Source organism: Palaemon carinicauda, chromosome 6, assembly GCF_036898095.1.
Source record: "Palaemon carinicauda isolate YSFRI2023 chromosome 6, ASM3689809v2, whole genome shotgun sequence".
NCBI classification, from domain to species: Eukaryota; Metazoa; Arthropoda; class Malacostraca; order Decapoda; family Palaemonidae; genus Palaemon; species Palaemon carinicauda.
In genome coordinates this window covers 5,056,280-5,128,368 of record NC_090730.1, presented here as the reverse complement: position 1 = coordinate 5,128,368, position 72,089 = coordinate 5,056,280, and the positions used below count along the sequence as shown (strand labels likewise).

The window sequence follows — 72,089 nt, the reverse complement described above, 5'->3', positions numbered from 1 at the left end:
TCCATCTCAGTATCTCTACCGCAAGATGGGATTGCTGTTGTGAAAAAGTACCTCCCTGCTTGTTGATGTAAGCCACTACCGTGGTGTTGTCGCTCATCACCACCATGGAGTGACCCGCCAGAGTTTGTTGGAACTGTTGAAGTGCCCGATATACGGCCTTCATCTCTAGCAGATTTATCTGGAGGCACTTTTCTGATTGTGACCATAGGCCTGAGGTCCTGTGGTTCAGAACGTGGGCCGCCCATCCTTGTTTTGAAGCGTCCGAGAACAGCATCAAATCCGGGGGGAGGACGAGAAGATCCACTCCCTTTCGGAGGTTTTCGTCTGTCACCCACCACTGAAGGTCCGTCCGTTCCGCAGGACCCAAAGGGACCAGAATGTCCGGGAAATCGTGGCCTTGATTCCACCGGGACTTGAGCCGCCATTGCAGGGATCTCATCCTGAGGCGGCCGTTTGGAACTAGACGGGCCAAGGAGGAAAGGTGACCTAGGAGTAACCACGATTGGGCTGGAAGCTCTTCTCGTCTGAGGAAAGGATCTGTGACCCTCCTCAGCCCTGCTATCCTGTCGTCTGATGGAAAGGATTTGTGGAGATTGGTGTCCAATATCATGCCTAGATATACCAGTCGTTGAGATGGAAGCAGAGAAGACTTCTCGAGATTTACCATGATCCCTAGATCTTGGCAAATTCTCAGAAGCTTGTCTCGGTGTCGAAGAAGGGTCGATTCCAAGTCTGCCAGGATCAGCAAATCGTCCAGATAACGGAGGAGACGGATGCCGATCCTGTGCGCCCACGAAGAGATCAGGGTGAACACTCTGGTGAATACCTGGGGTGCTGTGGAGAGACCAAAACACAGCACCTTGAACTGGTAGATCTTGTTGTCTAGGCTGAATCTTAAGTATTTCCTAGAAGACGGATGGATTGGGATCTGGAAGTACGCGTCCTTCAGATCCAGTGTACACATGAAGTCTTGCTGTCTCACTGCAAGTCTGACCGTGTCTGCTGTCTCCATGCTGAACGGAGTTTGTTTGACAAACTTGTTCATAGCTGAGAGGTCGATGACTGGTCTCCAGTCTCCAGCCTCCAGACGCCTTCTTTACAAGAAAGAGTTGACTGAAGAAGCCTGGGGAGCCGTCGACGACCTCCTGGAGAGTAACCTTATCCTTCTTCAGCATGGTCTCGACTTCTGCCCGTAGGGCTAGCCCCTTTGCCGATCCTATGGCATAGGAGCTCAACGACACTGGATTCGCTGTCAGGGGAGGAAGAGATGTTATGAACGGGACGCGATATCCCTGACTGATCACAGAGATCGTCCAGGAATCGGCCCCGAGTTGCTGCCACCTGAATGCGCAACTTTTTAGGCATCCCCCCACTGGTGGACATGCAGGGGGATTGCTAATCCTAGCGTTTGCGGCCTCAGCCGCTCCCTCTAGGATTTTTGCCTCCCCTGGAGGACTTTTTGCCCTTCTTGTCTCCGACAGGAAAGGGCTGCTGCTTGGACACCGTCGTCTTTGCTGCCGCTGCCGGTTTCGTCGTCTTGGACTGGTGAGGTTGTTGAGGTGCTGGAGGTTTGTAGGGGTTTGTAGTAAGAACCCTTTGGAGAAGAGAATCCTGGTTCGATTTTCTCCACCTCTCAGCTGCCTGTTCCACATCCTTGGGCTCAAACAAACTCTTTCCCAGGAGGGAAGAATGTCTGAGCTTGCAGACATCCACGGCTGGGGCTTTCGAGTGGAACCTCTCGGTCACCGCATCACATCGCTTCAGGATCGAGTTTGCCAACAAGTTCGAGACTTGGTGGGCCAGAAACTCAATGGTGCGCGTGCCCGAAAGGAGGAAGGTCTCCAAGGCCTTCCTGGTGCTCTCCTTGGACAGATCTTCGGATCGCAGCAGGATGCCCAGAGACCCCAGCCAGACATCCAGCCACGAAGTGGCCTGCATGGCACACTTTGCGACCTTCTCCTGACTCAGGTTCTCTGTTGCCGAAAATGTCACTTGCCGGCTGGAGAGTCTCTCAAGAGAGACTCCCCTGGCAAGTTCTTCCACAGAGTAGTGTAGTGGAAGAGCTAAACAAGACTCCTCCATGATCTCAAAATACCTCCTCTGTTGGACACGAGGAGGTGGGAGGAGCTTGTTGCCAGCAGTGGAACGGCTGGAGGAGGCAAGCTCGGAGAGCTGGCCCTCAACTTTATCCCTGGCACTCTTCACCCCTTGAGACCAAGGCAAAGCCGCACTGGCCTTAGTGGGTTTCTGAGTGCCAAAGACTCGGTCCAGGACCGTGTCCTTGAACCCGCTGAGATGCCTCATCATTGTCAAGACTTGCCAGAAGGCATGTTCTGACTCTTGCTGCTCTCCTCCTGGTGAACTGGCAGCAAAGTCTCCTGTCCCCAGATGCTCTACTTGGGGGGACACGTGGACGTTCTCCTGGGGTCTCGCTGGCTCTGGTCGAATCCTGGAAAATGACTTCGGGATAGTCTTCGAGTCCTTGGGTTCCCTTCTAGGAGTGATGCAGGACTCCAGCAACGAAGTCTGAGGGCTCTTCTCCGCCCCAACACGGGACGATTCTCCTACTCGTGGTGGGGTCTCTCCCATTGGTGCGGTGGGAGAAGGTCTCACCTCGGTAGATTCTCCAGAGGACGGAAAAGCTTCGTCCACAGGAGAAGGAGAGAACGTCGGTGGGGGGGAAGGATCCTTCCTTACGGACTTCTTAGGAGCCAGTTTGACCCTGGGAGAAGTCACCATGATCTCTACTCCTCTCTTCCTCTTCAGTGGGGTCGGAGCTGCCATTGGTATGAGACCTAAATCAGCGAAGGCAGGCTTAACAGCCTGGACGACAGCTCTGATAAGGGACCCAAACCATGGCTACCTACTGACAGACGCAGTGTCAGAGACTCCCACTGGAGGGAAGGGGATCAGGCGATCCTTCGGAGTAGATACCATAGGGCCTGCCTGAAAAGAAAGGGAAGAAGATTGGTGCCTAGACCTCTCTGAAGACCTCCCCTCCTCCTGCAAGCGCCGCTGTTCTGCCCTTGCAGGGGGGGGGACCGTGAAGATGACCCGACTGCTCTCGCTCCAGAAGACTCGCTAGGAAGCTCGTGTTGTGAAACCCGGAGGGAATCGTGCTTGGGCTCGCGCTGGCGTTCGCACGATGGAACAATTCCAGGTTCGCGCGGGGGCAAACGTTCGCGCACGTGTGCGTGCGTGCAGAGATGGAGGCGCATGGACGCGCGCGGGTGAGGGCGAGTGTTGGCGCGTAGGCGAACTGATACCTCTTTGGTACGCACTACTTCTCTCTCCTGAAAGATTCTCCAAAAATGGGTAAGGGAGGACAGCGCCCTTCATCCAAACCGACACTGTGTATGCTCAGTTTACACGAGAGTTGTGGAGATTTTTCCTCCCCTTATGGGACAACTCCTGGCCCTCACTCCTCTCGGAAAGTGACCAAGCATAGGTGAAAAGTGTATATACAACCCACCCGAAGCGAGTACCAAGAAACCTTCAGGCGCGTACATATAGTACTGTACAGTATCTCCTAATGATCTGATTTCCTGGACTTCTACAATAAAGTCTTCTATTTGTTCTTCAGAAGTTGCAGCGAAGACTTAGTGAAGATGAAGGAAGGGAGAATATGAAGTTTGTTTTCTCCGTATGACGATGCCCTTACGGAAAAAAAGGTTACTACATCACAGCCAGGTGACATGTCCTTCGCTTACCAGGATTGGCGGCTGAGGAACGCTTCTTCAGACCGTGCAACACGTTATCCAAGGAAAACCATTTCCTTAACCTCACATTGTCATCATAATACTGTATAGCCACACAATCATCGGATAGAACAGCAACAGATATACCGCCCGACAGGAACAGACAGCACAGAACACTTCAACACAATTACTATACAGCTATCAGGAGACAGCATATCTTTGGCTTCTTTCATTAATGTCCCTGTAAGACAACTTTTTCAATCCGAGAGAGCAAACCAAATGATTAAAACACCCAAATTAAGACACTGCAAAGTACTGTATGTCTGTGCTGTACTCTCCCATGACTCAAGTGAAAGTTACGCTACCTGAAAGTGGGCGGGGCCTAACCGCCAGCTACTACTGCTACCTCATTAAAAACTTAAAGACGGTTCCAGTTTCACTAAAGTCCTATTAACAGTCAAAAGTTTGCACTACGATACATAAGAAGAAATAAAGAGCGGGGAGTATCTTTAATATATTGTTCAGTACCGTAATCAATTATCAAAAACGACGAAATTACACTAAATTTCAAAATACTGTATACTTAACTCCCCTCTGGGAGATGTCTTCCTGTGAGAGTATTCATGCTGGAACTGAATTCAAGGGGAAAAAGTAGGGCTGTAGTAAAACAAAATTCGGAAATTTAAGCATAAGTACTGTACTTGAAAGCTGTTAATTAGTTTAAAAAGCCAGCTATGATTATGTCATACAAAAACAGAAAAGCTACCAAAAGCAATTGCAAATAATGCATGTGCAGTAACCCACCATCAGTATTCCAAAAGTAAACTACGGACTTAAACAATGAAATGGTATTCCCATTCTACCCAATCAATAAACAAGTTGTTATGCCCTAGCCCTAGGCTCATTAGCCATATGAATAAAAATATCAACATAGCCAGCACTTGTCCATTTCTTATATCAAATTCCAGTTTTACTAGGAATAAAGGTACCATACATTAACCAAAATTGATAACCAATTATGACAATGAACTAACCTCAGCTTAATGATGACAGTACGGAGAACAAGTATGGTTTATAAGACGAAAAAAAAAAAAAAGTTATCCTGAAGATTGACAATAAAAATGATATATCTCACAGTGAGGGTTAATTAACTGGCATACTTTTAATAACCATCACTCAATTTAAATGATGGGAAATACTTACAATAGCTGGAAATACAATACCATTCAAATCAAATTGGTACACTTCGGTAAATCTTGAAACAAAGGATGTTTATCTCAAAAGTTTAGGACAGGCTATTTTTAAGCATATTTTTGGGTATCAATATTTCAAAGCTTCCAATATGTTCAGCTATGTCGCGGGGAGCTCATCTCCTTGAGGCAACAGTTCATGCATCGATTATTCACTCGTAGCTATTCATAGATTATTTTCATTTTTGGCAATTTCCAACATTTATCAACCCCAGACTGGGGATGACCAGGTAAATCATAATGGTATTATTATGAATCTTGACCATGAAACACAATGTCCTCATGTTCCGGGTGTAACTCAAATGCATATGATCTTGGAAAAATTTGTACAAAACACTAATTGATATCAAGACTTTATCTAGTCTCTTAAAAGTTGATAAATATTTCAAAAGCCCAACAAATAACAACAAAAATCAACTCAAGTACAGCACCTAAAGGTAAAAAACCAATTCTACACCATATACAAACCACCCACCTTGTAAAATAGCACCCTCATGAAGGAGTAGGAAAGTTTGCTAAGCAAGATATTACACTGACTAGCTAGAAATAGTTTATGTGGCTTTTAAATGTGAATCGGGGATCAAGGGAGAGTAAGTGCCCCTTAGTCAGGAAGGAAGAGCAATGAAGGTCCAAGTAGGTTAAGGTATGCTCAAGTTAGAATTTGTATTTGGTGTATTTTTTGTAAATATTTATGTGTACCATTACAAATGAACATCATCCATTCCTATAATATCCTTACTCATCAAGAAAGCTTTACCCTTGCAACCACTGGGGGAACCCACAACTAAACTGACCTACTCACACGTCAGAAATAAATGGATGATAAGAGTAGGGCACCTGGATTTACCAAGATTCCCCCACTATCGCCACATCTCCACAGATGACTGGCGTGTCTTTCTTCTTCAAACCCACTTCATCTCCTTACCCTGTCTCTGTCTCTCTCTTTCTATATAAATTGGTGTAGTACTACATCTCCAAAATCATATCTGAAATTGGTTAATATATGATACATTAATTTAGAGCAAAACTGAACTTCACTGTAAGAAATGGATGAGAGCTAGCTAGCTTCAACATTTTTCTATGTATGACTAATGGGGCAGGCGGCATAATTTATGTATCAATCGATTAAAATGCGAACACCATGTTATTGTTCAAGTCCATTGTTTACCTTCCAGATACTGAGGGTGGGTTATTGCACATGTATTGCTTGCATTAGCTCTTGTCAGTTTTTCTGATGTTTTTGCATGATATAATCATAACCTGGCTTTTTCAGCAATTAACAGCTTCCAAATATTTATGCACAAGTTTGTTGGAGTTGTTTTATAAAAGATAATCTTCCCCCTCCGTTCAATTTCCTTCAGGGCACTTGAATCTATTTCAAAACTTTGTGTAATTTTATCTATTTCATTACAGTAATTATGTTGAAAATTCTCTCGGTTCAGTATATAGATATGTTGTTCATCTGTAAGTAAAAAATATCCACGAAACAATGAACCATGTGATTGATGTGAACAGCTCATGTACCACTTGCCAGATCAGAGGAGTAGTGAGATAATGTTTATAGTAAGTAAACCGAGCGCCTTCGGAGCAAATACTATTTGATTAAATTTAGTGCCATAAATTATAGGTAATTATGATACGGTACTTTATTAGTAATGCACGCAGATTGTTATTATATGGGGAAGGGTAGGAAAATTTACAAACAGGTTGGTTTCCCCTATTCAAGGTCAGAAATAAACAAAATGAGATAACGAGTATGAAAAAAATATGAGGTTCATGTATTAGGCTAGAAATTAAAGTATCATATCAAACCCCAAAATCATTCTAACTTTTGTTCAACATCACCATTGAGGAAAAAATCATGGTGCATTTTCTGTATATAAACAAGGTTTTCCCTATTCCTAAATGTAGCGTATAAGGGCCCTGGGGCCCTCCCACACTCGCACATCAAGCCTTCCTGCTACACATTGTGAGACGCACATTTTCGCTATGGACCGTCCCACTTCGTTTGCCATATGGCACCTTCCCAGCCAGGATAAAGTAGTTATCTACAATGTGAACAGGTATTCATGGAAGAAAAGGTAAAAAGAGCACATAAAATTCCACCCTCAAAAGCAGTTTAGGGTGTATGTATGATAGCAGCCACCTGTGTGTATGATGATGGCTAAGAATACAGCAGTGTACGGGGGGGATCGAAGGGGGGCATCAAACCCCCATTAAATGTCGCAGGAAGGATCAGCCGCTGTTAGATAAGTAGGTAAGGAGACGGTTTAAAGGTTAAATTAAGGGGGGGAGTTTAGATTGATTGGAGTAAATTTTTATTGCACGAGTGAGGAACTGGCCACTGATGTAGGCCTACAGAGGCTAAAGCAGTTTTCTAGACACCTATGACCACTTAAACAAATGAAACAAATCAGAAAAATACACTATAGTCCATTTTTCGCTACGCTAATTATACGATCCCATGTTTTTATTCATAGAAAAAAAAACTTTGGATGGCACATGGGTAAATATAAATTGGGAATTTTATCCAAAAAAAATTACTATCGACAAATCTTAGAAACCAACAAAATATCAAATTTTATAATAATGTAGCCTAGCAAATTGTAAAGTATCCCAATTTGGTCCTAATAGGGTAATTGATTCCCCATAAACAAAAATATATCGAATGAAAATTAAAGGAAATAATTAATATTAATGAACTGTAAGCAATTTGTCAAATTAAAAAAAAAAAAAACTTAAAATTAGAGAAAAATCATTCTGAAAATTGACTCCCCTATTTAAGAAATCACACTTTAGTTGTTTACTAATAACCCCCACTCAATAAACATTTAGTAATAAACTACCAATCTATCGTACAAATCTATTCCTCCATCTATCAAGCATGAACATATAGTGGGCGTTGTTACGGCATAAAATGACACACATACACACTCACTCACTCTTTCTCTCACAGCCTACGAAAACAAAAGACTGATATCCACCTTTGTTTTATTTCCCCAACCGAGAAGTTTTGAGTTTACAGGTTAGTAATAAATGACCCCAGTCTGCCCCTGCAGCCTGGGGGCAAAGTATTTGACAGCAATGAGAAAAATACTCGTCTGCTGGTGATCTTTGTAAACAATGACAGCGAGGAGACTTACGTTTGTTTCCTCGGCCTTAATTCCACCACATTGCATTTTACTCCTTTATTATAACTATAATAAGTACAATATCCCTCGCAGGTTAATCAGCAAAGGCAGTACATTCGAAAACATCCAAAATGAGCGAAATAATCTGTGACTTACCTACCTTACTTTCACAAATATCATTACTACAAATAACAAGTCTGAACTGCCATCTGGTGATTATTTACTAAAGGTCTGCGAGAGAGAGATGGAGAGACTACGAGCAGCAAAATTTTGATAGATGCAATGCAAATTTTATAATATATTTTATAATATTTGACGCTTTATGATATTTTAAATTTATTTACGTAAATTCTAGAATTATATACCTATTTGTGTATGATATAAATGTGATGTGAAAATATTTTAGTCTCTCTCTCTCTCTCTCTCTCTCTCTCTCTCTCTCTCTCTCTCTCTCTCTCTCTCTCTCTCTCTCTCTCTCTCAGAGAACTACATAGTATATGCGATTAGTTTCAATAGGCGATCTTTTGACGCTCATTAACGACAGAGTGTACGTATGTTGATTTTTCTGTATAGGCCTACTGTAGAACAACTTTGATGTACTTAAAATGCATACAAAAAATATGGATAGTCCTAATAAAACTTGTGAGTTTTTATTATAAATAATAATAATAATAATAATAATAATAATAATAATAATAATAATAATAATAATAATAATAATAATAATAATAATAGGTTTTCAACTTGAATCTCATTATTGGGTGCTAATTACACAAATAATGATAACAATTATTATTATTATTATTATTATTATTATTATTATTATTATTATTATTATTATTATTATTATTATTATTATATACCGTGCTGTTAAATCATTCTACGCATACATTACACAAATCAAGAATTTAATAATTGCAATATATATATATATATATATATATATATATATATATATATATATATATATATATATATATATATATACATATATTTATTTATATATATATATATATATATATATATATATATATATATATATATATATATATATATATACATATATATATATATATATATATATATATATATATATATATATATATATACATATATATATATATATATATATATATATATATATATATATATATATATATATATATATATATATATATATATTACTTGCTAATCTACAACCCTAGTTGAAAAAGCAGGCTGCTATAAGCCCAAGGGCTCCTGTAGAGAACAAACAGCTCAGTGAGGAAAGTTTATTTATTTCCTTGTTTCCTGTCCTCACTGGGCTATTTTCCCTGTTGGAACCCTCGTGCTTATAGCATCCGGCTTTTCCAACTAGGTTTGTGGCTTGATAATAATAATAATAATAATAATAATAATAATAATAATAATAATAATAATAATAATCGATGTAACTGTAAGAATAATAAGATATCAGATAAGTGTCGTTCTTTTTTCACAAGGTACTAAAAGTTTATTTGGAATAACACCCCGCCCCCTTTTCCAACATTTGTTCCACTATTGATATATGAATATTCTAGCAATAAAGATTATGAAGACTAAAAACCTTTATTATACAATCTTGGATCTGCAAATAAAAAAATAAAAAAAAAAACTTTGAAAATTACTTTAAAGGTTCAAAGGTCACTCATGAATGGCAGAGGCATAGGACAGTGACAATGCCATAGAGTCATAATCTTAATTTGTTGGACAGGAACTTATGGTCTATTAAATTTCATATTCCTGATCTATATAATAATCTTTGGCACCGTTGTTCAATTAGGTAGTTATGTATGTTGCATAAGATTTTTTCATAATTCTGACCATCCTTTACATTCAGATCTTCCTGGCCAGTTCCATCCTGTTCGTTATACTAGGCATGCATTTAATTCTAATATCAGTCCTTCTCCACCATGAGGCTCAATACTACACAGTATTCTAGAAGTTTTATTCCAGTTGTGACCAAGTTGTGGAATGATCTTCTTAATCGGGTAATTAAATCAGTAGAACTTCAAAAGTTCAAAGTTGGAGCAAATGTTTTTATGTTGACCAGGCTGACACGAGCCTTTTTATAGTTTATATATGACATATCTGTTTTTGACGTTGTTAATAGTTTATATAGGACATATCTGTTTTGACATTGTTACTGTTTTAGAATGATTTATTGTTAACTTGTTCTCATCATTTATTTATTTCCTTTCCTCACTGAGCTATTTTTCCCTATTGGAGCCCTTCGGCTTATAGCATCTTGCTTTTCCAACTAGGGTTGTAGCTTGGCTAGTAATGATAATAATAATAATCGGGTAGTTGAATCAGTAGAACTTCAAAAGTTCAAACTTGCAGCAAATGTTTTTATGTTGAACAAGTTGACATAAATATTTTTATAGTCTACATCAATTATCTGTTTTAATGTTGTTAAAATTTTTTTGAATATTCTATTTCATTGTTTTCATTACTTCTTATATCGTTTATTCATTTCTTTATTTCCTTTCCTCACTGAGCTATTTTTCCCTGTTGGAGCCCTTCGGCTTATATCATATTGCTTTTCCAACTAGAGTTGTAGCTTGGCTAGTAATAATAATAATCAGTGACCAAGGCCTTTTCTACCCATGCTAGGACTTGGGAGGACCAGTCAATGGCTGCAGATAACCCAGCAAGAAGATCTATATTCTCCCCCAAATCCAGCACCCCTCCTTACCTCACATGGATGGTGAGGTTACAGACACTACAAGAAACTATCCAATATTATAATTATCATTACTTGCTAAGCTACAACCCTAGTAGGAAAAGTAGGATGCTATAAGCCCAGGGGCGCCAACAGGAAAAATAGCTCAGTGAGGAAAGGAAAAAGGTTTAAAATAAAATAGTTTAAGAAGAGTAACATCATTAAGATGAATATCTCCTATATAAACTTTAACAAAACAAGAAGAAGAGCAATTAGATAGGATACTATGCCCGAGTGTACCCTCAAGCAAGAGAACTCTAACCCAAGGCAGTGGAAGACTATGGTCTGTAAAGAATAGGTCAGAATATTCTGTGTATGTGTAAGCAAATGGAAAATAAACCGTAACCAGAGAGAAGGATCTAATGTAGTACTGTCTGGTCAGTCAAGAGATGCCATAACTCTCTAGTGGTAGTATCTCAACGGGCGGCTGGTGCCCTGGCTAACCTACTACCTATAATAGGCTACCGCAACCCTTAAATGGGAAGAAAAGATTGTTTAAGCACTAATATTGCACTGAAGGGTTCAGAGAAATCAGAGGCAACAATCCTCTTGTAGGTAGTAGGTTGGCCAGGGCAACAGTCACCCGTTGAGATACTACCACTAGAGAGTTATGGGATCTTTTGAATGGCCAGAGAGTTGTACATTGGATCCCTCTCTTTGGTTACGGTTCATTTTCCCTTTGCTTACACATACACCAACTAGTCTTGCCTATTCTTTACATATTCTCGTCTGTCCTCATACACCTGACAAGTGACAACACCAAGATTACCAAACAATTTTTCTTCTCTTAAGGGTTTAACTACTTACTGCACTGTAATTGTCCAGTGGCTACTTTCCTTTTGGTAAGAGTAAAAAAATCTTTAGCTATGGTAAGCAGCTCTTCTAGGAGAAGGACTCCAAAATCAAACCATTGTTCTCTAGACTTGGGTAGTGCCATAACATCTGTACCATGGTCTTCCAATGTCTTGGGTTAGAATTCCCTTGCTTGAGGGTACAATCGGGCACACTATACTATCTTACTTCTCTTCCACTAGCTTTGTTAAAGTTTTTGTAGTGGTTATAGGAAATATTTATTTTAATGTTGTTACTGTTCTTAGAATATTTAATTTTTCCTGTTTCCTTTCCTCACTGGGCTATTTTCCCTGTTGGAGCCCCTAGGCTTATAGCATCCTGCTTTTCCAACTAGGGTTATAGCTTAGCAAGCAACAACAACATTAATAATAATAATTGAGACAAATTAATCTCATATGTTTTTTTAATTGCTCAAATGGGCGATAGGTATTCTGATCATTATAAATACAGGATGTTTCTAGGTAACTGAGTCCTGTGATTTTTAAATCTGTAAGGGGCTTATTTTGCATTTTTTAAAGCAACCAGTTGTCAGAGGAGATTTAAAAGAATAAGAAAAGGAGGAAAATTGTGACGTGTGTTGAAATGTTATACACCACCTAGGAAATGTAAAGTTGATGCACCGCCACCAAAGACTTTGGAAGGTGAAGGATTATATTGGACCTTGATTTTATAGTTTCAATTACCTGTCTTCTGGTGGAATATTTCATACCAGTATTTATTTAAGAGGGATGTGGGCACTTGTTAAAGGTAAATATACTTTAAAATAAATAGCCATAGGTCTAAATTTGTAGCACATTATCCAAGTTCTAATTTTTTTGTGATCATGATTGCAAAACCAGTATAATGTTTCGCAAAAAGCTTCAAAATCTGCCAATGTTCACTTTGAAGTATGACATTATTTTTCTATTTTTCCATCAAGTGACTTCCCATAATACATTATGAAATATTGTAGCTCAAAGTTTTATTGTTTTATGGCATTACGCAATAATCAGTAATAACGCCCAAATGTCTCTGAATCACCACAAAGAAGAACCATAAGGAAATTTTGTATGAGAAACATTGAGAATATATATAATAACCATTGAATTTTTGTATTATTTGAAGCTATAAACCTAGTAAAACATAAAATTAATAAATATATGATAATGATGTATAAATGCGCAGTTTAAATAAACATTTTTTATATGCTATGACCTTCAATTAGAGAAACATTATTACAAAATCTCTAACTCTGAACAGCATGTGACGACCAACAGCCGGAAATTAATCCCCAAGACTACGATATTACCAACGCCGATCACCATTTAATATATCGTCTTGTTATGCATTAATTGGCAACATATTATTCAAAAAGGGGTTTGAAACTAGTGCTACAAGTCGGAATTCGCCAAGAGAACGTCAAAAATAATATTTTTATCAAGAAATTCATCCTTAAATAGACATGGAGGAGTATGCCAATGAGCCGTGGTGAGTTTCCTTCAACTTTGATGTATTATGTAATTCTATGGATGATATGTTTGTTCCCATATATAATTTATTTTCCTGAAATTTTATCCACCGATATTTTAGAACCATAGGCCTACAGAGTTGATTAACACTACTGTAGGTGAGCCTTAGGTTATATCACCTTTAGGCTATCAAGTTTTCCTGTGTATAACGGTATAGCTACCTGTGCTTTACACTTCTGGAATGTTCCATTATTAAGAACTCATCGTCTTATTATGATGAGTTTGAGGGTAAATTTCTATATTATAACAATACTTTTAATGGCTTTGAGCCTTTGTATATCAGCGGCCAGTTCCTCCTGCGTACATGCAAAAATTAACACCAACTAACCTAAACTTCCCCACCCCTAACTTAACCTACAAGCCCTGGCCCTGTCCTCACTCACCTTACGGGGTTCTGATGCTCCCCTGCGACCCCCCTTACACTGCTGTATTCTTAGTCAGCCGTCATATATTTAGGTGGCCGCTATCACACATACACCCCAACGCCTTTCGGTATTATTGTAGTGTATTACAGGGCAATGTAACATAAAATAAAATGTGACTTTTCATCCAATTTTCTACGGAATCGTTCGTAATACTGTAGTGTTGATCGTTCTTCTACCTGTCTTAATTGAGCTAATTTATAGGTTTTTATTCTGCTGTATGCTTGCTTCGCTCCCGATAAAACATTTTCTCATTGCTCCTATGTTCTGGCAACTGCATTATCCCTGTGGTCTAGTATTTTGGTGTTGATTATTAATTTTACGAACTTAGAATTTGCAGTATCATGGATATTATTACCAAGCGATTCATGATTATGAAAAACAAATGTACTAGTAATTTTTATTGAAATATGCTGATCAATATTGTTTAGGGAAAATTGTGTTAATGTAAAATAAAACTAGTTTGAGTACTCTCAATGAGGGTATGAAGTCCGAGGTTAGGTTAGGTTTTGATTATTTTTTTTTATAGGGATTTTATGAAGTTTTGTTTTCCCCCCTTACATAGTAATTTGTATATTTTATACACCTTTTCTTAGTAATGTTTTTATGCAAGTTAATATTAAGCGATAGTAGAAAAATCACAGTACACTATTAACATAGTTTCGGTCCGGAAAAACTTTCTCAATAAAAAAACTCGCCAGAGCGCCATCTTTGCTGTGAGCATACAGGGAGGCATGTATGAATCTCTCTGGTAAATGTAACTGAATAGGCCAATGACAGTTTGTTTCATTACGTGCTAGATGACTTACAGTCAACCCTCGCTCTTCGTGGGGTTTAGATAATAAAGACAGGCACGCAGAATGAGAATACGTGAATACTTGCTGCCCAAGGTTGGGATAACTCCTAACTCTACCAATTCACTGCCCATTGCCTACGTACGATCGATTAACACTAAGTATACTGCCTAATAAAAGAAATATTTAATGTTACTGATTTTAAAATATTTTTCATTATTTCCTTTCCTCATTGGGCTATTTTCCCTGTTTGGGCCCCTGGGCTTATAGCATCCTGCTTTTCCAACTAAGGGTTGTAGCTTAGGAAATAATGATGATAATATTGTTTTTACTTGGTTTCTATCACAATACAGGTATTATGCAATTGAATGAAGACTTTTCAATAAGTGTACAGTACATTTGCACACGTGTACACTACAGTACATACTATTCACGGTACAGTATAGTACAGTACGTAACATTACAGTAGTCATCGGAACACTTATATTCCTATCCAATATAAGACTGTCTTATACTGTAGTTAATATTACTTTAATATATGTACAGTACAGTACTATCACTACAGTACAGCATAACTGTACAGCAAGTGTTCGTTGCTTTCATTCAGACGACTTGCACTGTTTGATAACTCATCGCACACGAAGCCTACATGTAGTAATTTATGTACAAAAATGGTTAATGGTCTCTGTATAAAATATGTACACATAATCAATCTTAAATGCAGTATCGTTGTATACATATTGTAGAGTACAGTATTACAGCAATGTATAGTATTGTTTGTTAACTCTACTGTACAGTACTTAATGTAAATTACAACATGTACTGTACTCTTCAATATGTAAATGTAGGCTATGTGTGGAATGAGTTGTCAAACAGTGCGAGTCGTTTGAACAAAAAACAGCTATCACTTACAGTACAGTTCAGCTGTACAGTAGTGATAGTACTGCTGTTCGCGCCTGTCTCTGCTACCTAAACCTCACGAAGAGTGAGGACTGACTGTATGCTGAATAGACTGGCCTATTATTTCCACATTGTCTTTTGTGCTCATACATCGGACAATTGAGATTACCAAGCAATTCTTCTCTCAAGGTGTTAACTATTGCACTGTAATTTTTCAGTGGCTACTTTCCTCTTGGTAAGAGTAAGTAGCTCTTTTTGGAGAAGGACACTCAAATATCATACTATTGTTCTCTATTCTTGGGTATTTTTTTTTTTTTTTTAAAGTTTTTACAGCTTATATATGAAAGTTTTTTTTTTTTTTAATGTTGTTACTGTTCTGTGAATACTTCATTTCATTTGTTCATTACTTCATTAATTTTATAGTTTATTTACTTCCTTATTTCCTTTCCTCACTGATATTTTTCCCTTTTGGAGCCCTTGGGCTTATAGCATCCTGCTTTTCTAACTAGGGTTGTAGCTAAGCCAGTAATGATAATAATTATAACAGTCACAACGTAATCTAGAATAAGAGGTAAGAATGTCTTGCCCTTTTTCTTTCCCCTCCCTTAGGCTCAGTGGTAGAGCTGTTATTTAGTGGAACTGATGTTTGTTGCAGGTAAGCTTCTGTACCAAGCAACTTTTCTTTGCATCTTAGCCTAGTGTAGAAGTATCTCCTGCTTCCTCCTTACATGGGGGGAAGGATGCATTAGAGATGTATGCAAACCCATTGCTTTTGATTGACCATACAGTGCATTTCAGACACAATATCCTAAGATGGATATTGGTTCTTCCATGACCAATCTGTAAAGATTCACATTGATATGGCCTATTGCCTGGGACATCCTCTTTTCAGGTTGTTAGGAGGTGGCAGGAGTCACCACTTTGGCTTCTGTTATAGGTCCAAGTACTTAAACATCATGGAATTTAAACTGGGTAGTTTGGTTACGATTGTCTCTTATTAAAGGACAAAAAGGTTTGTGTTTGCGTAGGAACAAATCACAAATGATTTAAGTAATTTTTATTTTCCTAACAACACAATAATGAGTCCTTTAAGATACACATCCCAACTTACAAGTCCTAGTTTAGGTCAAAGAGGCTGTTCAGTGCACTGTCCGGTGGTTGGAGCTTACCCGCCACCTATACTGTACTTCGGTGTAAGTTTTAACAGCCGAGTTCCAGCTTTGCTGGATCCTGCTCTTATTAATTGAGTTAGGAAAAATACAAATTTTTTCAAGAATATGATTTTTACTCGATATTTTTCACTGACTAATCCGTCTTGCTTCCTGACTCTTTTATTAAACACTGAAATCTTAATAAACTACGGGTAAATACTACTTGTTCCGTAACTGAAATACACACCACGCTATTTAATATGGGTAATTACTTTCGGCGTAGCTGAAATGACGAGCCATTAGAATTTTAACGAGGGTTTACTACCCCACGGCTAGTTAGCGGGGGATAGGGAGGGTGGCTTGCTAACCAACCCCCCCCCCCCCTGCCCCTCACACACACCTGTGCTTGAGCTCACTTTCCTCTCGGCTTGGGTGGTAGTTGAACGTGTCTGCTGTCACCCTTGCCTTCTTTGACAGCCATTGTTAATGCTTTTTGCTTTTCCTTTGACAGGTGTGTGTGAAGTTGGCCTCTGCTATGCGAAAGTGTCTTGGATTACCCGACCGCCTTTGTGGCACGTATATGTCGGCGGTCGAGACGGACCCTCACACCCTATGTCCTTATTGTAGGGGCCAGCGATGTGATAGAAATAAAGTGTGTGGTGAGTGTTGGGAGTGGTCTACCTCCCAGTGGGAGAGGTTTTCTCGGCGCTGGAAGAAGTCCAGACGGGATATTTCTCCTTCGAAGGTTTCTTTGAAAGGAGAAAATCCCAAGGGCTCTTCTTCCGTGGCCCAAACCTCCTTCGAAGCTCCTACTCGATCGGTTTCTTTCGAGAACTGTTGAGTGGTAGCGTAGGCCATAGTTCAGTTGACCGATCTCGGGGTTTGGGAGAGGGAGTTGCCTCCCATAGCGAGGCAGCTCCTCCTACTCCCCCGTGGGAGGATTTAAGTATGCCTGTGTCTAATAATGATTTGTTTCAGCTTTGGGCTTCCTTGGGCCTTGAGGGTTCGCCCTCCAAGGAAGCCTTGTTTGACATGATCAGGTTGGGGGCACTGTCAAACAATAGCCGACTTTAGCAGAGGTTGATCCTTTGTCTATAGTCGACGTTGTCGTGGCAGAGGCTTCCGATGAGTTATATCAAACCTCTGCTCGTGATGATCCTGATGTAGCTGAAGGCTTAGTTCCCCCCTCTGAACATCCTTCGAGGGAGGGACTAAGTCCAACGGTCTCTCCTGCCAGTGATTCTCCCCTTCGGGGGAGTTCACTCGCAGAGACTCCTCTTCGGAGGACTGCTGAGGGTCAGCCCGCTGACTCCACGGGTCCCAGAGGGCGTATAAGGCGTAAAGCCCGCCTTCCTCTTCGCCGTAGAGGCCTTCCTTCACCTTACAAGGGTGTTAGGAGGCGCCTCTTTGGTTCATCGTCACTGCAGTCCGCCGCAGAGGAACCTCGCCGTCGTTCTCCAACTCTACCGGCTACAACCCGGGACCTCTCTGCAGATCGTTCGCGATCTCCGGTGGAAGGTCGTCCTTACAAAGGGCACGCCGACTTTCCACCCGCCAGACCTGCTGATGCGCTGTGGGCGCCAACACATCCCGTTGTAAAACGGGCAACGGTCCCTTTGGGGCATCAAGAGCGTACGCACAAGTTTATGCATACGTCCCTTACGCGCCAGGTCTCCCCTGCGCGCCAACGATCACCTGCGTGCAAGCGCCCGTCGACAGAAGTTGCTCCTGTTGAAGCGCGCCCTCATCCTGCTGCGCGCCTTCGTTTTCCTGCGCGCCAGTGCTCGTCTGCACGCCAACGATCTCCTGCCCGCCCACGATCTTCTGATCTGGGCGCAGTGGGGAAGTTAACCTCTTCCCCTGCTCGCCAGCGCTCACCAACGTGCCCTCAGTCCCCGCCTGCGCGCCATCCTTCACCAGCGCGCCCTCGCACGCAGTCTTCTACGCGCGCCCACACCCATCACCACAGCCAGATGTGTGCTCTCATGCGCGCCCGCGTGCAGTCTCCTGCGCGCGCGCCCAACGTTATCGCCTGCACGGGCTCTTTGGTAGGACCGTGCGCGCTCGCGCTTATTCATCCTTCAGCGTGCCCTCTGCCTTCTCCAGCTATCGCTCGCCCACCCGCCCTCGCCATCACACTCGCGCCAACATTCGCCCACGCTCACGCCAACATTCGCCCACGCGCGACCCAGGGCAATTCCCATCGCGCGAGCGCCAGCACGCTCCCCAGCACGATCCCACGTGCGAGGCTGCAGGACAACGTGCGGCCAGGTCATCATCATCGCGCAGAACAGCCCGCTCGCCGGTGGGAGGGAGGATTCTGGATAGGTCCAGGGACTTTTCTCCTTCATCTTTTCAGGCGAACCCCCCTTTGGCGACTCCTCCTAGGGATCGAACGATCCCTTTCCCTCCAGAGGGAGTTTCTGACAGTGCAGCTGTCAGTCAGCAGTCGTGGTTTGGGTCCCTGGTCAGAGCGGTCATGCAGGCTTTTAAGCCTGTTCTCTCTGAGCTGGGCCACAAATCATTGGCAGCTTCTACTCCCCTGAAGAGGAAGAGAGGAGTGTCTAACGTGGTAACTTCTCCTAGGGCGAAGCTGACTCCTTGGAAGTCCTTGAGGAAGGCCTCCTCACCCCCCCAGACTTTCACTCCCTCCCCTTCAGACGAAGATTCCCATCCTCTGGGGAGTCACGCGAGGTGAGGCGTTCCCCCATCTCACCAATGAGGGAAACCCCACCTCGCACTGGAAAGTCTTCTCGGGTAGGGGTGGAGAAGAGCCTCCCACTATCGCTATTTGAGTTCTGCATCCCTCCCAAGGATTAGACCGGAGCCAGCCAAGCACTCAAAGAACATCCACGAGTCCCCCCAAGAAGAGCCTTTGGGGACAGGAGACTTCGCTGCTAGCCCTTCAGGAGTCAGATCATGCGTTCTGGCAGGTTCTGATCCTTATGAGGAATCTCAATGGGTTTGCGGATCCAGAGATTCCCCCTCGTGAGGGCAAAGACACGGTCTTAGACCGAGTCTTTGGGACTCAAAAACCCTCAAAGGCCAGTGCGACTTTGCCCTGGTCTCAGGGGGTTAAGAGTGCCAGAGACAAGGTCGAAGCCCAGCTCTCCGAGCTTGCCTCCTCCAGCCGATCCAGTGCCGGCAACAAACTCCTCCCACCTCCTCGTGTCCATCAGAGGAGGTACTTTGACATCGTGGAGGAGACTTGTTTAGCTCTTCCCCTACACCACTCTTTGGAAGAGCTTTTACCAAGGGAGTCCCTTTAGAGAGACTCTCCAACCGGCAGGTCTCGTTCTCGGCAACAGAGATCTTTAGCCAGGAAAAGGTAGCGAAGTGTGCCATGCAGGCAACTTCGGGGCTGGACATCTGGCTAGTGTCCCTAGGCATCCTGCTACGTTCAGAGGACTTGTCCAAAGAAAGTACCAGGAAGGCCATGGAGACCTTTTTACTCTCGGGCACTCGTACGATCAAGTTTCTAGCCCATCAAGTCTCGAACTTGTGGGCTAATACCATCTTGAAACGTCAAGATGTGGTGTCAGAGAGATTCCATCAAAAGGTCCCCAGTACTGAGATCAGCAGGCTCAGACATTCTTCCTTTATGGGGAAGAACTTGTTCGAGCCTAAGGATGTGGAGCAGGCAGCTGAGAGGTGGAGGAAGCCCAACCAGGACTCTCTCCTACATAGGGCTCTAACATCGAAGCCCTATAAACCTCCAGCAACCCAGCAACCACGTCCTACTAAGACCACGAAACCGGCAGCTACAGCGAAGACGACGGTGTCTAAGCCCTTTCCTGTCAAGTACAAGAAAGGCAAAAAGTCCTCCAGGGGAGGAAAGAATCCTAGAGGGAGTGGCCGAGGCCGCAAACGCTAGGATTGACAGTCTCCCTGTATGTCCACCAGTGGGGGGATGCCTACAAAGTTGCACGAACAGGTGGCAGCAACTCGGGGCCGATTCAAGGACGATTTCCGTAATTAGTCAAGGATATCGCGTCCCGTTCACAACATCTCTACCTCCCCTGACAGCGAATCCAGTGTCGTTGAGCTCCCTTGCCATGGGATCGGTAAGGGGGCAAGCCCTTCGGGCAGAAGTCCAGATCATGTTGAAGAAGGGCGATCTCCAAGAGGTCGTCGACGGGTCCCCAGGCTTCTTCAGTCGACTCTTTCTTGTAAAGAAGGTGTCTGGAGGCTGGAGACCAGTAATCAACCTCTCAGCTTTGAACAGGTTTGTCAAGCATGGAGACCGCAGACACGGTCAGACTTGCAGTGAGACCACAAGGCTTCATGTATACACTGGACCCGAAGGACGCGTACTTCCAGATCCCAGTCCATCCGTCTTCAAGGAAGCACTTAAGATTCAGCCTAGACAACAAGGTGTACCAGTTCAAGGTGCTGTGTTTGTGTCTCTCCACAGCACCACAGGTTTTCACCAGAGTGTTCACCCTAATATCGTCGTGGGCACACAGGATCGGCATCCATCTCCTCCATTATCTGGACGACTGGCTGATCCTAGCAGACTCGGAGTAAGCCCTTCTTCGACACTGAGACAAACTTCTGGGACTTTGCCAAGATCTGGGGATCATGGTAGATCTCGAGAAGTGCTCTCTGCTTCCCACTGAAAGACTGGTATATCTAGGCATGATCATAGACACCAGTATCCACAAAGCCTTCCCATCTGACGACAGGATAGCAAGGCTGAGGAGGGTCGCAAGTCCTTTCCTCAGATGAGAAGAGCTTCCAGCCCAATCGCGGTTACTTCTCCTCGGTCACCTCTCTTCCCTGGCCCGTCTAGTTCCCAATGGTAGACTCAGGATGAGATCCCTCCAATGGCGACTCAAGTTCCGGTGGAATCAGGGTCACGATTCCCCGGACGTCCTGATCCCTATGGGTCCTGCGGAACAGACGGACCTTCAGTGGTGGGTGACAGACGAGAACCTACGAAGGGGAGTGGATCTTCTTGTCCTCCCCCCAGATTTGATGCTGTTTTCGTACGCCTCAAAGAAAGGGTGGGGGGCCCACATTCTGCAACACAGGACCTCAGATCTGTGGTCAGAATCAGAAAAGTGCCTCCATATAAATCTGCTAGAAATGAAGGCCGTATTCCTGGCCCTTCAACAGTTCCAACAATACCTGGCGGGTCACTCTGTGGTGGTGATGAGCGACAACACCACAGTAGTGGCTTACATCAATAAGCAAGGAGGTACCTTTTTAAAGCAGCTATTATATCCTATCTCGCAGTAGAGATACTGAGATGGACCGAAGCCCACTCGATTCCACTATCGGCTCGCTTCATTCCAGGCAACAGGAATGTGCTCACCGACAGTCTGAGCAGAGTGACGCAGATAGTGAGTACCGAGTGGTCTTTGGATCGTCAAGTAGCCAACAAAGTCCTGACTTTGTGGGGTTCCCCGACTGTGGATCTGTTCGCTACAGCGCTGAACAAGCTCCTGCTGTACTGCTGCCCAGTCCCGGATCCCAAGACGCTCTGGTAAGATGCCTTCCAACAACGGTGGGACAACATCGACGTACTTTAAACGCCTTTCCCCCCTTCTGTCTGATGAGGAGGGTGCTCAACAAGACCAGAATATTGGTCAATCTTTCGATGACCCTTACAGCTCCGCTATGGTATCACGCGGAATAGTGTCCGGACCTTCTGCAACTCCTAACGGAACTTCCGAGATAACTTCTGCGACACGAGCTACTCAAACAACCACACGCCAACATCTTTCACAAAGCCGTAGCTTCGCTACGACTTAATGCCTGGAGACTATCCAGCATCTCCTCGCTGAGAGAGGATTGTCGCAACAAGTTGCGAGCAGGATGTCTGGACACCTGCGAAGGTCATCCGCATCAGTCTACCAGTGGGGAGTCTTCTGTGGTTGGCGTCGTGGAAGGGGTATCTCTCCACTCGATGCCACTATTCCAGCAATAGCGGAGTTCTTTGTGTATTTGCGGGAAGAAATGCGCCTTTCAGTCTCGGCGGTGAAAGGCTATCGCTCAGCCTTAAGTCTAGCCTTCAGGCTCAAAGGAGTGGACATTTCTTCCTCGCTGGAACTTTCCCTACTCATACGAAGTTATGAATTTACCTGGCCTCAGTCGGAAGTGAGACCTCCTCCATGGAACGTGGTTCGAGTTCTCAGGTCTCTTAAGAGACCTCCCTACGAACCATTACGCCAGGCTTCAGATCGCCACCTAACTTGGAAGACGGTGTTCCTACTAGCTTTGGCCTTGGCCAAGCGAGTCAGCGAACTTCATGGTCTCTCATACGACATCGCCATTCAAGGGGATGGGGGGGAGGTAACGTTCAGATTCGTCCCTGAGTTTATTGCTAAGACTCAGAATCCGGGAGTGTCGGACCCTCGGTTCGACTCCTTCCAGATTTCGAGTCTTCGTTCTGTAACAGATGACCCAGGCCATCTACTGTGTCCAGTAAGGAGTCTGAGGCTATATCTCAAACGAACAGCTGCAGTTCGTCCCCAAGTGCAGGCATTGTTTATGAGCACTGGGAGGACTGAGAGGAGGGTTACCAAGAATACCACCTCGGCATGGATTCGTAGGGTGATCCATCTGTCCCTGAATCCTGACTCTCCTCCGTCACGTCGCCCTAGGGCACATGATGTCAGGGGCGTAGCTACGTCCCTGGCCTTCAAGAAAAACTTTACAGTGACGCAGGTTCTACAAGCAGGGGTGTGGAAGCGTCGGACGACCTTCACAGCCCACTACCTGCAAGACATGACCCACAGGAGGCTCGATACGTTTTCTATTGGCCCTATGGTGGCTGCACAAAAGCTGGTTTAAAACCTCAGGCTCCTTAATGGACAAGTAGCAGAAGGTTGAGGGCATTGTTACCCGGTTTTAGTCTGCATGAATGAAAAGGTATGTCTGGCCCTTATTCTTTTCATCATCCTCCCCTCCCTTGGGGAAAGCCGCATCCTGGGTTCTCTGCACAGCTGACCTCGAACCACTGCAGGTAAACCATGTTTCCTTTTGTTCCTAGTATTAAGCTAATACTGTCACGTCCCCATACTCTGACGAGGTGGTATTGGGAGAGTCCTAGCCTAAAGTTTCCATCTAAAGGACTACAGGTCAACTTCCAAGGACGAGTCACACTTCATACCTTCACACACTGCTTACGTAGGCCGCAGCCCTTGCGTAGCAAGGTTCTAGCGAGGTGCAGGGACTCCTTATTGTTGAGTGCTGACACACTTAGATACTGAGTCCACGGGCAAAGCCTAAACCCATTACTGGCTGGGACTTACCACCCTTTCTAAGCGGTGAGTCACCCATATTAAATAGCGTGGTTTGTATTTCAGTTACGGAACAAATGACAAATTCGTAGGTAATTTGTATTTTTCCTAACTATACAAACCTTAGCCATTTAATCAAACTTGCCCGCCAGTCTTATCCCCCGTGAAGTCTTACCTCTAAGCAAAGTGAGCTCAAGCACAGGTGTGTGAGGGGGGGAGGGGTAGCAAGCTACCCTTCCCTACCCCCTCGCTAAGTAGCGAGGGGGTAGTAAACTCTCGTTAAAATTCTAATGGCTCGTCATTTAAGCTACGCCGAAAGTAATACCCATATTAAATAGCTAAGGTTTGTATAGCTAGGAAAACTACAAATTATCTACGAATTTGTCATTTTAATTGAATGCTCTATTACCTTTTCTTGTTTCATTTTTATTATAATAGTTTATTCAGTGTACTCTAGTAAATTTAAATGGTAATAGGAGACTAGGAATATTTTAAAATTTTGTGTATATTCAACTTACAGTATTTTATTTTTACTTTGACAGCCCCTGGCGAATTGTTAACGACACTGGAGGAGCTTTTACTATGGGAGTTATGGGGGGTGGTCTGTTTCAAGCTATTAAAGGATTCAGAAATGCACCTAGTGTAAGTATGGCTTGTTCTTCCTGCAATTGTATTTGAGTTGTATGTAATAATCACTGGTCCTCAGACCTTTTGCATTATATGATACACAGGCACATTGTTCATGAGTATTCTTAAAAAACTATATGCATTTGTGCTTAAGTAAAGGATTTATTCTAAGGTCAAAGTGCTTATGAGTGTGTCATGAACTATTGTCAGATATATATATTTTAAAAGTGGTTTGTTCTGGCACTATATACAAAACTTATGCTCTTTACATATGAGTATTATTTCAGCGATAGCTGAAACCAGCTGTTAAAAGTTTTTGCAAGGTGTAACTACCCTCCACTAGTTTAGCAGAAGGAGTAGCAGGGGTATACTAACCACCCTGCTTACACAAGTGCTAGTAATCAATCATCACTTTTAATTTTAGCTTCGTAGAGGAAAGATGTAGTCATGCTCTCTTGTCGAAACCTTTTAGGCCAACTGATTTACGATCACAAGCAACTTGCCTAAAAGTTCAAAGATTCCTTTTTTCTTTGAGATGGTGACCCCCAAACTCCATTGCTTCCCTTGGTGAAGCAGCAACCCCTACTTCTGAGGGAAGTCGCTTCCGTTGCTGCAATCTTACCTTCCTTTCTGACTTGCACGTCTCCTTGCTAAGGAATGGTTCCGAGTGTTAAAGTTTACTGCAGCACTGTCTGGTTCTAGTCACCTTCGTTTCTGTAGCTCTGGCGTAGGAACGAGAGCAATGGCAGCCAGGTTCCCTTTGGGATTTCCAGTCTTCGGGATCTCTCCGAGGTGAACCCAGAAACTGGCTTCGGCTGTATTCAGGCAGCTCTCGATGCCAACCTTCAACTTACAGAGAGCACTGCCTGGAAGACTGCCTCTAGGTGTTTGATAACATTTCCTTCTGAGGGAGAGTTACCCTCCACCAGCCACTGTCCAGTAATCAATAGGAGTTGGTCACGTTTCTTGCCCGCAGGAGAGACTGCTTTCTCCTGGGTGGTATCCACCTCAGGGGATTCATCCATGTCCTGCTCTTACTCTTCAGAGCTTGGCGACGAAGGAGTTAGGTGACTGCTTGCATTTCCTGCTCATTGCCACCGTACCCTTAGGGTACAAAATGAGTCTCGTGTGCAACTTCATTTTGGGGTCTTTGCCGCAGCTGGTGATGGCTGCCGACCGCTTTTGGCCACTGCCTCATCCAACGACGAGTCTCGTAGGCTTTAACTCTTCGGGGTTATTGCCCAAATTGTGCCTTTGGGTATAACAAAGCCCATACAGCTTTGTGAGGCCAGGTCCTTTGGGACCTGTGCCTCATGGTTTCTAGCTCTTACGAGGGAGAAACTGCTCGTAGGCTATAACTCTTCGGGGTTATTTCCTACGTAGTGCCTCTTGGGAACTCAACAAAGCTCATGGAGCTTTCCAAGACCAAGCCCTTCATGTCATACAGCTCATGGTTTCAACCTCTTACGAGGGAGAAACAGCTGTTCTTCAAGTCCAGCTCAGTCTTTTTTGTTCCCTTCTGCGGGGATGACAAAGCTACTCACTAACTCCCTGTGGGGGTGTAGGATGAGCATGAGTACTTCGTAGAAGATCTTAGCTTCGCAAAGAAGCCTTACGCAGTGTTGCGCACCCACCTACTGAGCTCTAGCAAAGTGTGTGGGCAAGCTCTTCTGCCTGACCATGGTCTGCGAGGAACTCAAGCTGCTTACCTTTGTTCCCATTGCGAGACCGTACTTCGGTAGAGCTCGCTAACATTACCTGTACCGATCATTACAGGTAAAAGTTAACTCTCCCCTTGCCAGCATTCGCTAAGGCTCATCAGCGCTCGTTTATGCTCGCCGGTGTTTGCTAATGTCTGGCAGTGTACGCTAACACTAGCCAGCGATTGCAGGCATTTACTGGTAAGTCTGGACGAACCTGCCTAGTGTTTGTGTTCTGGGCCAGAAACCCATACATGGGAGACTACAAGTAAGCTTCTTCATGGATAACTTCATATCCTGAGTATGTTTACACAACTACAGGCATTGGCTAACACCCCATAAAACTCTGAAACAAACTCCTTCGGTTGTGCATGCGTGCTCGCCAAGATAAAATCTCGTGGTTATTGCCGCAAATACAGTTTACTGCCGATCGCTTGCGACTGCCATCATGGGGTACCACGAGTCTCATTAAATGCTGAGTTTCATGAAACATATTCCTTTAGAGTTTTTTCGGGCTTGGTGTCTCTATGGAATGGACAGCTTTGGAGCACTCACAATGGGCTAGTGAGAAATACCATTGCAAGGTTATATTTTGCAAGCCTCTAGTCCCAAGGAAATAGTTTCAGCTTTTGCTTACGTTTACAAACAATAACAAGCAAGTATTCACTTATGAGGATGCTTGTCCTACCCACAAGGGTGTAGGCAGGCAAACATTTAATACCAACGTAGGTTTGATTGCTGCGCTAACTGCATGTGCCTTTTGTGGACACACACACGTTCTTACAGACATGTTAACAAAATACAGCTAGTTTATGATCAGTTTTTCCGGGCAACAATGTTGCGATTCGTCGCACGTACATTATTCCTGCAAGCGGGCCCAGGCTCGTTTTCGAATACTTAACCATAGAAAAAGAAGTTATGCTTGGTCAACCACTTGCTGGTAAAGTCTTTTCTGCCGAGAAGGACTAGGTACCATCATACAATTAAGAGTCCGAAACTTCTTATAAGTGAATCTTTTCCCTGGGAGAGAACATTTGGAAGCCAAGAAATACGAATGTATTTGTCGTTTCCAAGGGATATAGGTCATAGGAAGGTCTCCATTCCAAACTTTGATCAATGTTCTCCAATCCAGTTATAAACACAATGAATCATTCGGGCTGCACCCATATATTCATCCCGCCTCACCTGTCTGTGTTACTGGTTTGTAGATGGACTTGTGCATAAATTACCTACCCAACAGTGGATTGAAGATTTGCCTCAATCTTCCCTTTTGGAAGTAGTTGCGTGTGATCAGTCTTGCTTACCAGCGATCGCTAAGGAGATTCGCTATACTGTAATTCCATCTTCCTCTACGGAGTACTGGCTACTGTGATATTACTGATCTGTAAGCATGCTTACTCTGCTAACTGCCTTTGGATTTAGGGCAGTTGGGAACACATGTACTTCACTTCGTCCTTAAGTCTAGCTGTTATAATTTTTTTCACTTCATGTGTTTGCTTTAATGGAGACTCCATGAGTGGACATGCCAGTCTGGCTTGGTAAGCCTGGCTGTAACTGTGGTAGGTTTATGAGTAAGCTCTCTGTGGATACTCATCTACTTTATACTTTTTGCAGGGGACACGACTATTCACAGTCATCCCCCCTGTGACGAGTGCCAGTTGTGGCCTGTGCAGTGAGTGAATTTGGTAAGAAGTAAAAGAAGACTAAGAGACATTCTACAGCTCCAGATGCAGTAACAAAGCTCTTGAGCTTCTCTCTTTCTGGTTCTTGACCTTTTATTAATTCTTTGGATTTTTAATGAGTACACCTCATGAAATAGTTTCTAGGTGCAGTGAGTGTGACACTGTTCTAACCATACAGCATTTTTTTGTCGTAAAGTTTTTATAAGAGACACACATTTATGTTTTGACCAAAAAAGTTTATCAGACATTTTATCTGGTTCTTAGAGTTTCTCTGCTTTTAAGAGACATTTGAATATATATAATTGACTGGAAAGTTTGAGGGGCTACTTGTCAGCGTTCACCGCCTGTCATTAATTACCTCTTTTAATGAATTTAACTGCCGTTCCATTTTAAAAGGACTCAGGTTTATTAATTATAACTTCCCATTGATATTTGAGGTTTTTTTAACCACTTTAGTTTACTGGATAATATGTAAAAAAAAATTGTTGATCTTGTTATACTGTATACTCATGAAAAATAGTAGTTGGAAGTTTTAGATTTAGCTTGAAAATACCATTAATATGATTGTGAAATAAGTATGAGTTGAATTACATTGTTTAGACATTTTATATTTTCATTTACAGTGAGTAACATTTGGATGGTCTGGTTGGGTTATGAAGTGGAAATTTGGGTTCGAATAATTTTAGCATCGTACTTTATTTCTTTTTCTTTATTTTTAGGGTTTGACCAGACGTTTCAATGGTAGCGTAGTGGCCATTAAACAGCGTGCACCAATAATAGGTGGCCAGTTTGCTGTTTGGGGAGGATTGTTTTCGACAATTGACTGTTCTTTAGTTTATTTACGTAAAAAGGAGGATCCTTGGAATTCAATTATATCAGGTGCTGCTACTGGTGGGATCCTGGCTGCAAGAAGTAAGTACAATTTTGTTTTTACCTCACCAGTCATTTTCAGTAAGATGGACACTTTGCATATTTCAGCATTAAAGGATATGAAGATGGGGATAAAATAGTCTAATCTTCTCAAATATAGCATGGTTCTGTAACCGAAATACAAACCACGCTATTTACATTGATTTTACCTTTTAGCGTAGCTGAAATGACGAGCCAATAGTTTTTAACGAGGGTTAATTACCCCCGCGCTAGTTAGCGGGGGTAGGGGAAGGGATAGCTTGCTATCCCTCCCCCCCACACACCGGTGATTTGCTTCACTTCACTTTTGGCTCCGGCGATGAACAGACGTGTCTGTCCACCATCCTCGTTGACAGCCTTTAATCTTTTTTCTGCTTTTTCTTTCAGTTGTGTGTGTGTGTGTGTGTTAGAAGTTGACCACCTTTATAATTACTATGCGTACGTGCCCTGGAATTTCCGGCCGCCCTTGTGGTACCTTTATGTCGGCCACGGACACGGATCCTAGCACCCTTTGCCCGCAGTGTCGAGGCCGACGGTGTGATCAGGAAAATATGTGTAGTGAGTGCAGGGAGTGGTCTGCCTCCCAGTGGGAGAGGTTTGGCCGCCGGCGTAAGAAGAAGTTCAAGAGAGACCGTTCTCCTTCCGGGGTTGCCTTGAAGGAGGAAGGTTCTCGGGACACTTCTTTCGCCGCCCAAACCTCCTCCGAAGCTCCCCCTCGTTCGGCTCCTAAGGAGAGTCAGCCGAGTGGTAGCGCAGGCCCTAGTTCTGTTTCCCGACCTTGGGTGGGGGGAGAGGGCGTCGCCTCCCATAGCGGGGCGGTTCCTCCTCCTCCTCCGGGGGAGGTTATTGATGAATCTCTGTCTAATGATGATCTTTTACAGATTTGGGCTTCCCTGGGACTTAAGGGCTTGCCCTTCAGGGTTGCCGTGATTGACCTTGTCCAGTTGGGGGCCGCCGTTAAGCAGTCGCCGGGGATAGCAGAGGTAGATCCTCTGTCTATCGTCGACATCCTGGTGGCAGAGGCCTCCGACGGGGCGGGGCAATCCTCCGCAGGTGCAGTTGGGGATGTTGGTGCTGACGGCTCTCCTCCCCCTTCCGTACATCCTTCGAAGGGGGAAGGGAGTCCTACGGGCTCTTCTGCTGTCCAGCTTCCCTCTAAGGGGAGTGCTTTGACTGAGACTCCCCTTCGGAGGACTGATGGTCTTGACGATCTTCCTCGTGGCCGCCTTCGCCGTAAGGCTCACTGTCCGCTGCGTCGCAAGGGCCTCCCGTCTCCTTATAAGGGTGTTAAGAGGTGCCTTTTTGGATCTTCTTCCTCCGAAGGGGACTCTCCTCTCCGTAAACAGCCTGCTGCTCCAGCTTCATTAGACCTCCCTGGGGATCGATCTCCTACGCCTGCTAGACCTTCACATTCTGGGGCAGATCTTCAGCAACCTGACCTCGTCACCCGACGGGCAACGGTCCCTTCGGGGCAAAGGGATTCTTCCCTTACACGTGCAGTGTTAGCGCACAAGCGCTCTCCTGTTCGTCAGCGATCTCCTGTTCGCCGGCGCCCTTCTTCTCGCCAGCGTTCCCCTGCTCGCCCTTCTGCAGTGTTAGCGCACAGGCGCTCTCCTGCTCGTCAGCGCTCTTCTGATCGTCAGCGCTCTCCTGTTCGTCAGAGCTCTCCTGTTCGTCAGCGCTCTCCTGTTCGTCAGCGCTCTTTTGTTCGTCAGCGGTCTTCTGCTCACCAGCGCTCCCCTGTGGTCTCCGAATATCCTGCAGTTCCTGTTGTACACCCTGCGCGCCATCAGTCTCCTGAGCGCTCTCGCAATCCTCAGCTTGTTCCTGCACAACAGCGCCCGCGTTCTCCAGCGCGTGTTTCTAAAGCACATGTTCGCCCACGCGCCTCCTGTTCCTGTTCGTGAACGCGCCGCACCGACTGTTCCTTCACAGGATTCCACGTGTCGCCCTCTTGCTCGCCAGCGATCACAGACAATTCAACAATCGCCTGAACATCGGCGATCCCCGGATCGCTCGCGTGAACTATCGCCTGCGCGCATGCGTTCTCCAATGCGCCGTCGCCCAGAGGTTCTGGAAGGACATGGTTCGCCCTCTGCTAGCTCGCCCTCGCGCGATCGTTCGCCTGCGCGACCTACACGACCTACGCGCCATCGCTCGCCTGCCACCAGTGTTCGCCAGCGCACCGCCGATCACCTGCTCGCAATCGCTCTCCCTCGCGCTACAGGTCTCCTGACCAACATCGCCAGCGATCTTCGGAACGTTCTCACTCGCCATCGCGCCAACACATTCGTTCACCAGCTCGCCCTCGCGCTCGTTCGCCTGTACGCCCTCGCGCCCTCGCGACCGCTCGCCTGCGCACCCGCGTGACCGTTTGCCTTCGCGCCGAATTTCACAGCCAGTGACAGCAGCAGGAATGCGTGTTCCCAGACTGCGCTCTGGATCGCCTCCATCTAAACGCAGGACTGTTGTGCAGGACAGGGAAGAGACTTCAGAGAGGTCAGTGCATCTTTCTTCCCCCTTTCCTTTTCAGGCAGGTCTAGTGTGTCCACTCCGAAGGATCGCCCGATCCCTTTTCCTCCAGCGAGGATTTCGGACTCTGTGTCCGTGGAACAACAGACTTGGTTTGGTCCTCTGATGCGGGCGTTAGTGAGGGTAATGAAGCCAGCACTCGCCGATCAGGGCAACAAACCAACGGCTGCCTCACCTACGCTGAAGAGAAAGAGAGGAGTGGACTTCGTGGTGACTTCCCCCAGGGAGAAGTTGGTTCTTAGGAGGTCTGTCGGGAAGGCCCCTTCCCCTGCGCAAGCGTTTTCTCCTTCTCCCGTGGACAAGGCTTTTCCGTCCTTGGGTGAGTCCAGTGAAGCAATAGTCATCCCCTCAGCACCAAGGGGGGAGCCTTCTCTTCATGGAGGAGAATTGTTGGGATCCTGTATCCCTCCCAGGAGGGAACCCAAGGACTCCAAGACCATCCCGAAATCGTCTTCAAGGATTCGCCAGGAACCCGCTGCTCCCCGGGGGAACGTCCACGCGTCGCCCCAGGAAGAGATTCCGGGGACAGGAGACTTAGCTGCCAGCCCGCAAGGAGGAGATCAGCAGGAAGTTGAACATGCCTTCTGGCAGGTCCTGAGCCTGATGAGGCAACTCAACGGGTTCATGGACCCCGTGATCACCCACCGAGAAGGCAAGGACACAGTCTTGGACGAAGTGTTCGACGTTCAGAAAGCCCCTAAGTCCAGTGCGGCTCTGCCCTGGTCTCGGGGACTGAAAAGTGCCAGAGCCAGGGCCAACGCCCAGCTCGCGATTCTTGCCTCCTCCAGTCGTTCCTTTGCCGGGAACAAACTCATCCCTCCTCCTCGTCTCCAGCAGAGGAGGTATTTTGAGATCTTGGGTGAGTCCAGTCTCGCTCTTCCTCTCCATCACTCCGTGGAGGAGCTGACTAAGGGAGTTCCCCTCGAGAAGCTCTCTGCCCGGCAGGTGTCGTTCTCGGCGTCAAAGATCCTGAGCTAGGAGAAGGTCGCGAAGTGCGCCATGCAGGCCACTTCGTGGTTGGATATATGGCTAGGAACTCTGGGCATCCTATTGCGCACCGAGGACTTGTCTAAGGAGACCAATAGGAAGGCTCTAGAGACCTTCTTACTCTCGGGCACCCGCTCCATCGAGTTCCTGGCGCACCAGGTCACCACCCTGTGGGCCAACTCGGTGTTGAAGCGGCGCGATGCGGTGACCGAGAGATTCCACCCGAAGGTCCCCCGCTGTGATGTCTGTAGGATCAGACATGCTTCCCTTCTTGGGGAGAATCTGTTCAAGCCACAGGATATGGAGCGAACGGCTGAGAGGTGGAGGAAATCTAGCACGGACTCCCTCCTCCATAGGGCCCTTACAGCTCGGCCCTATAAGCCTCCAGCTCTGCCGCAACAGCAGCAGCAGCCTTGTAAGGCTCCGAAGCAGGCACCGGCAGTTAAGAAAGTGGTGTCTAAGCCCCAGCCCTTTCCAGCCAAGGTTAAGAGGGGTGGCAAGTCCTCCAGGGGAGGCAAGACTCCTAGGGGGGCGGCCGCGGCCGCAAACCCTAGGGGTGGTAGTCCCCCTGCGTGTCCACCTGTGGGGGGATGCCTTCAACATTGCGTCCGCAGGTGGCAGCAACACGGGGCGGATGCTTGGATGGTTTCAGTGATCGGCCAAGGCTATCGCGTCCCGTTCACAACATCGCAACCTCCCCTGACAACGAATCCAGTGTCGTTGAGCTCCTATGCCAAGGGATCGGCAAAGGGGCTGGCCCTTCGGGCGGAAGTCGAGACCATGCTCAAGAAGGGTGCTCTCCAGTAGGTCGTCGACGGCTTCCCAGGCTTCTTCAGTCGACTCTTTCTTGTAAAGAATGCGTCTGGAGGCTGGAGACCTGTCATCGACCTCTCAGCTCTGAACGGGTTTGTCAAGCAAACCTGGTTCAGCATGGAGACAGCGGACACGGTCAGACTTGCGGTGAGACCACAAGACTTCATGTGCACACTGGATCTAAAGGACGCGTACTTCCAGATCCCAATCCATCCGTCTTCCAGGAAGTACTTGAGATTCTGCCTTGACGACAAGATCTACCAGTTCAAGGTGCTGTGTTTCGGTCTCTCCACAGCTCCTCAGGTGTTCACCAGAGTGTTCACCCTGATTTCATCTTGGGCGCACAGGAACGGCATTCGTCTCCTTCGCTATCTGGACGACTGGCTGATCCTAGCAGACTCGGAGTCGACCCTTCTTCGGCACCGAGACAGGCTTCTAGGTCTTTGCCAGGATCTGGGGATCGTGGTAAACCTCGAGAAGTCCTCTCTACAGCCGTCCCAGCGACTGGTTTATCTAGGCATGCTGATAGACACCTATCTCCACAAAGCCTTTCCATCAGACGACAGGATAGCAAGGCTGAGGAGGGTGGCGGAACCCTTTCTCAGGCGAGAAGAGCTCCCCGCCCAGTCGTGGTTGCGTCTCTTAGGTCACCTGTCCTCCCTGGCTCGTCTGGTTCCAAACAGCCGCCTCAGGATGAGATCCCTGCAGTGGCAGCTCAAGTCCCGGTGGAGTCAAGGATCCGATTCCCCGGACATTTTGATCCCGATAGGATCTTTGGAACAGACGGACTTGCGGTGGTGGCTGGTCGACGAGAACCTGCGAAAGGGAGTGAATCTTCTCGTCCTCCCTCCGGAATTGACGCTGTTTTTGGACGCGTCAAAAGATGGGGGGGGGGGGGGCACGTTCTGAACCAGAGGACCTCAGGCCTTTGGTCAGAATCAGAAAAGTGCCTGCACATCAACCTGCGCTAGAGTTGAAGGCGGTCATTCTGGCTCTTCAACAGTTCCAACGGACCCTGGCGGGTCACTCTGTGGTGGTGATGAGCGACAACACCACGGTAGTGGCTTATATCAACAAGCAGGGAGACACTTTTTCGCCTACAGTCTGAGCAGGGCCTCACAGATAGTGAGTACCGAGTGGTCTTTGGATCCTCAGATAGCCAACAAAGTCCTGACTTTGTGGGGTTCCCTGACCGTGGACCTGTTCGCGACAGCGTTGAATTTCAAGCTGCCTCTGTATTGCTCCCCAGTCCCGGACCCCAAGGCACTCTGGCAAGATGCTTTCCAGCAACGGTGGGACAACATCGACGTGTACGCCTTTCCACCGTCCTGTCTGATGAGAAGGGTGCTCAACAGGACCAGACTATCGGTCAACTGTTCGATGACTCTAGTAGCTCCGCTATGGCATCACGCGGAATGGTTCCCGGATCTTCTGCAGCTCCTGATGGAGCTTCCGAGGGAGCTTCCTCCACGACACGAGGTTCTCAGACAACCCCACTCCAACGTCCCTCACAAGGACGTGGCCTCGCTTCGGCTTCACGCCTGGAGACTATCCAGCGTCTCCTCACGGAGAGAGGCTTTTCGCAACAGGTTGCGGAGAGAATGTCTCGGCACCTGCGAAGGTTCTCTGAGGGAGTCTACCAGGCGAAGTGGGGAGTCTTTTGTGGTTGGTGTCGTGGAAGGGGTATCTCCACTCGATGCCACTATACCAGCAATAGCGGACTTTCTCGTTTATCTGCGGGAGGAAATGCGCCTTTCTGTCTCGGCGGTGAAAGGCTATCGCTCAGCCTTAAGCTTGGCCTTTAAGCTGAAGGGCGTGGACATTTCTTCCTCGCTGGAACTCTCTCTACTCATACGTAGCTATGAGTTTACCTGCCCCCAGTCGGAAGTGAGACCTCCTCCTTGGAATGTGGTTCGGGTCCTCAGGGCTCTTAAGAGACCTCCCTTCGAACCATTACGCCAGGCCTCCGATCGCCACCTGTCTTGGAAGACTGCTTTCCTGCTCGCTTTGGCTTCGGCCAAGCGGGTTAGTGAACTTCATGGTCTCTCGTATGACATCGCCCATTCAAGGGGATGGGGGGAGGTAACGTTCAGGTTCGTCCCTGAGTTTGTGGCCAAGACTCAGAATCTTTGAGTGCCGGATCCTCGGTTCGACTCTTTCAGGATCGCGAGTCTCCGCTCTGTAACAAGCGACCCAGACCAGCTGCTACTATGTCCAGTGAGGTGTCTGAGGTACTACTTGAAGAGAACAGTTGCAGTTCGTCCTCAAGTGCGAGCATTGTTTGTGAGCACAGGCAGGACGAAGAGGAGGGTCACCAGGAACACCATCTCAGCTTGGATTCGAAGGGTTATCCACCATGCCTTGAATCCAGACCCTCCTCCGTCACGTCGCCCTAGGGCACACGATGTCAGGAGTGTTGCTACGTCCCTGGCTTTCAAGAGAAACTTCTCTGTGACGCAGGTGCTTCAAGCTGGTGTCTGGAAGCGTCAGACGACCTTCACAGCCCACTACCTGCAGGACGTGACCCACAGGAGCCTTGATACGTTTTCTATCGGCCCTGTGGTGGCTAACCTCAGGCTCCTTTATGGACAAGTAGCAGTAGGTTGAGGCCGTTGTTACTCGGTTTTAGTCTGTGTGAATGAAAGAGTATGTCTGACCCTTATTTCTTTCTTCATTCTCCCCTCTCTTGGGGGAAGCAGCATCCTGGTCCTCGCATAGCTGACCTCGATCTCTGCAGGTAACCCATGCTTCCTTGTGCTCCTAGTATTAAGCTTAATACTGTTGCGTCCCCCATACCCTGACGAGGTGGTATTGGGAACGTTCTATCCTAGATTCCTATCTAAAGGTCTCAAGGTCAACTTCATAGGACGAGTCACACCTTCCTCCACACACAACTTATGTAGGCCACTCGTTCCTGGCGATGCAAGGAACTTGTGAGGTGCAGGGGCTCCTTCTCTCAAGTGCTACTCACTGAAGGATGGAGTCCCCGGGCAAAGCCGAAGTCAGTAAGGCTGCGGACTTTCCACCCTTCCTAAGGGGTAAGTCACCCAATGTAAATAGCGTGGTTTGTATTTCAGTTACGGAACAAATGACAAATTCGGAGATAATTTGTATTTTTCCTAACCATACACACCTTAGCTATTTACACATATTTGCCCGCCAGCCCTGGCCCCCAAGTCAAGTCCTACCTCTAAGTGAAGTGAAGCAAATTACCGTTGTGTGGGAGGGAGGGGTAGCAAGCTATCCCTTCCCCTACCCCCCGCTAACTAGCGCGGGGGTAATTAACCCTCGTTAAAAACTATTGGCTCGTCAATTTCAGCTACGCTAAAAGGTAAACCCAATGTAAATAGCTAAGGTTTGTATGGTTAGGAAAAATACAAATTATCTCCGAATTTGTCATTTTTCTGTCATTAACTGGTAAGTACCATTCTTTATACAGTATATATTTTATATAAGTATCACATTGAAGTGTTTGTTTTTTTCCCCTTTTAAATTTGTCATAATTTTTCCTTTTCATATTTAATGACAATACCTAATTTCATTGATGAATATATGTCCAAATTTCAGCCAACAGGACATTCCAAGTTAATGATTAAGAACTGATCTAACTTCAAAAGCAATCCCTTAGTCATACGAGAGAAAAGAGTATTGATTTAGTGGTCTTTAAATATCTTGTAATGATGACATTGATAACTAGAATACAAGATTGAGTTAAACCAAATTGTTTTGTTAGATTGCAGATGGAGTTCAGTTTCTTGTACCAAAATATTTTGGTAATAAAGACAGTTAAGATTTGTTTTAATTAATTCAATTAGCTAATGGTAGGAGAAAGTATTAGTAGGATCGTGACTTCTGTTTAGTTCAACTACCATATATACTAGAGTATAATGTGATTGTTGAAGGCCCAATTTTGAAGCTAATTTTAAGGAGGTTGCATCATATACGAGACATAAAATCAACGTAATAGTCTATATATAAGTAGTGAATAAAGAATATTCTAGAATCGGTAAGAACATCAAAATATATCAAGCATAGCTTTTGTGCAATTTGGTTTACCTTTTCATAAACTGAATTCACCAGCAATAAAATTTGTTTCCAGTTCAGGAAACGGCTTGAACATTACAGCCAATTTTAATGGATTTGAATTTTTGGAGTACGCTATACATGTTTCATATGAGATGTTGAATATTTTTCTACAGAATTCCTTCATACGCATTATTCAACCTTTGTGTTTAGTTATTGCTGTCTATTAGACTAACCTAGGTCTACCATTAGCAGATCCTTTAATGTGATACGGCGTTTTGCCCTAAGCAGGTACATATTTGTTGTTTTTTTCCAAGTATAATTTAATTTCAGGTGGAGCAGCTGCTATGGCAGGCAGTGCAGTTGTTGGTGGGCTGCTGTTAGCCATGATTGAAGGTGTTGGTATATTGTTGACAAGATTTACTTCAGAACAGTTCAAGCCCGTTGCACCAGGAGAAATGAGTGACCCCTCTGTGCTAGGTCCTGTACAGCCTATACAATTTAGTCCCGAAAATAATTATCAATGAGCTTATTTTTTATAGTCTGTTTTGTTCAAATTGTTTCTTTTGTTATTGGGTAGATATTTACTTTTATTCTTGGCAACATAGTAGCTTCTCTATGTTATTTAATGAGATCCATAGTGAAAATATCTTCCTCTTTACTCTATTGCAAGCTGAAAGTTCAAGGCATTTAATGACTAGAATTTCTAAAGGTGTCATTACTCTATTTTTTTATTCATTTACCATCACCCCCCTCTTTCTTCCAGTATAGGGCTAAGGCAGGTACAGTATTCTAGTGTTATAGCCGAGATTCATAAAGTTATGTGGACAATCTTTAAAATGCCAGGCGAGACCTTGTCAAATCTAACATATTGGGTTGTTTAACATTTCATTGCAATCTTATTTTATCTGTGATGCTTTGCTTTCAGTTCTCCTGTTCTGGTTGCAGTATTGAAACAGGGTTTAAATTTAGTCCAGTGTATGTTTTGACTTGTGAAAGTGAAAAGGTACTAGTCATATTGATGCCTGATAAATTTTTTCATAACAGTTCTGGACTCAGTACTTGATATGAGGACACCTAAACAGGAACTTTTTTTTTAGTTTCCCAAATTTGATGTACCTGGATTATGTAAATTAAAGCTGGAAGTACTTGTACAGTACTTATTAATTTTGTATTTTTTTTTTGGCTGTGACAGTTTAGGCAACACCCAAAAGCAGTTTGTATTTTTATGCTGTGTTCCTAAACATTAACAGTATCAGAACTTTGTTTCTTGGATTTTTGTATATACTGTACAGTAATGGTCAGCTTTATTTCCGGTTATGCTGTACTTTACTGCAAAATTATTTGTATGTTACGATGGCATAGTTTTTATTAAATGAAAGAATTTCAAGCTTTTATGTTTTTTATGGCCAGATATTTACCTTTTTTGGTACCTGAAATTCAAGGACAAAAATATGTCTGTCCAATTGAAATACACAAGTGTCTTATTTAAACTTGTGTTGAATATACCATTTCTTTAAATTCTTTCATTCAGTATTAAATGATTTAATCCATGAAAGCAGATGCAATGTTGTTACTTAATGAGCAAGGTAATTCTTTGTTTACTGTGTCATGGATTTGAAATTTTAGTTCCATTAATGTTATTTAGACTACCAGGCTTAAGATAGTCAGAAACATACAGGTTGGCATTAACAAAACTTCCAAATGTGTTAACCCTGACCTGGAGTCTTATGGAGCTTTCACTGCCCAAGAAATGTATTATTTAGCACACTTGTTTGTTATTAACAATTTTGTTCCAACTCGTATATTAACCTTCATCCTTTTGCTTTCAGCATAGCTGGAACTTGGCTTTTCAAATTTATAATGTGTCCGTAGTTACTGATGGATGGTGGATAATACATTTAGTTTCAGCTTGGCCAACCGGCTGTTTTGATATTTTGCTTTTTGTTTAGATATGATGGTTCTTCTGAATACGAGTATAATCCATTCCAGTACATTAGCTCGTATACCAAAATAATTTTTCCCATAAACATCGTACAAGAAAATAACTCGTGTTCTTGTGGGCTGCCAACGCAAGAGCCCGTGTCTTGCATAAAGTAGGGCAATCTAAACGAACGAACAATGTGTTCCGCACTTTCATAAGTGTTGTAATAGGTGTATGCACTCATTTTTAAAGCTTTGTAATGTTTTATAAAAGCAAATTATAACCAAGAAAAAGGAATATAATAATTAATCATTCAAAATAAAGATAAAAAAATTGCACCAATCACTCAACAGCCAGTTGACGACAGCAAGGGTTTGCATGATCCTGATTGCTGCCTTGCGCTGAACAGTATCTGCATCCGCTGTTTCTTCTGTCAGGGAAGATCCTCAATTTTGTGGTGAAGGATACTCTCAGCCCTTGATTTTTCCTCTCCCCATGCCCCACAACCTATTCCTTCCCTTGTAGTGGTGACACCCGACCCTTCTACGAGCTCTCATCAACCCTCGATGGCGGACATGATGCGTGCCATTCAGGCTCTTGGTGACCGAGTTGAGTCATTAGCGAATGACCGCAATCAACTCTTGGCCGACGTCAAAGAGTTGAAGGAGAAAAGTGCAGTGGGAAGTGTAGTGAGTGCAAGTGCGGTGAAAAGTGTCAGTGTCAGTGTTACGCATGAGGGTGCATCTGTTCGTGCCAGTCGTCCTCCCAGTCCGGGACCTCTTGCAAGCTCCCAAGCCCAGGGGAGAAGCAATGTCGAAGGACCAAAGGGTTCGACAGGCCTTGATCAGCGTACAGATGTACCCTCAGTGGTTGCGGACGATCTTGCAGAGATCGTCCCACCCACAAACAGACGAGTGAGCCCATTCATTCCTCGTCCGTGGAAGAAGTTTCTCGCCAGAAACGCTGGACTAAGGTCTCACGACCTCTCAAGCGCAAGGTCCCTTCCGAGCGAGTCCAACGGCCCAGGTGTAGCCACTGGGTCAGTTCGGACTCGCCGCAGTCTTCCGAAGACAGCACACCTCCCAAGAGAGGTAGAGTGGTTCCGCAGCAGGCAATCACTCCGTCTGTTGCCGCACCAACCACTGTAGACCCTAAGTGGTCTATGCTGCAGTCTATGCAGACTCAGCTAGCTTCCTTCATGCAGGAGTATCGTGCTGAGAAGGTTGACGCTGCACCCGTTAACCTACAACCTGCCACGGTTGTGCGATCAGCAGACACTGCGGCTGCCTGCTCCCACACTCCGGCTGTGAGAGCTCCACCACCGATGCGCAGTCGTCCCTGCCAGACGCATGTTGACGTTAGCCGACATGCGGCACCCTCCGTTGACATGCGTGAGCTACCGCATCAGCAGTGGGAAGGTGCTGTCAAGCTGCCGTGTTTTGACGCAATGCGGCAGTCTCCGCAACCCACGGCAGCCCACCACGCACCTCCACTCCGCTTTTGTTGTTGCCAGCTCTCAGACTGACCAGCAGCGGCATGATGTTGGATCCAGTGCAGCTACGCATGCACCCGTGCTGCCGGATTCAGCCGTTCAGCCTTCTTCTACTCCTTTGCCGCTTCCTCCTCAGCTTTCGGATGAAGGAATATCTGATGACGACGAAGCTGCTAATTTGGACGATCAACACTCCGACATAGACGAACCCAAGACTACGCCTCCCTCCTTAGACTTTAGGAAAGTCCTTGGTCTGTTTAGGGAGTTGTATCCGGACCAGTTTGTGTCTGCAGCCCCACGCTCACCTCCCTCTGAGTTCGCTTTAGGCATGCAGTCAGCAGCTCCTGCCTTTACGAAGCTCGTGCTCACGCGCTCTTCCAAGAGAGCTTTAAGGGTACTGGGAGAGTGGTTGCAGGCCAAGAAGCAACTTGGGAAGACGTCCTTCATCTTTCCCCCCACCAAGCTTGCTTCCAAATCTAGCGTCTGGTATGCCACGGGAGAAGATCTCGGCTTGGGAGTTCTTGCCTCTGCCCAGGGCGACTTCTCAAGCCTGGTAGACTCTCCCCGCAGACTGGCTATGAGACGCTCCAAGATTTGCTGGACCTTTTCGGACATGGACCATCTTTTGAAGGGAGTTTTTCGTGCGTTTGAGATCTTCAACTTCCTGGACTGGTGTTTGGGAGCGTTAAGCAGAAAGACCTCCCCTTCGGATAAGGACTCTGCCATGCTCATCATGTCATACATGGACAAAGCCATTTGGGATGGGTCTGGCGAGCTTGCGGCTTCTTTCGTGTCGGGAGTTCTTAAGAAGCGAGATCACCTTTGCTCCTTCTTGTCGGCGGGGGTCACACCATGTCAGAAGTCAGAGTTGATGTTTGCTCCGCTTTCCAAGTGTCTCTTTCCTGAAGAGCTGATCAAGGGGATTGCCGCCTCGTTGATCCAGAAGGATACCCATGACCTGGTGGCGTCATCTGCACGTAAAGTCACAGCTTTACCTTCCGTGCCTAGACCTAGGATGGACACACCAGCGTCTAGGTTCATTCCGCCCTTTCGTGGCAGAACCTCCAGCAGAGGAGGTATCAGTGCCGATAGTCAACGTGGCAAAAAGAAGAAGGGTTCCAAGTCCTCAAAAGGCAGAGTCTGACTGCCAACCTCTCCAGACAGCAGTGGGAGCCAGGCTCAAGAACTACTGGCAGGCCTGGGAGATCAGGGGTGCAGACGCACAGTCTGTGAAGTTGCTCAGAGAGGGGTACAGGATTCCATTCTTGCGCAAGCCCCCTCTAGCAACTACTCCCATCGACCTCTCTCCCAGGTACAGAGGAGGACAAGAGGCTAGCTTTACAGCAAGAGGTGTCTCTCTTGCTACAAAAGGGAGCGGTAGTCATAGTCCGGGACCATCAATCCCCGGGCTTCTACAACCGTCTCTTCTTGGTAGCGAAGAAGACAGGAGGGTGGAGACCGGTGCTGGACGTCAGTGCTCTCAATGTCTTTGTCACCAAGCAGACGTTCACCATGGAGACGACGAAGTCGGTGCTAGCATCGGTCAGGAAGGAAGACTGGATGGTCTCGTTAGACCTAAAGGACGCGTACTTTTACGTCCCCGTCCATCCAGACTCCCAACCTTTCCTAAGGTTCGTCTTTGGGAAGGTCGTTTACCAGTTCCAAGCCCTGTGCTTTGGCCTAAGCACGGCACCTCTAGTGTTTACCAAACTGATGAGGAATGTTGCCAAATTCCTACATTTGGCAGACATCAGAGCCTCCCTCTATTTGGACGACTGGCTTTTAAGAGCTCCGTCAAGTCATCGCTGTCTGGAGAATCTCAAATGGACTATGGATCTGACCAAGGAATTGGGTCTCCTGGTCAATATAGAAAAGTCCCAACTCGTCCCATCCCAAACTATAGTCTATCTAGGTATGGAGATTCAGAGTCGAGCTTTTTGGGCTTTTCCGTCGGCCCCCAGAATCAGTCAAGCCCAAGAATGCATCCAGAGCATGCTGAAAAGGAACCGATGTTCAGTCAGACAGTGGATGAGTCTAACAGGGACGCTTTCATCGCTGGCCCAGTTCATCGCGTTAGGGAGACTCCACCTCCGACCCCTTCAGTATCACCTAGCTGCTCACTGGAGAAAGGACATGACGCTAGAAGCGGTCTCAGTTCCTATATCCGAAGAGATGAAGTCTGCACTGACTTGGTGGAAGAACAGCATTCTTCTCAAGGAAGGTCTACCACTGGCTGTTCAGACCCCCGACCACCTTCTCTTCTCGGACGTATCGGACACGGGCTGGGGTGCGACACTGGACGGTCGGGAATGCTCGGGCACGTGGAATCCGGATCAAAGAGCACTTCACATCAACTGCAAGGAGCTACTGGCAGTTCATCTGGCCTTGAGAAGCTTCAAGTCCCTCCTTCTAGGCAAGGTAGTGGAGGTGAACTCCGACAACACTACAGCCTTGGCGTACATCTCCAAGCAAGGAGGGACTCATTCGAGGAAGTTGTTCGAGATCGCAAGGGACCTCCTCACCTGGTCAAGAGATCGAGAGATATCGCTTGTAACGAGGTTCATTCAAGGCGACATGAACGTCATGGCGGACCGCCTCAGCCGGAAGGGTCAGATCATCCCTACAGAGTGGACCCTTCACAAGAATGTTTGCAACAGACTATGGGCCCTGTGGGGTCAGCCCACCATAGATCTGTTCGCTACCTCGATGACCAAGAGGCTCCCAATTTATTGCTCACCGATTCCGGACCCAGCAGCAGCTCACGTAGATGCCTTTCTTCTGGATTGGTCCCATCTAGACCTTTATGCGTTCCCCCCGTTCAAGATTGTCAACAAGGTACTGCAGAAGTTCGCCTCTCATGAAGGGACAAGGTTGACGTTGGTTGCTCCCCTCTGGCCCGCGAGAGAATGGTTCACCGAGGTACTGCAATGGCTAGTAGACGTTCCCAGGACTCTTCCTCTAAGAGTGGACCTTCTACGTCAGCCGCACGTAAAGAAGGTACACCCAAGCCTCCACGCTCTTCGTCTGACTGCCTTCAGACTATCGAAAGACTCTCAAGAGCTAGAGGCTTTTCGAAGGAGGCAGCCAGAGCGATTGCCAGAGCAAGGAGGACATCCACTCTCAAGGTCTACCAGTCAAAATGGGAAGTCTTCCGAAGCTGGTGCAAGGCTAATTCAGTATCCTCAACCAGTACCTCTGTAACGCAGATAGCTGACTTCCTTTTACACCTAAGGAATGTAAGATCCCTATCAGCTCCTACGATCAAAGGTTACAGAAGCATGTTGGCAGCAGTCTTCCGCCACAGAGGCTTAGATCTTTCCACCAACAAAGATCTACAGGACCTCCTTAAGTGTTTTGAGACCTCAAAGGAGCGTCGGTTAGCCACACCTGGTTGGAACTTAGACGTGGTTTTAAGGTTCCTGATGTCAGCAAGGTTCGAACCGCTTCAATCAGCCTCTTTTAAAGATCTCACTTTGAAGACTCTTTTCCTCGTTTGCTTAGCAACAGCTAAAAGAGTCAGTGAGATACACGCCTTCAGCAGGAACATAGGATTTACATCTGAAACGGCTACATGTTCCTTACAGCTTGGTTTTTTGGCTAAAAACGAGCTCCCTTCTCGTCCTTGGCCCAAATCGTTCGAGATTCCAAGTCTGTCCAGCTTGGTTGGAAACGAACAAGAGAGAGTACTTTGCCCAGTAAGAGCTCTTAAGTACTATTTAAGACGTACAAAGCCTTTACGAGGACAATCAGAAGCTTTATGGTGTTCTATTAAGAAACCTGCTTTATCGATGTCGAAGAACGCAGTCTCTTATTACATCAGACTTCTGATTAGAGAAGCCCATTCTCATCTGAATGAGGAAGACCTTGCTTTGCTGAAGGTAAGGACACATGAAGTTAGAGCTGTCGCTACTTCAGTGGCCTTCAAACAGAACAGATCTCTGCAGAGTGTAATGGATGCAACCTATTGGAGAAGCAAGTCAGTGTTTGCATCATTTTACCTTAAAGATGTCCAGTCTCTTTACGAGAACTGCTACACCCTGGGACCATTCGTAGCAGCGAGTGCAGTAGTAGGTGAGGGCTCACCCACTACATTCCCATAATCCCATAACCTTTTTTAATCTTTCTCTTGAAATGCTTTTTATTGTTGTTTTTGGGTTGTACGGAAGGCTAAGAAGCCTTTCGCATCCTGGTTGATTTGGCGGGTGGTCAAATTCTTTCTTGAGAAGCGCCAAGATTAGAGGTTGTGATGAGGTCCTTTAGTATGGGTTGCAGCCCTTCATACTTCAGCACCTAGGAGTCGCTCAGCATCCTAAGAGGATCGCTAGGCTCCGTAAGGAAGACGTACTTAAAGAGGCAGAGTAATTGTTCAAGTCGACTTCCTTACCAGGTACTTATTTATTTTATGTTTGTTATTTTGAATAACTGCTAAAATGAAATACGGGATACTTAGCTTCTATTGTTAACATGTATGCTGGTCTCCACCCACCCCCCTGGGTGTGAATCAGCTACATGATCACCGGGTAAGATTAATATTGAAAAATTTTATTTTCCTTAGTAAAATAAATTTTTGAATATACTTACCCGGTGATCATGAATTAAAGGACCCTCCCTTCCTCCCCATAGAGACCCAGTGGACTGAGGAGAAAATTGGTTCTTGTTGACAAGAAGTATCTGAGTACCTACTCGACAGATGGCGCTGTTGTTGTACACCCCCACCTGTATAGCGATCGCTGGCGTATCCCGACCGTAGGTTTTTTCTGTCGGGCAACAGAGTTGCAGCTACATGATCACCGGGTAAGTATATTCAAAAATTTATTTTACTAAGGAAAATAACATATTTTTGAAGTTTTGTATTTTTCCTATATATACAAATTTGGTCCTTTCTAGTTTTACTTCCTACGTGGGTTCTTGTAGTGTCACCCACCAGTAACTATTAACACCTTGTCATAAAATTTAACATCCGAAAGGATACTCATATTAATGAACTCAGGTTGGTATAGTTAGGAAAAATACAAATTCTTTAAACCAGTGTAAACATGGTTAGAGAAATTCAAAGGAAAAAATAGAATTTAATGTATGTACATATAAATACAATTTCAATAATATACATGGACATGGGTTACAAGATATCATCAGTTGATTAAATCACTGACTAAACTTGTAAGCACTTCAAGCTGAGCACTTGACTGCAAGGGGTATATTCATACTGCAACATAGAATATGAAGGGACGGTAGTAAATGTGTTTTAAATTCCAAGCCATTCTATTCTTAAAGATATGTTGACTAAAACTTAATGATTTTATTTCCAAATTTTAAAGATGGCTACTGTGGCACAAGTTTCTAATTTTACCTTATGATTTTACTGGGATCAAAAATCATACTCAACCAGTTCAAAACAACATGAATTTTGATTAAAGTGATATGTACTTCTTGCACAACATTGATAATTAAAATCTCAATAACGTAAAGACAAATCGGTGAAACAGCACGTTATATCGTGATAAAACCAAAGCTTTTCCGGAAAAAAGTACTTGTGTACTGGGGTCATTTGCAAATTTGGAGAAAAGTCATTTTCTACTTTGAAATACTAAGGTAATTTCCAACTGCAACATATGTAAGGACAGAGTACAAAGTGTATTTTTAAAACACATTATTGAAACTTCTTAATGGAAATGGCAAGCGATATCTTAAGATATCTCGTCTTCTCGGTAAATGAACTAAAAAATCTGATTATAGTACATTCCAATAAATGAAACCCATCTATTTTCTTTGAAAAATCAAATTATTGTAGCTTTCTTAATAAAAGTATGATTGATAAATAAACATTGTTCATTTTATGAATATTCTAAAAAAAAATACAATGCTTACACCAACACCACTGTATCAACTACAGTTATACTAAGAATTCACCAGTGACATCCTTATGTCTGGAAATAAAATTACACGGTAATAAGCTAAACATCATGCCGTATATCATTGAGGCATCTTGGTATGCATTGAAATATACCTAAACTACACTGTATTTCCAAGTTATGCTTGTAAAGTATTCTGGGTAAAATCATTTTAGGTCTTCGATGTCTAATTTTCATAAGATAGTGATAATTACTACCACTTTTGAAGTCCTCTATAGCATTTATACTATGTTTACTTTAGATCATTACATCATTACCAAGTCTTTAGATCATTACATCATTACCAAGTCATTTTTAAAGCAACAATCACAACTTTTGTTGATAATGTAGATTGCAATTATCATTACCTTCATAAATAATAAAATATGAAATGCTGCACCAACAAATAATTCAAATTTCAAAAATATCTTTAAATGAGGCTACTTCCTTAAGTAAACAAAAGTAGTTTCTCACAGTCGAAGTGTTAACAGCCTACGAATACACCCCTAAAGTCATTTTGGCAGGAAATGGTATCAAAAACACTAACTTATGAACACATTTGGACAACAAAAGATTCACAGTATTATAATTTAAAGTAGGGTCGCCAGATAACTAGTAAAAGCAAATGGGTTGCATTCACTCTCCATTTTTATCACATATACACTAATTTACACTGGATTCTATGTCCCCCATCATATTACAGTTTCAGAATTAACACCAAACATGTAAGGTGGGGGTCTTTCCGACCTCATTGTGCCTGTGCTACTAAAAGCTAAACTATGAACTGATCCCATTGTGTTCATGGGCTCGGATGATTCCGTACCAACCGAACCATTTGCACGCGCCATTGGACGTCTGTTATTGTTACCAACAATTATGTTGGCTCCAAGTGAATTTACAGGAGGCCGACAATATGGATTTGGGTTAAGAGAAGGACGCTGGCCATGATAATTTGAATATGATGAATGAACTGAAGGAGGACGTTCCATTGGATCATGACCAGGTGCCGATCCATTCACTGAATACATTGAATTTGGGCGCGAGTGCACGTACATAGGATTAGAATGTCCTTGTCTCCCACCACTTTGTGTTCGTGCACCTGCAGAAGGGTGATAAGAGTCTGTACTAGTGGAAGACTCGTTAGCTTTGTCCATGAGTCGATTAACAGGATTGACGTACTGTTGTTGTCTCCTCGAGCGTTGAGACCCTCTCCCTTGAGTGCCAGTCCTGGTCTGAGAACGGCCAGAGGCCCGGTGGCGATTCTGTCGCTTAACACGTCTGGGAGTCATGGGTTGTTGGTAAGGACTTTCATCAATTCCAAAATCCGGCGATTCGCTTCCTTCACGCTGGGGACTGTAAAAGAAACTAAAAATTAGGACAAGGTTACATTAATTGGGATAAATAATTATAGTATAATTGAAATGGAATTTCTGCAACAAAAGTATTACAATAAAAAACTACACAAGGTAAACATGATAAATTTGAAAAGCACAGTGCTGTATAATTTGTATTTATGTTTGAACAAATTATTATTACATGGCAAGCTCTAATCATATTTGAATGAATTTGGGCTATATAGCCCAGCACTGTGCAGGGGCTTTAGAGCAGCATTACTGCCTTGACCACACTCAATGTGGATAAATGCAGTGTTGCCATTGTAGCTGCAAAGAATATCGGCAAGTGATTTATGTTTTCAAGCGACATTATTTCCTTCGGAGTTGACACAGCACATTCTGAATTTTGATAAATAATGTATTCATAATCTTATTGTTCAAGAATTAAATCGAAAAATGCTAACTTATATTTATTTCATTTATAATAATTTTGGTTTCATTATCAAAGCTTAATTACCCAAAGTAACTGTTTCAAGTGTGGTTTATTTGTAGTCGTCGTCAGCACGACCACAAAGCGATGCCAGATATCACCATTTGACCACGTTTTGAAGAAAAACCATCACTGCTTTAGAGACCCCTTGGAACCCAAAAGTGTTAAGAGTAAATCGACAAAAGTTAGACTATGGGGTAAAAGTTAAAAAGAGGTTCAACAACAAAAAGGAAAAAGGAAAAAACTACAGTAATGTAAAAGGATATAGGAACACTGCAAACTCTTAGGTAATGCCTACAGTACTCAGAGTTAGGTGCAATGGTGGCACTGGCCCACCTGGGGCAATCTTATTTTATAAAAGCATAACACTGCAAAGGGGTAAGTGAACAACGTGAATTTCGATGACAAAGAAAACTAAAATAATACATGTAATTTTGAATAAATAAGTTTCTTATTTAACTGATAAATTATAGAAGACTTGTGTCAACTGGTCAATCAAAAGAAATTGCAGCATTTGCACCAAACTTGACCTTGTAAGTTCCATTGATTGAATTGTTCTACAATTTTATTGCCCCTGAAATGAACATTCAAGAATACCACTAATCTTGAACCTTGAGAGAAAAGATAAAGTTTGGAATTAAATGCATAGCTAATACTACGCGGTGGATGGTAAAGTCTTGGGAAGAGCTGAATGCATATGATGTTTAACATTATGAAAAATCTTGTAAACCTCTACTAACTTCTTGAAAGGGTGAGGGTGCATCCACACAACTAGCAATACCCAGTAGGGAGATATTGCTGCTACAGCACTGACATCGTGAGCGACAACACCACGGGCATATCACCACTAGCAGGCACATAATTCCAGAAGTAAGATATTTACATTAAAATATCTATTTTTGTCTTGGCTAACATAAATGTTCTCTGCATAGTTGTTAATGGTTGTGTTATCTCTAAAAATAATATTGCAAAATATGTAAAGGTTCATTTTCGTCTTCTTTCTAGAGACTACAGTTCATGAAAAATGATTAAGAGGGTTCCCATGGCATTTCTAAAGTATAGCAATTGTCATTTTATGTTAAGTCTAATCTTGCTGCTCACCATGGCAATGTTAACTGCATTGGACTTGGAACAACCTAACTTCTAAGCCCCAAGTTTAACCGACTTCAAGTATCTGTGTGGTGACAAGTTTTCAACTTGGCCCCGGTGAATGAGTAAAGACTAAGGGACAACACTAGTACTGTTTCTTGCCAGATTCGTGCCTTTGGTTTTGGCACTTCATTTCTGACATAATCGTAGCTCACTCTAGCCACCCCTCATTGTCTGGTAACGATATTTGCCTATTGGGCACTGCCTAGTGGTGTGGACCCACCCTTAAAGTAGTTGAAGAAATCATGAATCCATACAGACAAGGTAGGGATTTAAGTGTGTCAGAGCACCAACCCTTTCCCACATTCTTTCCTGTTGGCTTTTGGAGAAAAAAAAAAAAAAAAAGAGGTGAAGGGAAATGAAAGTTCCATACAAAGATAAACTAATACCTAACGATAACAAGGTGCAGGATATATATACAGTACTGAACATTTTCTCCCTCACAATGTCACTTTTGAATAAACAGGTAGCAGCGATAATGCCCAAACCAGCTATCAAACAAACCTAAACAATTGATCAATCTATCATGATTAAATGTTTTAATTCTGTAATTCTATCTTGTTTCAACTATTGTTCTCCTGTATAGTTTTCAGCTGCTGACTCTAATTTTGATTTGTTGGATAGAAACTTTCAATCTGGTAAATTCTTTATTCCTAAACTGGATATTACTCTCTAGCACCATCATTCAGTTAGTTTTTTTTTTTTTTTTTTTTTTTCATAATTCTAACAATCCTTTGCATTCAGATCTTCCTAGACTGTACCATCATGTTTGTAGTTCAAGAATGCAATTAATTCCAAGTCATGCTTTCTCCATCATGAGGCTCAATACTACATAGTATTCTAAAAGTTTAATTCCAGTTGTGACGACCAAGTTGTAGAATGATCGTTATCTGGTGGAACTTCAAAAGTTCAAACTTGCATTTGTTACTGATATTAAAATACAATATACATCCTTTATTCAGTACATCTCATATAAAAGCTATTTATTTCCACATTTTCTTTTCTCACTGGGCTATTTTCCCTTATAGCATCCTGCTTTTCCAACTACAATTGTAGTTTACCTAGTAATGATAATCTAATCTTTTCGAGGTTACGCTATTCTGATAATTCTACTTCTTAAATAGAAAATGTTTCACAGACAATGATAAAATTAAAAATTATTACTTTAATTCATCGTAATTTTCTACTTGTACCTAAAGCTAGTGATTGGCTGCACTAATCTATAAAAATACATATAAAATACTAATACCTGTATTCCACAGAATAGATGGATGTCGGACGACTCTTAGCTTTGCCTGTGAATAATGAAAACTATTAGAATGTAAGCAAGAGGGATACCAGATATTACATAAATCACCACATTTATTGTATAAAGAAATTGACTGAAGTTGAAACTGGCATATAAAAGATATAGAAATGGAAAATATTGCAATACCTTTTACCATTCAGCATTCAGGGTTCCCCATCAAAACAGACATACGAGTATTGGTAACTGACGAAAGGATTTAACATTTGACATTTTCTAGTATAGTATATATATACATTAAACCAGTAATCTATATTGGCATCAACCTTTCAGCATTTCATATTATGCTTACAAATTTTCATACTTGTAGCAGTGCAAAATCAAGAGCATTTTTCCTTAACAACTCCAACACCCAAGAGAGATCACCCTGGCAGTCTTGTTGCTTGATATGTTGAAAACATTTTAAACTAAGGAATCTCATAAAATTTCAGTTCAGGAAATTTCACTGACCCGAGCTGACTTCTACTTATTGTAATTTTCCATTAATAACAACAATGTACAACATGGTTTTAAGTGCTGTAATAGAAACTGCTGATGATCTTGATATACTTGATCCTTTTTTATTAAAAGATGAAATTGCATAATTACTATCTATCTATCTATCTGCTAAGGCACTTCCCCCAATTTTGGGAGGTAGCCGACATCCAAAAACATTGATATTTTACATATAAGTAAGTAATCATTAGAAGACTTTGGGCCAAGTTCAACTTGTCATTTTTGTTAATTAGGAACACAATATAAAAAAGAAAAACCATTCAGCTTCAATATGACCACAAAATCAGTATTAAAACATGAAAACTCTCCACACAGACATTGATGAAAGATTTATGAACTCCTGAGTGTGATCATAGATAGATTTTGCAGAAAGCTAAGAACCCTCCAACTGATGAGGGACTACAGTTTTTTGTACAGAATTAATAGTAGGAGGATACTCGTTACAAAATGCATCAAATATACCCTCCTTGGTAGAAATAATAGGTAGTAAATTCAGTATTAACAAAAAGTTCCAACAATCTAATTTCTCGGTTTATCTTCCAAAATTATCTGTGGTGGATAAAGTGGGAGGGTGGACTATGGCACCCCTAGCAGTACCAGTCGAACTCGGTTGAGTCCCTTGTCAGGCTGGGAGGAACGTAGAGAGGAGAGGTCCCCTTTTCTGTTTCATTTGTTTGATGTCGGCGATCCCCCAAAATTGGGGGAAGTGCCTTGGTATATGTATGTATGTATCTTCCAAAATATCTACAACCAGTATGGGATGGCAAAAAAGGTGAATCTATTAATACTACCCAATTGATATTGCTTCGTTATTCACTGTTATAAGTTAGAGGTTAACAAGATATAATAACTTCAGCCAAAAAGGACATGCTTCCAGAAAAGCTTAGCATGTATCTTGTCTTCACCAGCTAACTTTCCATACAAAAATGTGAACTGTTCAGTTTTAAGGCTATCCATATTATTAGTAAAAGATTTTATTATCTGATGAAGGAAAGTAAACTCATGGAGAATCACTAGTGCTGTCCCAAGCTAACTGCCTTTAATCAACCAAATTCTGGTGGGAACTACAAATGATCCACCTGGATTAAAAATTTCAACAAGGTGACATAATCATCACCCCTTTAATAACCATCTTCAAGAATCATTCAAATTTCTCTTAATCTCTCTGAGATCCTTTACATGTTGGACACTGAGGTTTTCTTGGCCGTAGTCCTTGAGCTTTGACCCCAAACTCCATAGATCCATTCACCCAAGCTCTAAAAATTAGCAAATCTTCAACTATTGTGTTCTGCTCTTCAACAGAAAAAAAAAAAAAGACAAAGTAAAGGGTAACTATAAACCAAATGGCAGTGGAGGAAAGACCAATTCTCTGATACTGTGTAACCAAATTACCTTTCAAATATACAGTAATTCCACCATAGCTCTGTAATTTTATATTAAAATTATCTCATTCAATACAAAGCAGTACTGTATGTCCCTTGGGTTACTACCAGGCAAAACAGTTATCAATGCCTACTTCAAGGGTTGAGCATAATTCTAGAACCTTGACTCATTTTATTTCCACCTATTTTCCATTTATATAGAATTCACTAATATAGGACAGCCAATTACCATTTAAGTTGAGAATACAAAATACTGATGCTTAAAAATCTTTAGAAAATCCGAGAAGTAATCTATTGACATTACATATCTATAAATACTGAATATTGTAGTGTTCATTTCTTAGAATATAAAAATCAGTCATTTATAGTGCAGTACTGTATTCTCATAGCCATACACTTAGAACAGCCTAACTATTCATGAGTCCAGAACAGCTTAACTAAATTAAGAAATTAAACCCGAGTATAAATGAGTTATACCATAATCACGAATATAAAATATATACAGTACATGATTAATACTTTGCATAAATTCTTTAAAAACCCACAATGAAAAAGTGACACTTACTGAATACTGTATGAGAAATTTCTTATTTCATATGTATTTCAATGGAAAAATAAGCAATTACATAGAGCTCACCATAACCACTTAAAAATTACATTGAAAGTCATAACCATACAGCAGCAAAAACAGTTTATATTAAAGGTGTGTAATAAAAACCAAACACGCTGCAAGTTTAGCCTCTAAATACTCTAATAAGCTTAATGACAATCGGACAAAGACAATTTACAATTCACTGCACACAAAACCAGGAAAACCAAGCCAGAGATTACAGCAAAGGGACATGGAACAATTTCAAACCACACCATGATTAAAAGGGCAAACACAAAAATTACTTTGGAATATCATCACAAGTGTTAGTCCTCAGAATGGGTGGTGGTAAGACTACAACAGGGGAGTCAGCACTGCAAGTGACTGGCTGCTGACAACAACGGTGACTATTTTGGCAGTAGCAGCCATGCAAGACATGACTGCCATCAGGCAAATGGAAGCCCAGACACACAGGTATTCCGTATATGCAATAGTACCTGGCGTAAGTGGGCTGGACCGCAGTATTACCCGTCACGCCATGTTCAAAGCCACCTATAAATTCAACTGCAATACCACATAAAATAGCCATTTAAAAAAAAGAAATTAAAAGGTGCTGTACTTGAAGTGCATGTCAAGAGAACCTTTAAACTGGAAAGAATTTAAACATGTTTCAATCCAAGATCTAAACAAAATTAGGTTAAAAGACAAAAATATCCTTAAACAAGAATGTTACACTATCTAAGTTAATTACTAGGACAAAAGCCAAATGATTAAAACAATTTAAATAAAAGAAAGAACTGAAATATGATATTTTAATTATAAAATAAATTTTTGAATATACTTACCCGGTGAATATATAATAGCTGCAACTCTGCGGCTCAACAGAAAACACTCAAAAAACTCGCGAGCGATCGCTATGAAGGTTGCGGGTGTGCCCACCAGCGCCAACTGTCGGCCAGATACCACTCTTGTATGTAAACAAAACCTTCAATTCTTCTCGTCCCGCTGTGTCTCTATTGGGGAGGAAGGGAGGGTCATTTAATTTATATATTCACCGGGTAAGTATATTCAAAAATTTATTTTATAATTAAAATATCATTTTTAAATATTTAACTTAGCCGGTGAATATATAATAGCTGATTCACACCCAAGGAGGTGGGTAGAGACCAGAGTTAATTATGTTTACAGCGTATAAGCTAAGAGTTTTTTCATTTTGACAGTTATCAATATAACAAAACCAAAATAAATAGGTACCTGGTAAGGAAGTTGACTTAGACGATTACTCTGCCTTGTAAGTCTGTCTTCCTCACGGAGCCCAGCGATCCTCTTAGGATGCTGACAGACTCCCAGGAGCTGAAGTATCAAGGGCTGCAACCCATACAACAGGACCTCATCAAACCCCTAATCTGGGCGCTCTCAAGAAATGACTTTGACTACCCGCCAAATCAACCAGGATGCGAAAGGCTTCTTAGCCTTCCGAACAACCCATAAAACAATATTAAAAACATTTCAAGAGACAGATTAAAAGGATATTGGAATTAGGGAAGTGTAGTGGTAGAACCCTCACCCACTACTGCACTCGCTGCAACGAATGGACCCAGTGTGTAGCAGTCCTCGTAAAGAGTCTGGACATCTTTTAAGTAAAATGACGCGAACACTGACTTGTTTCTCCAAAAAGTCGCGTCCATAATACTTTGCAGAGATTTATTTTGCTTGAAGGCCACGGAGGTTGCTATATCTCTAACTTCGTGCGTCTTAACCTTAAGCAAACATCGGTCTTTCTCATTCAAGTGAGAATGAGCTTCTCGTATTAAAAAAATCTGATAAAATATGACAAAGAATTCTTTGACATAGGCAATGAAGGTTTCTTAACTGAGCACCATAATGCCTCAGATTTCCCTCGTAATGACTTAGTACGAGCTAAATCGAACTTAAGAGCTCTAACAGGACATAATACTCTTTCCAGTTCGTTGCCTACGATCTCTGATAAGCAAGGAATATCAAAAGATTTAGGCCAAGGACGAGAAGGCAGTTCATTTTTGGCCAGGAAACCAAGTTGAAGTGAACAAGTGGCTTTTTTCTGTAGAAAAGCCGATGTTCTTACTGAAGGCATGAAGTTCACTGACCCTTTTAGCCGAAGCCAAGCACACTAGGAAAAGTGTCTTGAGGGTGAGATCCTTCAGAGAGGCTGAATGTAATGGCTCAAACCTGTCTGACATGAGGAACCTTAGGACCACGTCTAAGTTCCATCCAGGAGTTGCCAAACGACGTTCCTTAGAGGTCTCGAAAGACTCAAGGAGATCTTGGAGATCTTTATTGTTGGAAAGATCTAAGCCTCTATGTCGAAAGACCGAAGCCAACATGCTCCTGTAGCCCTTAATCGTGGGAGCTGAAAGGGAGCGAACCTTTCTCAGATGTAAAAGAAAATCTGCGATTTGGGCTACAGAGGTACTGGACGAGGACACAGATGCTGACTTGCACCAGTCTCGAAAGACTTCCCACTTCGACTGGTATACTCTAATGGTAGAAGCTCTCCTAGCTCTTGCAATCGCACTGACTGCCTCCTTCGAAAAGCCTCTAGCTCTTGAGAGTCTTTCGATAGTCTGAAGGAAGTCAGACGAAGAGCGGGGAGGCTTTGATGGACATTCTTTACGTGGGGCTGACGTAACAGATCTACCCTTAGAGGAAGACTTCTTGGAAAGTCTACCAGCCATTGAAGTACCTCGGTGAACCACTCTCTCGCGGGCCAGAGTGTAGCAACCAACGTCAACCTTGTCCCTCCGTGAGAGGCGAACTTTTGCAGTACCTTGTTGACTATCTTGAATGGTGGGAATGCATATAAGTCCATAAAAGACCAATCCAGTAGAAACGCGTCTATGTAGATTGCTTCTGTATCTAGGACTGGAGAGCAAAAGATTGGTAACCTTTTGGTCAACGAGGAGGCAAAGAGGTCTATGGTGGGTTGACCCCAAGTAGCCCAAAGACTCTTGCCCACGTCCTTGTGGAGGGTCCATTCCGTGGGTATCACCTGACCCCTCCGACTGAGACAGTCTGCCAAGACGTTCAAGTCCCCCTGGATGAATCTCGTCAACAGGGAGATGCCTCGAATTCTTGACCATAAGAGAAGGTCCCTTGCGATCTCGAGCAGCGTGAAGGAGTGTGTGCCTCCTTGCTTGGAGATGTACGCCAAAGTTGTGGTGTTGTCTGAGTTGACCTCTACCACTTAGTTTCTAAGACGCTTTCTAATATCATCAAGGCCAAGTGGACTGCTAATAGCTCCTTGCCGTTGATGTGCATGCTCTTCTGACTTGAGGTCCACAGACCCGAGCATTCCCGACCGTCCAGGGACGCACCCCAACCCAAACCCGACGCGTCTGAGGACAACACGTGGTTTGGGTTCTTGACTGCTAGGGATAGTCCCTCTCTCAGACTGATATTGCTGTCCCACCATTTCAGGCATGCCTTTATTGGTTCGGAGACTGGGAATGATACCGTCTCTAATGTCTTGTCCTAGTTCCAGTGAGAGGCTAGATGGAACCGGAGAGGCAGAAGGGGTAGTCTCCCTAGTGAGACAAACTGCTCCAGGGATGAGAGAGTCCCTATGAGACTGTTCCAACTCCTGACTGAATAAACGTTTTCTTTTCAGCATTAGTTGGACTTCGAGCAGGGCTTGACTGCGAATCTCCATCCCCAAAAATAGAATAATCTGGGATGGGATCAGTTGGGACTTTTAGGTTGACCACAAGTCCCAACTCCCTGGCCAGACTCAACGTCCAATGTAGATCCTGCAGACAGCGAAGGCTGGACGATGCTCTGAGAAGCCAGTCGTCCAAGTACAGGGAGGCTCGGATCCCCGACAGATGGAGGGATTTTGCCACATTCCTCATGAGCCTCGTAAACACGAGAGGCGCAGGACTGAGGCCAAAGCACAGGGCTCGAAACTGGTACCCCACATTCCTGTAAACAAACCTCAGAAACGGTTGGGAATCCGGGTGTATAGGAATGTGGAAGTATGCCTCCTGAAGGTCGAGAGAGACCATCCAGTCGCCTTCCATAAATGCTATCAAGACAGCCTGGTAGACTTCATCGTGAAGTTTGTCTTGACAATGAATACATTGAGCGCACTTGCCTCTTACGTACTCCTGCAGTGAACATGGCTGCCAAATCATGGAGCCATCCTTGAGGGACTTGTTCCTGCAGAGAACGTGGCTGTCAGATCATTGGAGCCATCCCTGAAAGCCTTGTTTATGCATGACATAATTGTACAGCACAACTTCAAAGGCTCGAAAACAGCTGTGAAGTTGACCTGTAAAATCTTGGAGCGTCTCATGGCCAGGCGCCAGGGAGAGTCTATGAGGTTTGAGAAGTCTATCTAGGCAGAGGCAGGAACTCCCAAGCCGAGAACTTCTCTCGTGTCATATCAGACTCTCGCTCTATAAGTCAGTTTAAAAGAAGGGAAAGCAAAGGCTGTATCCCCCAAACTCCTCCTGGTGATAAACCAGTCGCCTAGCAAACGTAAAGCTCTCTAGGAGAGCGAGAGAGCACTAGCTTATAAAACAACGGCTTCGAAGTAGCTAGGCCTAGTGTAAGCTCTGACGTTTAGGCGAACGAGGAGCAGCAGTTACAAAAAGATCCGGACAAAGATCCTTAAAAATCAGCATGATTTATTTAAAGTCCATAGAGGGCTAAGCAGCTTTAGGCTCCTCCCCGTCTGACAGAGTCCTCAAGGGAATATCAGTAGGAGGGGGAACAGCAACTTCCTCATCTGAAGGAACCTTGTCCGATAATAACTGAGTCTCAAGCAAGGGAGAGACCTACCGTGGTGGCAATGCTTTACAAGCAGAGTCCACACGCACTGGTGCATTAGTAGCGGACCAGGACGCAACGTCATGTAACTGCTTGACAGTCTGTGAACTGTCAACAACAACAGGTGCGAGAGACCAGGACGCAACGTCATGTAACTGCTTGACAGTCTGTGAACTGTCAACAACAACAGGTGCGTGAGGATGCACAGCGTCCACTCGAGACTGCTTTGACCGCCTAGACTGAGCAGTCAAAACAACTCTAGAATGCGGAGGTTGACGCTCAGCGTCAAAACAAGTCAACTCCGATTGTTAGCGAACGTCCTGAACGTCAACAGGAGCATCAGCAAGTGGCCTAACGTCCAAATGTGGCTGAAAAATCCACACGAGACCGCATCGAGTGTGGTTCTAAACAACCTGACTGACGTGACTTAGCTACGCCAACGTCAACAGGACGCACAAAGGAACGTTAGGGTGGCTGAAAGCCAGGATCTCGATGAGATAAACGGCTAGGCTCAACGGACTTATCGGCAGAATAGTCTTCCACAAGGGTGGCAAGCTTATTCTGCATGTCTTGCCGTACAACCCATTTAGGATCAACGGGAATGGTTGCGGTAAGAGACGAGGGTAACGTCTGTGACCGCAAAACCTTGCCTACAAAAAGACTCTCGGAGTCTGTGTTACGCTTTTGTTAGGCGGCGAGCAGTCTTCCGATAACTGCATGGTTAAAACCAGGACGCTGGACCTGTCCTGAAAGGACTGACTTTCGCTTAAAGGGTCTCGAAACCTTGTTTCACGGTTTCTTATGCGAAAAGCCTTTGGATGACGAGGAGAAAATCGTCTCTCTCGCCTTATGGTAGGGGTGATCTTGGTAAGATACACCCGATACCATAGAGGGAACGTCTGTTCGCTGATCAAGGCCTCTCGAACCCATAAGTCGTACGACATTACTTCTCCCCTGGGCTTGGGAGCTTGCAAGAGGTCCCGAACTAGGCGAACGACAGGCACGAACAGACGAACCCTCGGTCGCAACACTGATAACACTTTGCGCAATATCACTTTATCACTACGATTTTCTGTTTTGCACTTATTTCACTGAAATCGAATCTTTCAACAATTCCCATCAGGTAAGAATAAAACTGATTTCTACCTGAAGCACGCAATTCTACCCTCATCAAAAGGTTGTAATTGCAAAATCAGTCGTATAATGCAAGCACATTAATACCAGCAAAAAACAGTAAACATATTTTAAGATAAAAAATTCAGTGGCTGGGGAAGAGACTAAACACTAGTTCATTCAAAACTACGTTTTCAATCTCTCACCGTACATTGCCTTGGGACGAGAATAAAAAACTAAAAACGTTTTATCCTTTCTCCCCGTACAGAGACTAGGGACGAGAGTAACTCTAGAACAACGTTACCCGCTTGGGACGAGATAAAGAACGGAACGTTTTCTCTCCTCTCTCTCCCTCCGTCTCTATCTCTCTCTCTCTTGATTTCACACCTAAGAGAAGAGCCCATTACGTTTCGTCAAAAAAACAGGTTATTTGACCAAAGGAAAAAACTGAAAGGTTTTTCAATTAAAAAGTTCCTTTAAAATAGAATTTAAAACATTTAAGCTTTGAAAGAATGAACAAAACGTCAGAATCGATTTACTCTTTCTGCAAAGTGAAACCGTGATACTCTCTCTCTCTATCGTAACGATAGAGCGCAAACTGCGAACCATAAATAAACTAAACGTTAGTTCATCTTTGAAACAGTACGAAGACTATTCAAAGAAAATCTTTCATAAAATATCTATTAAAAAATATTCATTTAATAAGTTTTAAATCATTAGCTCTTTAAAAGCTATTTACGATTGAAAGGGCTCAACGTTGTTTAACTTCGGTTTCCAAGTTAGGACCGCCTACTCTCAGGAAAGGTCGCATATAAACAAATCATTAAAATTTATTTTGATGTTTATTATAAATGGAAAGCTAATCGAAGAGGCCTAATAAAGGCGGTTGAGATATAAAATATATAGAGGAAAATCTATAATTAATTTATAACGTGATAAGATAATTGCTAAAAGCCTAAACACACTTCCGTCTAAGGGAAGGGTCGGCCATTTAAAAGTCAAAGAAAGTCCATACTCTCTTTGTAATCAAAAATTAAATCTATCCAAAAACGAGTTCAAGATTTAAGATGAAGATAAAACACCTGCACTGCGAAAGCTCAAACCAAAATGAAGTACTTCACCAAATATGTTGAGAAAACTCCAGGTTCTACAGCGAGTATTGATACGTCTTGTCGTCAACGTCGACAGAGAAGAATTGAAGATTTTGTTTACATACAAGAGTGGTATCTGGCCGACAGTTGGCGCTGTTGGGCACACCCGCAACCTTCATAGCGATCGCTCGCGAGTTTTTTGAGTGTGTTTTCTGTCGAGCCGCAGAGTTGCAGCTATTATATATTCACCGGCTAAGTTAAATATTTAAAAATGAGAATGATTAGCTAATAAACAGATGGTTATGTTCAGATTTATGGTTTCACTAACTCAACTAGCTGTAATACCATAGTAATAATCACTGACATGAGCATCCTTCAGATCAAATAATTCTCTAGGAGGCTAGATATTTGCATCTATACAGCCTAAAATTAGATACAAAAGCCTCCTTTGGAAATTTGAGCCAGAACCGTGTAATACTTGTTCAGTACTTTACCAAATCAGAGGGATGGAAGAAACTGAATTGGATATGCCAGTGCACATGCATAGAGTTGTTGTGAGGACCACTGAATCCCTATCCATGTTTCTCTCCCTCTCCAACCCACCAGCAAAGAATCAACACATTCAACACTTGCCCCATATGGATGTGAGGTGATGTAAACTTTACAACAAAGCAAAAATCTGAAAATAGCACATAATACGCTATTGTTCCAAGTGTTTGAGCTGTTGACCAGGTAAACACCAGACCCCTTAATAAAGTCAGCCACAGAGAGGAAGGAGAAATTATGGATGCCACTGCACTGCTTGCATTCATTTCCATCTACTTATTATCCAAACAGTGACAGCCATACTTAACCCTCCTCCCTATTGGGTCTGGAGTGATGTAGCAACTGTCTTATTTGCTAAGTGGATAAAGTATTACTCTGATGTTTCACAGAAACTCTATGTGGATATTTTTATTCTCCCTTCATATCATACATAAGTACCTATCATAATCAAACAAAAATATCATAACTACACAAATCAAAAAAGGCTTTGACCTTTAGCGATATCTTAAACAATTTTCTTTAATAAAAAAAAAAAATCTGTAAAATTCATTTATTTCTTATTCTAATTTCTCTCTATCAGTACTACCATTCATTCTAATTTTTCTCTATCAGTATTACCATTACATATGTTGACTGAACCAATCCCTAGATCGCAAAACAATATCACGACATTCCATAGCAAGTGTACATTAGGTTTTATTAATATTTTAAGATATACTGTATATAAAATCTACTACTGTGTATATAAGATGTAGAAACTATTTCTAAAATAATCAGTAACGAAAACAGAATAAATACTCACAGCTGTCATCCTCTTCAGAAAACACTCTTATGAGATATGCAGAGAAAATTAAGCCCACAGCCTGCAACAAAACCATTACCTTAGACAACAAAATATAACCTTTTTGTATATATATATATATATATATATATATATATATATATATAAAAACCTGTATATTGTACTATATATACAAAATATGAAAACGAGAGTTACCAACCTATATTTGAATATCTTTCCTACAAATTAATAAACATTTACTAGTTCAATTGCAGCTGACCTGAATCAGAGACCCTAATAAAAGTTACAATGAAAAGCTTCACATAGCAATTTAAAAGATAATCTTCAACTAACTTCAGCAAATTAAAATTAATGCTATAATTCAAGAGAACCACAAAACAATTTTGAAAGATAATGTTTTAAAATAAATCCTGTCATTAATTTCATCCTATTTCTTTATCTAACTGTAGCATTCTGCTTTTCAACCAAGGTTGTAGCTTGACTATTAATAATAATAATAATACAATACTAAAGGCAAACCCATAAACGTATAAAATAATAAAGCTGTCAGCTCAAAACTCTTCTAAATAAAAGTTGAATACATACACATTATATTGTACAAATCTCCTACTTACTGCAAAAGCACACTGGATACCAGCATGTATAGTTTCCACGTATATATAATCGACAAGGCAGTCATTTACCACCAAAGGACGGATAGGTCGAAGAGGGTCGATGTCTGTTAAATTAGTTGCATAGACTGCGCGACAACCAATACCATTCACCTGCAAAAGATAATTCTTGTACTTCACTAGGAACTATAAATGGGGATCATCTACATTGCACATCCTCAAGCAATATTTATGATGATAAAATAAAATCTGGAATATGTTAGGGCATCTTGTAAAGCCCATTTAGCAACTTTAGTTGAATGATATTGGAAACTAAACCAGATGGCTATATACTGTACAACTATTTGGATTTAAGATCTTGTGCTAGGGCCTGGCACGCCATCCAAGACCAAGGAGCATTATGAAGTAAAAGTCAAGAGGTTGAAAGCAAGATGGATGAGAGGACGCAGAGTATAATAGAAAGCTAAAGAGTGGATGCAGCTAGAGGCTGCAGGAATGCTGCAAAGACCCTTAAGTATTCACAACTGTAGGGTTGTAGCTGATATGAGTACAAAATGAATATATACAGAAGTAGTTATTGCTTATCTGAGAATTAGAAACACCTGTTTAGAGTTAACAAATAGTGACTTTATAGTTATCCATTACAAATTAAGATCCTTTCTCAGAGAATGCAGTACTGTACATAGACATGTGTCCTTATTCGTTGAACCCTTGTGACTAGCTCTTAGATAATCAATATTTCTAACCTCCAGTATGATTATGTTTATTTTTTTATATTTCAAATTCACAATAAGATAAAAAAAAATACTTCTATTCTTTTATGACAGAATTCAAAGCAAAAACAATGTACTTAATGCATTTTGGCAAAAACCTTAAGTATGTTTTTCACTAAAATACAAAAGCCTATAATTACTGTTATAGTAAAATTTACAATAACTCAAAAGCTAAAAGAATACTCTTAACACTTACCTCCCACCATGAGGCACTCCCAGTGCCAAAATTGAGCCAATCCCTACCATTGTCTAAGGCACCTACATTTAGGTAAAAACATATAACAAAAATATTCCATCCCAGCCACAGCAGCAACCAAGCAACATACTGTGAAAGAAAAAATTATCAAATGTAAGAAAAGTTTCCATAAACAATGGCATCGTACAATAATTAAATAAACTTTGATCCATTCCTTTCCTGAGTAAATTATACATTATTCAAAATATTGTACATTGGAATATAATGCATAACTGATGAGATGCTAATTGATGTAGATTATTCTATTAATTCCAAAAGATTTATTTTTGCAGCTGCAATGTTAAATCTCATCCTGCAGATCTGGCCAATATCTTAGTAACAGCACCAACAAGAACAAAATCAACCACCAATGACCTCTTCAAAATGCCAATATGGAAGCATAAACTAATATTCTAATTACATTACAGGAATGGAATACACTACGGATATTACAGAACAATAAAGTAGTTTAACCATACTCAATATAAATGTTAGGCACCAATATTCTTTTACTGAATTACATATTATATATAAAGATATAGGTATTAATTATAAGTTCCTACTATAGATATAAACAGTTGGGCACCAAATTAGAAACAAAGTTACAGACATAATCAAAATCCAAATTATTAATGTAGAGAAAGCATCATTCCAGAGCAATAAATGTCCTTATATTCAAAATATATTTCTCAACTCCAAACTCTTCATAGCTCACTACAAAACATGAACAGTATGAAAAATAACATAATTCCTATAACTCAAAATGAAAAACCATTTCGACAATGACTGACATACAATATATTTTATATTTAATTTCATGGTGAAGGTCTAATTTTGAAGCCATCTGAAAAGACTTTAATAATACAATTGTATACTATATATGAAGTTTATACAGTATATCCTACAGTTCAAATATTATATCAATGAACCGACCATTTGTCTACAATTAGATAAACATACTACCTCTGCATGATGTTCTACCTTTGTACCAAGTTTTACTTTAATCCCTAAACCATACAGGGGGATTTGATTATCAGATACACGAAACAGACACACTGATAGACGATCTTACTTCATGCATATCTTTGCAAAATACTTTCAAATAAAGTTTGACCAAAATACCTTCAAAGGTTTCATTTATTCATAAGGTAAGTATAACAGACAAACAAATGGATAATTTCCCTTCATGCACATCTATACAAGATAGCCAACTAGAAAGGTCTGACAGTAAGCAGGAAAAGAAACTCACCATGCCTACTTCCTATTCAATAAGAGCCTTTCATACAACAAAAGGGATACCAGAATAAAAAATTGAATCAAGAGATTCATCACTGGCACACAAAGCCATGTACTGAACAAAGAATGCAGTTTTACAGCCATTGAATTAGAACCCTTTATGATACTTATCCAAGTTAATAATGAAAAACACAATACTAACACAGACAGACAGACAAGACAATGAGCCATGAACACTAAGAAAAAAATCATGTTTCTGTATCAACAATAGTATTGTACTGTATAATGAGTTAAAAAAAAATAATAAACAGTGATGAAAGGGGACTTCAATAACATCCACTATGCAAAAAATATCAACAAATGTTTTATGGAGTACTGCTATGCTATTCAGTCAAGAAATACTAAGAACCATTGCTTAACTAGGGAAACACTTGACTTTATTCTTGATATCTTACTGTAGACTCTAGATCATAAAAATATCATCATGTCATTCTTTTAGGCTATAAAAGAAGATGGGATCTACCAAAAGCAATTAATGAAAAGACCCCTACATCTGTAATGCAGGTGATAGGGCTTCCCTGCAAAGGGGAGCAAGTAATCAAAGATTCCTTAAAAGATTAAATGTAAGTCACCCCACCTAAACCATACCAGCTCTTCCCTGAACAGATTGGGTAACCATGAACCATACATAATTCCTATAAAACAAGAACCTGTTTACTGCATGGTTGTGAGCACCTGTGTACAGTACAAAACCAACGTTTTCCAAATCAAGTTTGCATCTTTTAAAACTTTAAAGAAATATCCTCACCCGAAATAATGATATACTGTATTACACAGTACAGTACAATATACTGTATCACAATTATAAGTGAAAACAAGCATACATTTTTGCTGATACTAAAGAGAGCCACTTTTATACCAATAGAAACAATAAAAAATTAACAAAGTGTCCACATTCTATCTAGTTCTAGTATTAATAAAAATTGTTTATACTTTCCCAACTACACAGTGCTGTCAGTGTACAAGTGTACTTTAGCTCTATGTTGCATTTCTGTCTGTCTGTTTTTTGTGAATTTCATATAGTCAATTCATCTGACTATTAAATTATTCCACCTTCTTCCTCTTGCTTCAGGCCAACCACATTCAGAGCCTTGTAACTGCACTTCAAAATTTGGCTGAACTTATCATCATTTCTAGTTCATTAGGGGAATAAATGTAATGGAACTATTGAAAAATGCAAAAGACAAAATCTATGAACTCTTTCACTGTCTTACACTTATAACAAATATAATTGTGTGAATCCCTTATTCTTAAGGACTTAAATTTGAATCATGAATACAATTATTTTCCAAAGATAACTTATAAATACAATTGCGTGAATCCCTTGTTCTTAAACTGGTAAATTTGAATCATGAATATAATTATTTTCCAAAGATAACTTATAAATAGAATTTTTTGAATCCCTTATCCTTAAGGACTGTCAACTTTCAATCATGAATACAATAATTTTCCAAAGATAACTTATACTTATCATGAATATAATTGTGTGAATCCTTAATCTTGAAGACTTAACTTTGAATCATTAATACCATTATTTTCCAAAGATTTGCAATAAAAAAAAAACTTATGAACAGCACATACAGTGGAATTGTATTATGATAATAAAACAAACATATACTTACAATTATTATATATTTGGTTCTGTATTGAAATGCACCAAAGAAACCAAATATGACAAATATGAAGTTGAAGAAATTTGCAATAATGGGCAGCCACATGTATCCCAAAAAGTCAAAGACTTGTCTCTCTGCTGTCGATACCTGAAAAAAAAAGCACTTGGTTAAGAAAAGTCTTGAATTTTGAAAGTTTGAATAATATCTAAAGTCTACTGCGGATAATGATAACATTTCCAAGAAAGGATAACCTCATGTGAAAAAACATGGATATGTCAATTTAGCTTTGCGGGTGTCAGGGTGTTCCAATTTGCAGGTTATTATTATTATTATTAATTGCTAAGCTACAACCCTAGTTGGAAAGCCCCAATGCTAGCCCAGGGGCTTTATATATAAAAAATATGCAAGCAAATACCTACAAAATGGCTAAACATTGCTAGAATCTTGTTAGGATATCTGACAATTATTTAATGAAAATATTACAGATAAGCAAAATAATATAAAACAATGCAAAATACACCAAGCTTATTCTGTTTCAATGAAGATCGTCACCATTAACTGTTTTTACAGAATATTTACCCCAAGAGGATTATTTCACCAAACATTTAACTGGACTCCAAAAGGCAGTAATGTTGGAAAACCCAGGCCTACATGGCTGAGGACTATGAAGCGTGAAGTGGGAGATGAAGGATAGAGAAGTATTGAATTAAAAGCTCAGGATAGAGACGACTGGCGAAATATAACCAAGGCCTTTTGCCTCAATAGGCGTAGGAGATGATGACGATGAAATATAGACAAAGAATTATTATTGACATTACTAACCAAAATACAACCCTAATTGGGAAAGCAGGGAGAGCAGATCAGACCAGAAATGAAATCGGGAATTAGAGTCTTTATAATCCAGATTATTCACAGAAACTGCGTTCATTAACCTTGAAAGGTATTACACAACACTCAGAACTAATCTGGGTTACTTATAACCATTCTGGTTTACAATTCATGTAATTTAATCTTGGTATATATCTTATGACAACCTGTCTTTTTATGGATAAAAACGAATGAGTAAAAATAAGGATTTACACACACACACACACACACACATATATATATATATATATATATATATATATATATATATATATATATATATATATATATATATATATATATAAATTGTGTGTGTAAAAATCATGAAAACTGAGGATTTACACACACACACACACACACACATATATATATATATATATATATATATATATATATATATATATATATATATATATATATATATAATTGTGTGTGTGTGTAAAAATCATGAAAACTGACTTTGTATAAATATGTATTCTCAAAATATGTATTCTTATTGTTGAGTCAATTGATGTCACTAATAGACGAAGGTCTTTTAATTTTTTCCTTCTGGGAGGTATAATACATATACTCACACTATATATATATATATATATATATATATATATATATATATATATATATATATGTGTGTGTGTGTGTGTGTGTGTGTGTGTAATACATGTGTGTGTGTATGTGTGTAATACATTACTAAAACTTACAACGATGTTTTTTTTTTTTGTCTTGAGAGATTTAATAAAAAAAAAGGACTATAGCCATCCGATTATTCTATAGATTCCAAAACTTTTAAAACTTATACGCTGCTAGAGGAAGATTCCTGTCGAATTTCTTAGTGCAGTGCCTAATATTTTGTTAAATGAAAAATAAAACTCAAAATAATTTCCATATAGCGAATCAGGATGGGCCTCAATTTTCATTAACATTGTGAATTGGTGTCAATCTTAATTGTCATTGCCAAATATCATTAAAAAAAATTTACCCAAAAGAATATTCTGTATCATACCTAAATAAATATATAAATGCGTATAATCTAGCGTTATTAATTACTTTTCACCAATTAGCTTACAAACGAATATGACCTAACAGCCATTCATAAAAGCAAAAATTCACCTAGCATGTTTTCTCTTTCTGGGTCATCGTTAAAAAAAAATAAACCTAATATCTATCTTACATATGGGTTGTCAACGCAAGAGCCCGCGCCCCCTTATTTCAAGGCTGAGGTCAATCTAAAACGAAAGAACGAACATATCTTACGATTGATAGATCAGCACAGCGAAAACAATTGACTGAAGCTGAAGGTCAGTCTAAAGTGACGCGCGACCGAGCGTACGTATGTGTGTGTGTGTGTGTGTGTGTGTGTGTGTGTGTGTGTGTTTTGTACGTGTGGCTAGCGTACAGGGTGAGGGTTAAAACTACTTCATAACTGTAATGGTATCCGGGAAGTGGGGTCGAGTGAACACCCCCAGTCCCCCCACACCTGAAACACACACACAATCTCTCTCTCCTCGTCTTTCCCTACCCTTTTTCATGGTTCTCAATCTAACCCCCCCCCCCCCAAACCACCATTTCCCTTGGCGAGGGTATTATGAGCCGGTACAAATGGTAAACCACGCTTGTCCTCCTCACTTGGGTGTCCACGTTGTGGCCGGGGGAAAAATAGGGTGCTACCTGTGTTAGAACGGTTGTGATGCAGGCGTTGTCATGGTAACTATTGTTGTGAGAGATGATCATGTTTTTTTAATGGGGAGGGAAGCAATAAATCAATGTAAGGTGGGTGTTTACATACATTTTTTATTTATTAATTTCATTACCTCACCAGGATATTTTTCCATGTTAGAGTCTCTCGGCTTATAGAGTCCTACTTTTCCAATTAGGGTTCTAGCTTAGCTAGTAGTAGTAGTAGTAATAATAATAATAATATGTCTGGCCCATTTTCGAAAATGCAAAAGCGACCTTTAGCAGGGTATTAAGTTTCTTAACTGTCAATAACAGAAGTCATTTTATTTAATTTTATTTTCAAATCTGATCTATTCAGAACTCTCTCTCTCTCTCTCTCTCTCTCTCTCTCTCTCTCTCTCCTCTCCTCTCTCTCTCTCTCTCTCTCTCTCTCTCTCTGTACAATGGCCAAGTGTTCAATTTTCACTTTCATCCTCTTCCGTTGAGATGGTAATACTTTCGTATCAGGTCGTACAGTAACAAAGTGGTTCCCACGATGGACTAGATCGATGACGAAAGGAACTGGATTATTAAGTATATCCAGTCTCTCTCTCTCTCTCTCTCTCTCTCTCTCTCTCCTCTCTCTCTCTCTCTCCTCTCTCTCTCTCTCTCTCTCAAGGTTATTATAACAAAGTATTATGATACCAATTACATACAACTTTGATAAATAGCATTCAGACAAACGTGTTACACAACATTAGCTAATACTTCATCTATCCACATAAACGGGTGTTATCAGCCAGTATATTCAGAAAAGGACTTAATTCTTTAAAAATCTCCACTTTCAAGATCTGTCAGCTGTCCTCGAAGTTTTTCGTCACTATCACCCACAATACAATGTGATAGTGAACCAACTATAAAAGGTTTAAAGGCCACGCATGAATGGGAGAGGCAAGGGACAGTGACATTGCCCTACCGAGCAGGGACATTACCCCTAAAGACTGACCATATATTCATATGATCAGCGCCCAAGCCACCTCTCCACCAAAGCTAGGACCTAGGAGGGTCAGGCAATGGCTGCTGATGACTCAGCAGATAGCCCAAAACCCCAATCATTGGCTCACAAAGGATGGTGAGGTTGCAGCGACCAAAGGGAACCAACGAGTTTGAGCGGGACTCAAACCCCAGTGTGGCGTTCACCAGTCAGGGACGTTACCCACAACCCTATCTTCCGTTATTTCCTCATAACCCATATCACTACAACAATAAGGGCCATGAACTTATACATATTATGTAGGGCATATACACGAGTCAGGGCATATACACGAGTCAAGATATGGGTTATAACGATGTAGCCATATCCATACAAGATTGTGCCAAATCACATAATGCTCTCTCGAGACTGGATGATTCATCTAGTAGGTCCAGGGGTCAATTCAACAAACCAACTAGCAAAAGGAGAAAAAGAGTGACATCATACTTACCTTGGGGCTAGGGAGGGATTGTGATTATTATTATTACAAGCCTAGCTTTAAACATAATTGGAAAAGCAAGATGCTATGTATAATCATTACAAGCCTAGCTAAAACCCTAGGTTGGAAAAGCAAGATGCTTATAAGCCCAAGGGCTCCAACAAAAGTAAAGTATGAGGCTGTGGAGATGAATTATTTACGTACACAGAATAAAACATAATTGAAAATATGAAAACCGTAGAAATGCAAATAAAAATGATGACATGAGGGTTGTGTGTTGAAAGGGAGGACCTACATAGGTTGGTGAACACAGAGTACACAACTCGGAAGGGCTGAGATGAGCAGTTAAATAATGAAATATATACATCAAAACCCATTTAATTTTATAATTAGAAATTAACCTTCATTGGCTTAAAAAAATGGCCTAACAAATATCTAATACTGAAATTAAATTAAAAAAAATTCTTCAATGAAAAAAATTGCACGTGCTCTCTACACCCACGCACTCCCCTACAATATTATATTACTGTTCCACTCCCCTTCTCAGATCCACGAATAATACTCACAGAAAACAGGGGGGAGAGAGACAGTGAAGGGATATTAAGCTTTCCCTCTCCCCCTACCCCCCCCCCCCCCCCCGGGGACTTTCAATTCCCGCCAAATCCCTTTTACTGAAACGATAAACAGACATCGTCACAGACAGTCTGGCGGTTAGAATTCTGTCCATCTCATTAGTTCAACTTTGATATTAAACAGGAGAGAGAGAGAGAGAGAGAGAGAGAGAGAGAGAGAGAGAGAGGGAGAGAGAGAGAGAGAGAATTATACTTAAAAAAGGATAGCTGTTTACCCCAACATGAATGTATATACATAAAGTACCCTATTTATTGGGTATTTCCGGAGTTGCATTTGGCTTTAGGGTATTCCCCACAAGTCCACCTGGGTGTAAATGAGTACCAACATTAAAAATGGTCATGAAAAAGGGCGTGGGGACCTAACAGCCTTGCCCCCTAAGGTCTTGCAGAGAAACCAGAGGGTTGGGGACAAGACCAGTGGTGAATTCACACACACATCATTATATTATATAATGATAATTTTGCACATAAGGTATAAATATGAGAGAACTGTCATCAAATATCTTTGTGACTTAGCTGCTAAGTCAATGGAACCTCCGTAACTCAGTTTAATGGGTCCGGGTTCGATTCTCCGGCTAATCAGAAGCTATTACCTTTTAGTTGATTTCCCCTTAGATCTGATCCCGAGGTATAGAGAATCCAGATATTAGGAGGGGTATAATATATATATATATATATAATATATATATTATATATATATATATATATATATATATATATATATATATATATATATATACTAAATATATATATATATAGTAAGGACTAAGATTGTCCTATAGAGATTCCATTCACCAAGGTTACTAATGTGTCAAGGTCCAAGGAAATCAGACGCGTGTAGACATTTTATGACAGGCAAACATGTCCCCACACCTTCGAAAACAACCACAAAGTCACGAGGTTAAACTTGCCTTGGGAACCATTCGAAAAATTTCCAGGAGAGAGAGAGAGAGATGAGAGAGAGAGAGAGAGAGAGAGAGAGAGAGAGAGAGAGAGGAGAGAGAGAGAGAGAGAGAGAGAGAGAGAGAGAGAGTCTTTGTACTATCATTTGAATGGTTTTACCCCCTTGTGTTAAGGATTACCAATTTACCACGTCAATACTCTTCTGTTTGAAGGTATATTATTTTTTGACAGAGACGAAACTCTCCTCTTTCTTTCTCTCCTCTCTCTCTCTCTCTCTCTCTCTCCTCTCTCTCTCACTCTCTCTCTCTCTCTCTCTTCCCCCCCCCCATTCCTAGCTGCGACCCACAACGGTCGGGCCAACAACTAAATCTTTAGGAACATTGTTTCCCTTGTCCAATCTGACACTCGAACGCGGGTCCTCAGTTTTCCAGCAGAGAACGTTACCACTACGCTACTTGAGAGAGTGAGAGAGAGAGAGAGAGAGAGAGTGAGAGAGAGAGAGAGAGAGAGAGAGAAGAGAGAGAGAGAGAGAGAGAGAGAGAGAGAGAGAGGGCGGGACATTCACCAAATACTGGAAAACTTCGAAGTTGTGCTATGTAGTTAAAAGGTAACAGTAGTTGGACAACAAGGTTCCAGGAACGGAGGTAAAGCC

The 72,089-nt window shown here is 42.3% G+C and overlaps 3 protein-coding genes across 6 annotated transcripts in view; 1 reads left to right on the top strand and 2 right to left on the bottom strand.

Annotated features, from left to right (window-relative positions):
- Socs16D (Suppressor of Cytokine Signaling at 16D) overlaps positions 1-8,314 on the bottom strand; it is a 67,064-nt gene extending 58,750 nt beyond the window's left edge. Inside the window, exon 1 of one of the 3 annotated variants that reach the window (XM_068374912.1) lies at positions 8,240-8,314. The gene's annotated coding sequence lies outside the window, so the exon portion shown is untranslated. Of the gene's footprint in view, positions 1-8,091; positions 8,113-8,235 lie in introns of those variants that run through there. The other 2 variants (XM_068374911.1, XM_068374913.1) reach the window with 2 other exon arrangements.
- Positions 8,315-12,913: 4,599 nt separating this feature from the next.
- Positions 12,914-38,359, top strand: Tim17b (Translocase of the inner mitochondrial membrane 17b). Its single transcript, XM_068374909.1, has 4 exons — positions 12,914-13,141; positions 24,239-24,338; positions 28,425-28,617; positions 37,303-38,359. Exons 1-4 carry the CDS (start codon positions 13,116-13,118, stop codon positions 37,494-37,496), a joined length of 513 nt encoding a protein of 170 aa, XP_068231010.1. The 5' UTR covers positions 12,914-13,115; the 3' UTR covers positions 37,497-38,359.
- Positions 38,360-45,441: 7,082 nt separating this feature from the next.
- NKAIN (Sodium/potassium-transporting ATPase subunit beta-1-interacting protein) lies at positions 45,442-66,048 on the bottom strand. Of its 2 annotated transcripts, none has more exons than XM_068374907.1 (6): positions 65,917-66,048; positions 62,960-63,088; positions 61,994-62,143; positions 61,380-61,440; positions 50,496-50,544; positions 45,442-47,629 (listed from the first exon to the last, which is right to left on the bottom strand). In XM_068374907.1, exons 1-6 carry the CDS (start codon positions 66,010-66,012, stop codon positions 46,969-46,971), a joined length of 1,146 nt encoding a protein of 381 aa, XP_068231008.1. In that variant the 5' UTR covers positions 66,013-66,048; the 3' UTR covers positions 45,442-46,968. The 2 variants fall into 2 exon arrangements, with proteins under 2 accessions (XP_068231008.1, XP_068231009.1); XM_068374908.1 differs by having other exon boundaries at positions 50,499-50,544.
- Between the last annotated feature and the right edge of the window lie 6,041 nt (positions 66,049-72,089).

Excerpts from the sequence above, each read along its gene's own strand:
- Tim17b (XM_068374909.1), top strand. The coding sequence starts at position 13,116 with ATGGAGGAGTATGCCAATGAGCCGTG. Across the intron at positions 13,142-24,238 it reads GAGTATGCCAATGAGCCGTG|CCCCTGGCGAATTGTTAACG; the intron begins GTGAGTTTCCTT and ends TTACTTTGACAG. Across the intron at positions 28,618-37,302 it reads TGGGATCCTGGCTGCAAGAA|GTGGAGCAGCTGCTATGGCA; the intron begins GTAAGTACAATT and ends ATTTAATTTCAG.
- NKAIN (XM_068374907.1), bottom strand. The coding sequence starts at position 66,012 with ATGTGGCTGCCCATTATTGCAAATTTCTTCAACTTCATATTTGTCATA. Across the intron at positions 61,441-61,993 it reads GTATCCAGTGTGCTTTTGCA|GCTGTGGGCTTAATTTTCTC; the intron begins GTAAGTAGGAGA and ends GTTTTGTTGCAG. Across the intron at positions 50,545-61,379 it reads TTCTGAAGAGGATGACAGCT|GCAAAGCTAAGAGTCGTCCG; the intron begins GTGAGTATTTAT and ends CATTATTCACAG.